At 43.5% G+C, this 72,089-nt stretch overlaps 1 long non-coding RNA gene across 1 annotated transcript; it reads right to left on the bottom strand.

The window, feature by feature from the left end:
- Positions 1 to 20,228: 20,228 nt before the first annotated feature.
- LOC130310913 (uncharacterized) lies at positions 20,229 to 60,489 on the bottom strand. Its single transcript, XR_008859381.1, has 3 exons — positions 60,418 to 60,489; positions 56,859 to 56,965; positions 20,229 to 20,423 (listed from the first exon to the last, which is right to left on the bottom strand). It is a non-coding gene; the product is annotated as an uncharacterized LOC130310913 (long non-coding RNA).
- Positions 60,490 to 72,089: the final 11,600 nt, after the last annotated feature.

Here is a 72,089-nt window from a genome sequence, read left to right as displayed (position 1 = left end):
AAACATTAATAACTCTGGGATGCTTTTAGTTTTCATTCTGATTCCGAGATTTTTTTTTCGTGACATATTCTACTTTAACATAGTGGTAAAATTTTGTGGTAACTTGCATCCTTTCTTGGTAAAAAAAATCCCCAAATTTGATGAAAAATGTGAACATTTTGCATTTTTCCTAACTTTGAAGCTCTCTGCATGTAAGGAAAATGGATATTCCCCCCAAAAAATGTATTCACATTTCCAATATGTCTACTTTATGTTTGAATCATGAAATTTACATGTTTTTACTTTTGGAAGACACCAGAGGGCTTCAAAGTTCAGCAGCAATTTTCCAATTTTTCACAAAATTTTCAAACTCACTATTTTTCAGGGACCAGTTCAGGTTTGAAGTGGATTTGAAGGGTCTTCTTATTAGAAATACTCCAAAAATGACCCCATTATAAAAACTGCACCCCCCAAAGTATTCAAAATGACATTCAGTCAGCATTTTCATCCTTTAGGTGTTTCACAGGAATAGCAGCAAAGTGAAGGAGAAAATTCACAATCTTAATTTTTTACACTCGCATGTTCTTGTAAACCCAATTTTTGAATTTTTACAAGGAGTAAAAGGAGAAAATGTATACTGATATTTGTAGCCCAATTTCTCTCGAGTAAGGACATACCTCATATGTCTATGTAAATTGTTCGACGGGCGCAGTAGAGGGCTCAGAAGCGAAGGAGCGATAAGGGGATTTTGGAGAGTACGTTTTTCTGAAATGGTTTTTAGGGGGCATGTTGCATTTAGGAAGCCCCTATGGTGCCAGAACAGCAAAAAAAAACAAAAAACACATGGCATACCATTTTGGAAACTAGACCCCTTGAGGAACGTAACAAGGAATTAAGTGAGCCTTAATACCCCACAGGGGTTTCACGACTTTTGCATTTGTAAAAAAAAAATGTTTCACTAAAATGTGTTTCCCCCAAACTTCCCATTTTTGCAAGGGTTAATAGCAGAAAATACCCCCCAAAATTTGTAACCCCATCTCTTCGGAGTATGGAGGTACCCCATAAGTTGACCTGAAGTGCACTACGGGTGAACTACAATGCTCAGAAGAGAAGGAGTCATATTTGGCTTTTTGAGAGCAAATTTTGCTCGGGGGGCATTTCGCATTTAGGAAGCCCCTATGGTACCAGGAGCGTAACAAGGAATAAAGTGAGCCTAAATACCCCACAAGGGTTTCACTACTTTTGCATATGTAAAAAAAAAAAAAAAATCACAAAAATGTGGGTTTCCCCCCAAATTTCACATTTTTGCAAGGGTTAATAGCAGAAAAGACCCCCCAAAATTTGTAACCCCATCTCTTCTGAGTATGGAAGTACCCCATAAGTGGATTTGAAGTGTACTGCAGGGGTGCTACAATGCTCTGAAGAGAAGGAGTCACATTTGCAAACTTTGCTGAAATGGGGGGGACATGTCGCATTTAGGAAGCCCCTATGGTGCCAGGACAGCAAAAAAAAAAAAAAACATTTTGGAAACTAGATCCCTTGAAGAATGTAACAAGGGGTAAAGTAAGCCTTAATACCCCACAGGGGTTTCACGACTTTTGCATATGTAAAAAAAAAATGTTTTTTTTTTCACTAAAATGTGAGTTTTCCCCAAAATTTTACATTTTTACAAGGGTTAATAGCAGAAAAGACCCCCCACAATTTGTAAATACATTTCTTTGGAGTAAGGACATACTTTATTTTTGAATGATAATGGCTCGGCGGTTGCACAGCAGGTCTTGCTGGAGTGGGAGGGCAGTCAGGGGCCTTGAGCTTCATATGGAGCCAGGATGTGGGACCCCCCCCTCAAGGAGCATTAATGGGGGAAGCACTGAGCCCTAAAATAGGGGACACTATGGGGGACAATAGGCCGTAACTGGGGTATGCAGGTGGGGTACAGAGGCCAGTAATATGGGGTACAGTGGGCCAGAAAATTATAATAAAAAAGGATATATTCCAAGAATGATGACCCAGAGCATAGCCAAAACTAAAAAAGAATATGCCCGCCCCAAACCCTATGCTCTGAGTCATCATTCTGGGAATGTGATGTGTGTGGCCATCCCTAACCTGTTGCCTCAAATGCGCATTTGAGACAACATAAAAAAGTCCCCGGACTTCCGGTTCCGGCGCGGCCAATGTGAGATGCCGTGTAGGAGAGTTCCCGCACCCCCCCCACCCAGTAACAGCCCGTACCTGCCGCCCTAGCGAAGAAAACCGCTTGCACGGGTGAGCGCTTACCGCGTAACATCCACGGGACCTCCGCAATGGATAAATTTGTGCAGCGGAGCGGACAGCAGCTGCCCGTGATCTCCGCTCCTCAGTCGGTGCTCCCAGGCAGTGAAACAAAGATGGCCGCGGGTGCCGCCACTGGCACTATCATTTACGCTCACACTGCCACCGATGAATCAGCGCGCCCCACACTGCAAGCAAGGGAGCAGCCACTGACACCAATAATGTCACAGTCCCTGTTACAGGGAAAGGAGGCTGTGATAGCTATGGACACCAGCAGCCCGACTCCTCCGGCTCCGGGACAGTCATACAGGTCGCTGGATCATAAGGGCAACCATAAGCCCGCGCGTCCTGATACTCCGGCGGCATTAGCCCACTGCCCTCGCCAGGTGATCTTAAAGTTTTTAGACTTTAATGATAAAGTTGAAATCCTGCAGGCATACCGGCGATTGTCACACCCGCTAACTGTCCAAGGCATGCACCTATTAATATTTGAGGATTTCTCCATATGTACCTCACTTTTTAAAGCTCACTACCGTTTCCAGTTGCAATATCCAGCTAATTTGCGAGTATTCCATGCAGATGGGACGATTTCTGTTTACAAAACACCGGGAGCTGCATCAGCCGCCTTGGAGCAGATGCTATCCTCTGTCGAACAGCGTTCCTCCAGAGAGAGATCCCAAAGCAAAGACGATCCCGCTCACCTAGAGGGAACCAGCGTTCCAGATCGGCGACGAGAGATGACAATGGATCCCCAGAGCCTAGAGAACAACGACAGAGGCACCGCTCCCCTAGACGCCGTCATGATGGTAACAGACAGTCTTCTCCAGATTGATGGATCTCCTGTTCTACCGTTGGACTCTTCAGGACGTGATCGGGCCTGGAGGCCACTCTCAGGTTTACACGTTTAAACTTTTTGCTTCAGTATGTTATGCTTCTGTGGGGTTTGTAGGGCAGCAATGCCTGGAGGAATCAGTTGGAGGGAGGGAGTTGAAGGGGGGGGGGGGTGAAGCTCCTCATGATTCACTTACTTGCCATCGTGATATTTGACTCCATGTCATCCGAAATAAGGAAGTCCCTTAACCTGTTAAGGGGAGACGGGACTGATAGGTCTCCCTATAGGTACTGTTTCTATAGTTTTATATTATATGATTTTCTGATGTTGTTTTACTGTTTTAATAAGCCGCAATTATTCTGTGTATCTTATGATGTGACGCTGACTGTTCCTACCTCAATAATTGTGACAGATGGGTGGCACACTGTGTCCTGCCTCTTGCTGATGCATCCTCTTTCCGCACCAATATTGACTGCTGAACCATTTTTCCCGGTCAGGGAAGGTATCCCACTGACAACCGAAACATGATGAATATAATTACCTGGAATGTTAAAGGTTTGAGATCCCCACACAAGCGGAGACTATTTTTGCGTTCTCTCAAACGTTTACATCCAGACATAGTTCTACTCCAAAAAAAACACTTAACTGAGGAGGATTTCTTTAGAATACATCAGCAATAGGTGGGACATGTCTATGGTTCGCCTGCTAGAGAGGGGAAGGCGGGGGTCCTGACATTGATACACAAGTCGTTTGCATCTAATTTCAAATCTCACACGTTTGACAAGGAAGGTAGAATTTCACAGTTGCAAATAGAACATAATGGGGTTCTGATGAGTATATATAACATTTACGCACCTACTGGCGAAAATAGACTATTCTTTGATAACCTTAGATTACAGAGCGATGATACTAGTGGGGAAATTCTGGGGGGAGACCTGAATACTGTGCTAGATCCAATGACTGACAGGAAACATTCTTCCCCCCGGACTCCAGTGGTTAGGACACATGACTGCATTGTCCCCTCACTCTTAGAACAGACAGGCCTAACAGATGTATGGAGGGACACACACCCCGATTCTAGAGAATACACTCACTTTTCCAATGCACACGGCTCTTGGTCCCGTCTGGATTATTTCTTACTGAGCCCGTTGCTTGGACAGCGGGTGAGAGCCGTGGACATCGGAGACCTAGCACTATCTGACCACTCACCATTGTCCCTGCAACTGCATCCCACATGTCCTCGAGGATCGGATATACTATGGCGCTTTCCTTTATTGTTGTTAAGGGATGACTAATTTTTTGAACAATTAAGGGCATGGTGGTTAGAGTTTAAGGTGACAAACGCTGAGCACAGGAATACGGAAATGCAAAATAATGGATAGAGCCTGCAAGGGGCTCATTCCTCCCAGCAATTTCAATATCAACAAGAATATCCTTCTAGTGGACAGATGTTCCAGCTTAAGAAAATAATATGGAGGTGCTTTAAAACGTAACTTTTAATCCGTTTATCTAAAATAACACCTCAAATTTTAGTGCAAAAAATCCACCGACACCAAAAATAAAGAGAACTATTGTCAAGACTCATACCACTAGTAAGTGGAAAATGCAGACCACACCAATTATTGTCATAACCCACGCGTTTCTGCTCCTATATGGAGGGTCCTCAGGGGTTTAATACAACTTATGCATGTGGGGAAATATTATGGTATCAAACAACCTGTAGTGGCACCCAATACTCAGTGCTCACTACTAGTGTACAATAGAGGCAACCATTCTCAGTTGCTCACTATAAAAGGTGTGCTCAAAACAGTGGCGTGTATAACACTTGATGATGGTAATCCGGACCTGTAAGAGAGAAACACAAAGGACCTTATAGCAATGGATCTTTCCTAGTAACTGATGACTTCAGTCCTTATAATGCTGGGTACTGTACTTATAGTCAGATTATTGTGTCTGTCACCTAGGGAGAGAAACACACATACAGGCCTATTACTATCACAGGTCCGGTTCCTGCAAAAGAATCTAGCTATCTCGCCGCTAGAGGCTACTCACTGTTATTCGCCGCATTGCCGGTATGGAGTCCAGGATGGCGCACTAACCCGCAATGGCGGGGAGCCGTACTGATAATGACGGCTGCTCAGGGCTCACCATGCAGGGCTCCCAGCGTCTGGCGTCATATCCTGTCGCCCCGGCACTCAAGCGACGCCCTCCTCTGACGCGTACAGGGGGCGGGGCTTAGTCCCGAATGCTATGCCTAATAGAGGACCGGAAGATTGCGAAAAGTGATTGCGACTAGCTGGTATATAAAACTAATTACAGGTATCAAAACTAAATCAAACCCTTAGTAAAATGCCCGAAATTGCTGAAAAACACCAAAAGGATTAAAAAAATGCCAAACTGAAAAACGCCAAGTGAATCTGGCATTTTGCAGTTTACTATTGACTTGCAGCTAACATCTGGACGCGGCGTTTTTTCACTGAAAAAAAACCTCAGTGGAGTTCCAGCCTAATCGTGGTGGCAGGCACTGGTCACTGTCCAGGCCCACTTTAAAATAAATGATAGGCTGATGTCACTGCAGCAAAAAAAGTGGATTAGGAGGACAACAGAGAAGAAGCGTGGGCACCGGGCAGTAACTACCATCTGCTTGGGTGCTCCACTGCTCCTGTGGACCGGAGACTTACTGCTATATATAGATCCCCAGACTAGAGGAGCAGTGAAGGACCGAAGCGGGGCAGTATGGGGGCCTACAACTATACATGGGGGTATTGAGCCATAGCAATGGGTCCCCATACCAGAGAAGCAGTGGAGCACCGAAGCGGTGCAGTATGGGGACTACAACTATATTTGGAGGCACTGAGGGGGCCTAACTAATATATGGGGACACAAAGCGGGTACTATTACTTACTGTGTGGGGAAATACACATGGGGAGTTTGTAAAGAGGTGGGTATTGTACTGGAGAAAGGAGCCTAAAATGTTTGCTAGCCTGGTTCTGTGGAATCTTAATGGCCATATAGTGAAGAAAATGAAAAGTAAACAATTTAGAGAAGACATCACCTGTGAATCAGGGGAGTAGGGAGATTGGGAGAGGAGCAGGGGGCCTGGGGAGAGGATATGGAGTAAAGAAAAATATATGAATTATACTGTATCCATTGCAAAAATGTCTCTTATATGAGGATACAGTTTTTAGGAATGGGCTGTCAAGGGGTTCTCTAGAGGGTGAAAGTAGGTCAGCTCAGGAAAGTTAGTGGTTGAATGAGGATGTTAGATAAGTGCCTAGTCTCCTTGACTTTCATAACTATCGCTTGGAGTATTACTGCACATCCTGGATCACACCAAGTTCTATCTGAGGAAATACAGGAGTTTTGGAGTATGGTACTAAGCCGGAGTACTGGACATCCATGCAAACATGGGGAAAACATGCAGATGTTTACTTTGATTTGAAGTGGTTTTTTTTGTTGTTGCTTTTTTAGCAGTGGCAACTTGATGCAACTGTATAGGCCTGTTTCTTTTTTTTTTTTTCTCAGTAAAAGACATATGCCTGGCAATCTGAGCCTTTTCTTATCCCAGGAGATGATGCAGAGCGCCAGCTGCCAATTACAGCAATCCCTGCATGTTCACAACGCTAGAAGTCTATGGTGTTGGTGGACAGGAAGGAGTTAAATGCACTAATCCTTTTTATTTAAGAGATAACAATAATTATTAATGATTATTTACCATAAATCCGGTCCTATCTCTATTCTGCATCTTCTGGTTAAATATAAGGCACAGTTGCTACAGACATCTAGACTCAATTAAAAAGAAGATTATTTTAAAATGAAATTTGATTTGATTTTTGTAGGTTAAATGTCAATGACTGATGCTTTCTGAGCAGATGTTGGACAAGATAAGCGTGCAATAATGATGTTTTCTCTTCTATAAATCAGATAAACTATCTTGTTTGCTGTACACTAATGACATTAATGCTGATGTCTGATGCAGATCAAATTATCCTGCCTCTAAGAAATGATGCTGAATATATTTATTACCGATCTTCACTGTACAGCAGAACAATTACCCGCACAATAAATGATCTTGTTTACAACATTGAGGGATAATTTGGCTTTATACATGTTATTAGCTACCAGCAGAGTTGTCACAGGGCACAAAAAGAAGTAAAGCCTACTGAGGTGGAACTATTTATAGTACTGCAATTTGGTTTTCCTTGAAGGGGTACCTGCTGCTCAGCGTTTGGAACAAACTGTTCTAAAAGCTGGAGCAGGTGTCGGGAGCTTGTGACGTCATAGCCCCACCCCTCAATGCAAGTCTATGGGAGGGGGTGTTTGTTGCAAATGCTGAGCAGCAGAGTGCCCCTTTAATATTGTGGTGGTTTGGCAGTTCTATTGGGATACAGCAGAGCAGTAACTAATCTTTCCTGCACCTGGGGCAAAGGCTCTGTTGATGTCCCTAACCCAATATATAGATACCCTGGCCAAGGCACAGTGACTTGATAGCACAAATATATACGCCCCCCCCCCCCCCAACACCCGGGGAATATGCCCCTGGAACCCAAAGAGGATTCGTAACTCCAGCTTAGCTACATTGTTTAATGGTTGTCTAAGGTAGTCAGAAATTACTCATCGGTCTCATTAGAAACGCATACTGCTGCTTTGTTTTTCCTGTATGTTCTTTGCGTCAGCTCTGTAGCATGTGAGCACTCACATATACATCGCTCACACATATACATAGCCCAGACACAACTTTCACCCAAATTAGTAGTTTTAATATTTACAAGGGTCACAAGCTTAGCAGTTTTCAAGATGAGACACACTTCTTACATAACAATTAATACAGGTTGGCGGGCATAGCGGTGGCTTTGAAGGGGTACTCCACCCCTAGACATCTTATCCCCTATCCAAAGTATAGGGGATAAGATGTCTGATCACAGGGTCCTGCCCCATCAATGCTAGTCTATGGGAGGGGGTGTGACGTACGTCATGCCCCCTCCTATAAACTTGCATTCAGTGGGTGTGACCGTGGCATCACGAGTGGGGCGTGGCCATCACGAGACTCTGCCCCACATCGCCAGTCATCTGGCATGGAGCGAAAGTTCGATGTGTGCACCGGATAATAAAGCGGCAGGACCCCCACAATCAGCCATTTTATCCCTTATCCTTTGGATAGGGGATAAGATGTCTAGGGGCAGAGTACCTCTTTAAGACTATCTTTAAGACAATTCCTGATCCTGCAGTCCCAAGGGGAGGTTCTCCTCAGTCCACTCCAGTTACTGTTTATCTTCCCCCTTCTTGATGTGGCTCTATGGAAGTCTCAGTCCTTATCAGGCTGCACTGCTGTTTCTAAAATGGCAGTCCTCAACAGGACATGACTTCTGTTTCTGGGTCATATGGTTTCCTTTTTATGCCCATGGCCCAGCGGGGATCACTTCTTTGATCAGTCACTGTCTGTCAACATTTCAGCAGCACAACAGTAACAACTATAGAAACCCTGATAAGACTTGCAGCTAAAGACTCCCTTATGGTGGTTTAAATGGAGTGCCTCCCAACTACACTGCCTCCTACAACCCAAAAAGTGCAAACATTGTGTTTAGGGATGAAACTACCCTGCCACCATTTTGCACTGTATAAATGTCTAAGCTTATAAGCAACAGACATGAACACGGTGAATATATATATATATATACATATATATATATATATATAGATCAAAACAAGATAAACATGAACTTATGTGCACCAGTGAGCTCATTTACAACTCATTTACGTGGGTGAATTTTACATATACACCCACATAAAGATAAATTCATATACTATGAATCTTGTCACATGTGAACTCAGCTTAATGCCCCTAAGTTCTTGTTGTAGGCCCAGGCCTCACGGAGGTGAGTCAATTAATCAAATGCTTACTAAGACGGTGACATATAAAGTATAGTAAATAGAGCAATACTACAGTTTAAAATAATGCAGGAATTCCATGGCCCAGTGCCCCCAGTATTGTTGCTGGCAGCAGCATTGCCCACAATAACCTGCAGGGGATGTTGATCAAAATGGTGGTTACTTTGTCTTCCTAAGGTGACTCTGTTCCCAAAATATTTATAAAAATTCAAATATTTAAATAAGGCTTAGTTGACTCATGGCATTCTCTAGCCCGTGGTGCATTGGTTTTTCTTCCTGGCTGGTCCCTGATTCAACCCCCTGATGAATTTTAATATGTTCCCTCTTCTGCACGTAGATGCCATGTGCTGAGAACCTACTCGTTCTGAGATCTCCAGCCCTGACTAGATCAGCCAACATTACTAGAGAATGCCCAGAGTGCACCAAAAGCCTGATTTACATATTTGGATTTTAAACAATCTCATAGAAACGGCGATACCTAGGAAGATAAGGTATTCACCATTTTAACCAGCGTCACCTGCACTGATAGACTATGCCAACAGGTAAGTGACAGATTCCTATTATGGGTACTTAGAATAGCAAGGCAAAGTGCCCACTGTGCAGTTCTCATGACATTTCCACTTCAAAGTGCATCGGTCACCTGGTTCAAGCATGGCAAAAGGATCACATTTTTAGAAAGCATGTATGGCACTAATTAACCTGCCATCTATATTTTGCCTGGCCAAGAGTGACAATCAGGACTGGAAATCTGAAGGGGTGGGGGTGGAGGTGGTGGTGGAAAGAAAAGGTATGTCTATGTAGTAAAAATCCTAAAAATGAAGTATATTCAGTTCAGCTTAGTAGTCAGAGAGGCAGAGCCAAGTCCTGAAAATCCACGGGCTGGCACATCTCTCCTTTCCACCACTCCACGTGAGATTTCAAGTCTTGACTGTCACTTATGGATGATTGAATTACAGAGAGCAGGTTTATTAGTGCCATAAATGCTTTCTAGTAATATGATTCATTTACCATGCTTGAGCCAGGTGACAGATGTACATTGTGTTTCATTTTGTGTTTTTAGGTTGCATCTGTGGAAAGCTGAGAAGAAGCTATCATGGGTGTGGATATATATTTTTTTATACCTTTTTGGTCCTAGGAACATCTTTCAAGTTAGTATCTGTTTGATAGGAGTGTGATTTATAGCATGGGTACTCTGAATTGAATATTTCTGGTATGAAAGGTGTGGCATTGAGGCAGGTTTGAGCAATGGAAGGTTGTTTTTCCAAGACCTTTATCCTAGGTGAGCTAGCAGAGACTCTCAATAGATGTCTAATTAATTAGGACAGCAGAAGTGTGGGAAGTCTGCATATAAGGAAAGGAAACAGAATGGTCCGGGCTCTTCCCGGAAGACAGCAAGGTGGCTGTAAAGCGGAAAGGGAAGGGGTCCTTGTGAGGATTACACAGCCTGGTGCTGTGAGTGACCTACACCAGTGAAGTGAACAGACAAGGGGTCTTAGTGCACACAGCCAGAGGCTTCCAATGCTATTAGTGAACAGTGAGTAAAGGTTGCAGGAAACTTGTGTTTTAAGCTGGTGGAGACTAGCTTACCAGTGGATAGAGAGGGAAGTGACTAATGTGTAGTTAGTTAGTGGCTGGATGACCTAGGATTTTGTTTGTTCCTGTGTTATGTTTTTGTTTATGCGGCAAGCTATCTAATAAAGCTGGCGAGGAGCATTAAGAACTGTTGTTTGCCTGCTGAATTAAGTAAAAACATGTCCTGTGGCTGAAGGACAATTCCAGAGGTAACCCCAGAGTGAAATCCCTACAATTGGTTGAGAAAGCGGGCAGCACATTGCTAGGAGCAACTGTCGAGTTGCAGTGAAGTTGTTGCCGGGAGTGCCCAACTATGCATGTTGCAAATGGGACAAGCCCAGCTGTGGAGTACAAAAGCAGGACTGAGTCTGGGGTGAAAGCGTTGCTAGGGGCAACAGATTGCATCAATCGAGTGAGTGCTCTCACAGGTGAGGAGACAGGTGGATGGGTCACCTGCGCAGCGCAACAGCAGTAAGCCGTGTGGGAATATTTTTTGCAAAGATTGGTCGAAATGCCGTTTCTTGGAGCAAATGACGTGGACAGCAACCACTTGTCGCCAAGATAGATGCTATGGTGTGCACCTTGATGAAATTGGCTACAGCTCAGCAAGAGGACACTTTCACACCTGATTACCCTCTGGTCAGGTGGCTAGAAGAGATGGACGCGAAGAGCCGTTAGTTGATGGTGGGTGGTATCCTGCTGTTCATGGAACTGAACTGTCACCAGGCTGTATCCAGAGTCATGCCGGATATAATACCTTTTGTGAAGATTTGACCAGAGCCTGGTAAGACCGTTCTGATTGACTTTGAAACATGTTATGGGACAGTAAGCCATGTGATGGAGGTGTGTGCAGAGCTTAATGTGGAGTTTACACTAGGCAGAGACTTTATTTTTGGCAGCTGTGGGAGGGGGAGAGTGTGCCAGAGAAGTCACACACAAATGTCCCTGAGGTAAAGGTGGGCAATGTATCGCTAGTTGACTGTGTGAACTCTTTCCAAGGTGGCTCCAACCTATGTCCAAATGTGAATTCATGTGAGGGTGAGGGACCCCTCATGAAGACTGATGAGACTGTTCACACTCTGTAGGTTGGACTAAAAATTTCTGGTGAACAGAAGATGTTGCATGCAGGACTGGGAGAGAAGTTTACAAAACACACTTTGCATGAGTTAGGTCATAATGCTAACAACTGTCCTGTAAATTTTGAACCTGTACCATGTGTGTTACGCCGAGCGCTCTGGATCCCTGCTCCTCCCCGGAGCGCTCACGGCGTCTCTCTCCCTGCAGCGCCCTGGTCAGACCCGCTGACCGGGAGCGCTGCACTGACATTGCCGGCGGGGATGCAATTCGCATAGCGGGACGCGCCCGCTCGCGAATCGCATCCCAAGTCACTTACCCGTCCCGGTCCCCGGCTGTCATGTGCTGGCGCGCGCGGCTCCACTCTCTAGGGCGCGCACGCCAGCTCTCTGAGACTTAAAGGGCCAGTGCACCAATGATTGGTGCCTGGCCCAATTAGCCTAATTAGCTTCCACCTGCTCCCTGGCTATATCACCTCACTTCCCCTGCACTTCCTTGCCGGATCTTGTTGCCTTGTGCCAGTGAAAGCGTTTAGTGTTGTCCAAAGCCTGTGTTCCAGATCTCCTGCTTTCCATATTGACTACGAACCTTGCCGCCTGCCCCGACCTTCTGCTACGTCTGACCTTGTCTCTGCCTAGTCCTTCTGTCCCACGCCTTCTCAGCAGTCAGCGAGGTTGAGCCGTTGCTAGTTGATACGACCTGGTTGCTACCGCCGCAGTAAGACCATCCCGCTTTGCGGCGGGCTCTGGTGAACACCAGTAGCCTCTTAGAACCGGTCCACCGGCACGGTCCACGCCAATCCCTCGCTGACACAGAGGATCCACATCCAGCTAGCCGAATCGTGACAATGTGACAAAGTTTTTTGTGAAAAACCCATGCCTATGTTTTCTGAAGTAATGTGTACTGCTGACAACTTGTACAGGACAAAATAAAACTTGTGTGAGCTGACAGCAGAGGCTTAAAATGTGGTTTCTTTGGTAGAGTTCAGGGTCCCACAGCAGAGTATGCATAGTGTGCCTAGTGGCGTAAGAAAGTAATGTGAACGGGAAGACTGTTGGGTGACTAGAGCAGGTACACATGATAGGTCCACAACACCTGACTTTCCCCACAAACTAGTTGAGAGTTACTCAGCATAGGCTGAGGACAGGGAGTTTCAGCAGTCACTAGATATATGTCAGATAGGGATCTGTCAGACTGCTGGGGGAACAGAAGAACAGACTACGAGTCAAGTCCAAGAGGATCCAGAGACTCCGCTGACTGAAACAGAGTCTTCAGTAAAACCAGAAACAGAGCAGGTGCCGGAACATGGGTTCCATTTGCCAGTTAAAGATGTGCCCAAGGGGGGCTGAAATTGCCCGGTCATCTGGAAGAGGTGATGTGATGGCTATGGATAATGCAGAAGTACTGAAGAGAGTACATCTGGGGGTGGGTGTTGCGCTTACTGTCACAGGCAAAGTCCTGAGTGAAGAAGATGTGACGTCTGGACCAGAGATGGATCATGACCAGGAAGGTCAAACCACTGAACCAGATGTTGTTGCAGACCCTGGAGCGCTAGACATCTCTGCCTGGCAGCAGAGAGAAAGTGGTGAAGTGAAAGAGAAGTCTGCAAGTGAGCAGAGAGACCATGAGAAACTGTCCAGGAACTACCCTTAGGCCCAAGGGGCCAAGATCCTTGAAGGACGACAACTCCTAATGGAGGAGAAGAGTCGGAACAAGTCGGCTTGAAGGAAGAGACAGGCCAAGGGCAGGTGACTGCCAGATGACAAGAGAATGTCTTAAGGTCCAGCAGCGAGAGTGAGGAGACTGCTGTAAGTAAGAGATCTCGGAAAAAAATGAGCAGGTCTTGGTAAGAAAAGGGGGCAGATTCAGAACCTTGAAGAAATCTTACAGATGGTTTCTGCTAAATTGGCACAAAAGGAAGAAGAGGTTCATCACCTGACAGTTGGTGTCCCTAAAGAAAAGGCTAATGAGAAAGCAGAGTCCTTAAAAAGAGGTCACTGTGATAGAAGACCGGGTTGTGGTAGAAACCCTGAGAGGTGCTGGATTATTTCCAGAAAACACTGAAAGAAAGTCTGCAGAAGTATAATTTGGAGAAGAGTCCATCTCAAGAAGAAGATGGACCGGTGCATTAAAGGGAAGCCTCCTGAAATTGTGGAGAATGTCTTAGAATTCTTGCAAATAGGTGATACAAGCTTGGTTGGCCACCAGCAAAGTTCGGGCTTTGGTCATACCCTTGACAGAAGAAGACAAAGGCCTGGAGAATCTGCCCTGTTTGCTCCTAGTGTCCAGAGCACTGCGAAGACAAGGTGAAGAACCTGGCATTGGATAGGCATGACATGGATGGAGCCTTCTACAGGGGATTTGTCAAAGGTGACCAAAGTCTTGTGCTCGGTGGCTGGTGAAAGTGCGAATGAAAGAAGGGTGCGCCATTGAAGTGGTGCATATAGAATCTGTTGAAGAAGTGAGCCAAGTGCCTCAAAACCTGTTTGACGACGTTGGTCAAGTAAAAGGAAAGGCATTTGTACACTTTCTCTTGAAGTCAAGTGCTCCTTCCTGGTGGTCTGAGCAGAGGGGCGGAGGGGGGGATGTGTGGCATTGAGGCAGGTTTTAGGGCACTGAAAGGGTGTTTTCCAAGACCTTTATCCTAGGTGAGCTAGCAGAGATTCTCATCAGATGTCTAATTAATTAGGACAGCAGAAGTGTGGGAAGTCTGCATATAAGGAAAGGAAACAGAATGGTCTGGGCTCTCCCCAGAAGACAGCAAGGTGGCTGTAAAGGGGGAGGCAGGAGTCCTTGAGAGGAGCACACAGCCAGGCGCTGTGAGTGATCCACACCAGTGAAGTGGACAGACAAGGGGTCTTAGTACACACAGCAAAAGGTTGCCAATGCTATGTGTGAACAGTGAGTAAAGGTTGCAGGAAACTTGTGTTTTGAGTTGGTAGAAGCTAGCTTTCCAGTGGATAGAGAGGAAAGTGTCTAATGTGTAGTTAGTGACTGGACAGCCTAGGATTTTGTTTGTTCCTGTGTTATGTTTTTGTTTACCATGCAATTTATCTAATAAAGCTGGCAAGGAGCCAGACTTGCATAATGAACTGATGTTTGCCTGCTGAATAAAGTAGAAACGTGTCCTGTGGCTGTGTCAAGGACAATCTCAGAGCTAACCCCAGAGCGAAATTCCTACAATGGGTATACTTTTGGAAAAGCCTGTGTTGTCTTCTATGAAAGCTTTGTGCAGAGATCTTCCATGTGATGACTGGTTCAGACCGGTTAGGTATGATCCTCCTATTCGTATATACTGTGCATGCTATTGCTGTTAGTTATTGTTGATATCACTCTGAAAGCTTTCTTTTCTTCAGCTGTTTACTTTCTCGTCCACAAATAATATCTTAAATGTATTTCTGCCAAAACAAACAGCAACCAGTGCATTACGCCATATTTATTTAATTGAACCAAATCAATGAAACATGACGCCACATATTTATGTAATTTAACCAGAAAATTGCTGCAAGCTACAGAATCCTCAAAAACGTTTTCTAAAGACAACTGCACACCAACTCCTATTTATCTAATTCAGCTTATTTTTTGTACATTCATTTTTAAAAATGGACATATCTTACATCTGAATCTGATAACAAGAAACACAAAGCTCTCAGAAACATAATGGAAAAACACATGTATACATGAAATTAAGGCTATGATCAGGGGCGGTACACGAACATACAGGAGAAGGCCTTCTTGTCTGCGCCTACAGAGGAGACGTGACTTTTGCCCCCACGCAGGGCAGTCGGCACCTGCACTGTGGAGGAAGAAAGACATGGGCTCCTGCTGCGGAAGAGAAGATTGCTGCGTGGCTGAGGAGAGGGGAGGGACTCTAGCTCTGCTGTCTGCACCTACTGGGTGGGGGGAGGGACTCTAACTCTGCTATCTGTACCTACTGGGGGGAGGGACTCTAACTCTGCTATCTGCACGTACTGGGTGGGGGGAGGGACTCTAACTCTGCTGTCTGCACATACGTGGGGAGGGACTCTAACTCTGCTGTCTGCACCTACTGGGGGGGGAGATTCTAACTCTGCTGTCTGCACCTACTGGGGGGAGGGACTCTAACTCCGCTGTCTGCACCTACTGGGGGGGGGAGGGACTCTAACTCTGCTGTCTGCACCTACTGGGGGGAGGGACTCTAACTCCGCTGTCTGCACCTACTGGGGGGGATGGACTCTAACTCTGCTGTCTGCACTTACTTTGTGGGGGGGACTCTAACTCTGCTGTCTGCACCTACTGGGGGGGAGGGACTCTAACTCTGCTGTCTGCACCTACTGGGGAGGGGAGGGACTCTAACTCTGCTGTCTGCATCTACTGGGAGGGAGGGACTCTAACTCTGCTGTCAGCACCTACTGGGGGGAGGGACTCTAACTTTGCAGTCTGCACCTACTGGGGAGAGGGACTCTAACTCTGCTGTCATTCCCTACTGGGGGGAGTGACTCTAACTTTGCTGTCTGCACCTACTGTGGGGAGGGACTCTAACTCTGCTATCTAGACCTACTGGGGGGAGGGACTCTAACTCTGCTGTCTGCACCTACTGGGGGGGAGGGGACTCTAACTCTCCTGCCTGCACCTACTGTGGTGGAACCCTGCTGCCTACACCCACTATGGGGGAACTCTTCTGCCTACACCTAATGTGAGGGACTATCTACTATGTTCCTGTTTAACTATGGGGACAAACTACTAAACAAATAGGAGGGCTACCTACTAACTACATGGGGATTTTCATAATGCCCCTCCCGAGACTAGACTCTGGATCTGACACTGGGTGTGGGGGGGTGCAGGCTACCCACTTGACTAACTCTCTGGCTACCTAACTTTGTACTTGGATGCCTAACTACTTATCTACATACCTGGCTAGCTAACTACTTACATACCTGGCTCCCTAACTACCTACTTACATATCTTGCTACCTACATACCTGGCTACCTAACTATGTACATACCTGGCCTTCATACATAGCTGCCTAACTACCTAGCTAGCAACCTACCTACATATCTGGCTTCCTGATCTACTTACCTAGTTAACTATTTACCTGGATACCTACCTGTCCTTTTACTGTGCAGGACACAAAGGAGGGCTTTATAACAGTTTGGGGGACTATAGATGGAAAGATTATGTAGAGGAGGGGACGGCACTGGAAACATATCTAACATGTTTGTCCTGCAGATGAGATCAACATGGTGGTCTGATCCGGACGGAGAAGAAAAGGAAAGAGGACGCAGCTGATCAGAAAAGACGTAATTGCGAGTCCCAAAATGTAACTGTAATCACTTATATGGTATACACATCCGGTGTACAGGTGATATCTACTGCCTTATGGTACTGTAAATAATCACTTATATTCTATAAAGATCCTGTATAGTATATTGGTCTGGGTATAGTGGTTTTATTCAGTAAAGTTTGGCGGTATTATCCAGTTATTGGGTGGTGGTATATATATATATATATATATATATATATATATATATATATATATACTCATTGTGTACTGGTATTATTGGTCATGAAAAATTATTTTACCTACCTTAAAGTGTTTCTTATAAATAAAATGTAGTTTATTTTGTGGTTAGGGCTGGTGGAGGGATTTGAGTAGAATAGGGGCAGAATTGTGACCAGCGGCAGAGCATCACAGGGGGCCCTTCCTTTTTTTGGTCCGGAGGCCCTGAGTGTCAGTCTGCCCCTGGCTATGATGTTTTTCATGATGTCCTCTTCGCCCTAAGTTTTTTTTTTTGCCCAGCATGAATAAGACATAATTTGAACATTTCATATAGAAAATGGCTCCTGAAAATCCCACCACTAGGGGTCCCCTATACCTACTGGGACACTAACCAGTCCTGCAGCAGCATCAGGCTTGTCCATGAGTTATGGACAAGAGATAGACAGGGCTGCATGAACAGATGGACCGACAACCTGCCACCACCACAAGGATTTCAGGGCAGATTGCATTGGCTTCAATGGTCCACACGATCCTACTGCCAAGCGATTTCAGAGGCGGCAACTCAAATGGAATCTCCAGCCCAAAACATATGCGGAAGGAGATTCCATAGTGTAAACATACGCTTTAGGGGCAATCTTATTACAATGTACAAATACATGACTGGACAGTAAGGAGATCTTTCTAGTGATCATTCAATACCTAGGCCCCCAACAATGACAAGGTGGTATTCTCTTGGGGAGATTTATCAAAACTTGTCCAGAGGAAAAGTTGCTGAGTTGCCCATAGCAACAAATCAGATCACTACTTTCATTTTTAACAAGGCCTCTGCAAAATGAAAGAAGCAATCTGATTGGTTGCTGCGGGCAACTAGGCAAATTTTCCTCTGCACATGTTTTGATAAATCTCTATGTTTAAGCAAAAAAGAGTTTCACTCATACTCCGGACAACTTACGCTGTTCTAGCTCCTGCAAAGAGCCTTAACCTTATGATCTTATACTAGTCTCTCCTGGGAGGGAATGAGAGAGAGAAAGAAAGATATTGAAGAAAAGAGGGCGTACGTTGTACAATGGGTGGGGAGAAGGTGTACAAGAGCCCCATAGCTTTACTCCAGTACTTTATTGGGCTTCAGTCCTGATCCAGGATCAATCAAATCAAATATAAAAAGGCTAGAAACCACTTGACCCCCACTTTGACCAGTCAACAGCGAAGAAATGCAGCACAGTAGTTGATCCCAGTGTGGATGCTAGCAAGAAAATTTGCAAACATTTAATTAGCTTTATTTTGTAATTGTTTAAATTATATGTATATTTTTCTGTAAAAAAATTTAAGATGTCTGATCCAGTCACAAAATAGGAAACTGATAGATAGATAGATAGATAGATAGATAGCAGGTGGAGCAGCACTCAAAGATAAGTAAGTGGGAGCAAGCTGTGATTGGACCCTGGTCCTAGGCCCCAAGCATGAAGGCTACGTGAGGTGCCCAAAATGTCGCTGTACAATTTTTGGTCATAATAAAGCCACCATTCAGCAATACTTGTGGAGTGCTGCCGTAGATAGATAGATTATATTACATAGACATGAAAAAAAAAAAAAGATCATAATAATGTCAACTTGCCACCAGCAATGCACATCATCTATAGATTGGATAAGTGAAAAGTGTTGTGAACCATATTGATCACGAGAATGGAGCTTCTGTGTTCCCCATTTCAATGATGTAGAGGTCACACAATCATGCTGTAGGAAAACCCATATAGGACAACCCCTGTCAATATGCCCCATTAGGCTTTAAAAAACTACTAGAAGGGGGCCCTTACCTGTACGCCCTAAGCCCGGTCCCGGTGTGAAAAACGGGGTCACGCCGTGTCCCCGCATCACACTGTGTTGGTCCCGGCTGCTAACGATAGCTGGGACCCTGGGCTAACAGTGCGCGGCATCGATCGTTGTGCCGCGAGCTGTTAACCCTTCAGACGCGGCGATCAAAGTTGATCGCGGCATCTGAAAACGAAAGTAAACGGTTCCCGGCAGCCCGAAATTGCGATGTTCCGATCAGCTGGGACGCAGGCAGAGGTCTCCTTACCTCTCTCCGCGGCGTCTGATCGTCGATTGATTGCTCCAAGCCTGAGCTACAGGCTTGAGCAATCGAGCCCCTATCTGACTGATCCCTGCAAAGCTATGGCTTTGCAGGGATCAGCATAGGAGATCAGTGTGTGCAGTGCTATAGGTCCCTATGGGAGCTATAACACTGCAAAAAAAAAGTTTTAAAAAAAAACTTAACAAAGGTCATTTCACCCCCTTCCCTATTAAAAGTTTGAATCACCCCCCTTTTCCCATAAAAAAAACTGTGTAAATAAAAATAAAAATAAACATATGTGGTATCGCCGCATGCTAAAATGTCCGAAATATAAAAATATATCATTAATTAAATTGCACGGTCAATGGCGTACGCGCAAAAAAAATCCCAAAGTCCAAAATAGTGTATTTTTTGTCACTTTTTATATAATGAAAAAAATTATAAAAAGCGATCAAAAATCCGATCAATGCAAAAATGGTAGCGATAAAAACTTCAGAACATGGTGCAAAAAATGAGCCCTCATACCGGCCCGTACGCGGAAAAATAAAAAAGTTATAGGGGTCAGAAGATGACAATTTTAAACGTATACATTTTCCTGCATGTAGTTATGATTTTTTTTCCGAAGTACGACAATATCCAACCTATATAAGTAGGGTATCATTTTAACCATATGGACTTACAGAATAAAGATAAGGTGTTATTTTTACCAAAAAATGCACTGCGTAGAAACGGAAGCCCCCAAAAATTTACAAAATGAAATTTTTTCTTCAGTTTTGTCGCACAATGATTTTTTTTTTTTTTGTTTCGCCGTGGATTTTTGGGTAAAATGACTAATGTCACTGCAAAGTAGAATTGGGGTTTCAAAAAATAAGCCATCATATGGATTTTTAGGTGCAAAATTGAAAGCGCTATGATTTTTAGAAGGTGATGAGGAAAAAATGAAAATGGAAAAACGCTGAGTCCTTAAGGGGTTAAAGGGATTGTCTGGTAAAAATGTTTTATTTCACTATTGCGCCCAGGCTGCCCAATGAAACAATAGAAGCTTTAACTCACTTTATACACTTCCTCGTAGCTTCCATTATCAGGACGGTCCCTCTATGACTAGGTCTCTGACAGTCTCCACTGATCTTCGGATTCTAGGGGCTGTAGATGGGACATCACAGTGCTGCTCAGCCAATCACTGATCGTAGCGACACTATCTGTTAATTTAGTTGTAGACACTACACTCTGTAGACAGGGCAGTCTGACACCAAAGGCTACAAGGGAACGAGAAAGGTCAGTTAAAGCTTTAATGTTTTATTGGTAGCCTGGGCACAATAGTGGAATTAAAATTTTAAACAGACAACCCCTTTTAACGTAGGGCCTCCAACCATTAGCTAAAATTAATCTTCTAAGAAGGGACATTTCCCAGCCCAGCCATATACTGTATTCAATACATTTTACTTGGGCAGAAGATGTGGCTGCAGAAGATCACCTGGATATTCAGAAGCCATTTCTCAAAAAGGGATTCTAGCATGGAGACAACCCCGTTGTGATATTTAATTTATGAAATAATATCCACTATGCAATGTTCAGGTTTAGAACTTTGGTGTTTAATTGTTTTTCCATAATTCTTAACTTTTAAACTTGTTATAAATCATCTACATTACAGCTTCAAGTCTGAAGTTTTTATTTTCCTTGTGCAGTTTTGGGACCAAATTAAAATGCAATGTTCTAAATTTAAAAGCCAAAATCATTAAATAAAACTAATAAAAATGTTGATGTAACAAGTAATAATTCTACTTTTAAAGCTAAGAAAATGTAGCAGAGCTAGATGTGTCAGGTATAGGAATATATATATATATTGCTTGGTCATAACAGATTATTAAGAAGTCATATGGAAAACCACTAATAACATTTTATGATATCATGTCATATGATGTAGAACACATACTACTTTGTAATATCTATATGTATATGTATATATATATATATATATATATATATATATATATATATATATATATATATGTATATATATATATATATATATATATATATATATATTTAAAACTCAATGGGGGGCATGTATCAAAGATTTTACCCCTGTTTGTGTTTAAAGTTTTGCACAAAATTTTGTGCAAGCAGTTTTTTTGCGTCTTTTTTTGCGCACATTCTGGTGGAGCAATTCCTCAAGAAGTGTATGTTTTGGTGTACCTTGAAGTGACATATTTAGTACGCAAAAATTTCTTAACTGCGTAGATTTCATTTACCCGCAGAAATCTTACGCAATGACCATATTTTTTACACAAATATAAGCCATCTTGGACTGCACATAGCAAGATGCTCTAAATCATCAATTTCATTTTTCAAAGAGTTTGCCCGCAATTATGAAACTCATTGCGTTTGATTGATAGATTTAGCGCATCTGGGCATAATTTAGAATTCGGCAAAAGGGCTAAACTGCTTCTACCATACACCAATAATGATACATGTCCCCTAATGTGTGTATGTATGTGTGTATGTGTGTATGTGTGTATGTGTGTATGTTCCAGCATCACGTCCAAACGGCTAAAGATATTAACATGAAACTTTGAACACATGTTACTAATATGTCAACGACAAACATAGGATAGGTAATTTAACCCTTACTCACCTCCACTTACCAGGGTCAGAGTTTTTGTTTAAAGTCCCATGTCACAAGTCTATGGGAAATATATTACTGCATAATTTCCAAATGGCTGGAGATATTTCAATAATACTTGGTCACATGTTACTTATATGTCCACTTAAAATATAGGATAGTTAATTTAACCCCTAACTACCCCCATTTGTGAGGGTCGGGGTTTTTGTTTAAAGTCCCATGCAAATCTATGGGAAATGTATGTTCCCACATAACTTCCGTACGGCTGGAGATATTTCAATGATACCTGGTACACATATTACTTATGCCAAATAAAAATATATGATAGTTAAATTAACCCTTACCTACACACTTATATAAAAGATGGGTTTTTATTTAAAGTCCCATGCAAGTATATAGGACTTCCAGTACCTTACTCCACTAGCTCCGCTCTGCATCTCCTGGTGAATGTGTCAGTCCGGCTTGCAAGCCACACCCCATCTCACAAAGACACGCCCATCTCACAAAGACACGCCAAAAAGAGGGGGAGACCTAAGGGGGGGGGTGTACTGTAATGCCGAGCGCTCCGGGTCCCGTTCCTCCCCCGGAGCGCTCGAAGCGTTCTGTTCATGCTTGCAGCGCCCCGGTCAGACTCGCTGACCGGGAGCGCTGCTCTGTGTCCCCCGGCGGGGATGCGATCCGCGCGGTGGGATGTGCCTGCCCGTGGGTCGCATCCCGATCATCTCACCTGCCCCATCCTCCTGCTCAGTCCCGGCATGCGTGGCCCCGCTCTCTAGGGCGTGCGCGCCGGGTCTCTCAGATTTAAAGGGCCAGTGCACCATTAATTGGTGCCTGGTCCAATCAGTCCCTAATCACTCCCTACACATAAAAACCCACTTCCCCTTCCTGTCCTTGCCAGATCTTGTTGCCTTGTGCCCTGAGAAAATGTTTAGTGTGTTCCCTTGCCCATGTATCCAGATCTTCTGCTGCCTTGACCTTCTGCTACGTCTGACCTCGCCTCTGTCTAGTCCTTGTGTACCGCGCCAGTCTCAGCTGCCAGAGAGGTCGAGTCGCTACTGAGGGACACAACCTGGCAGTTACCGCCGCAGCAAGTCCATCCCGCTTTGCGGTGGGCTCTGGTGAACACCAGTAACTACTTAGAACCGATCCTCCATTACGACCCGCGCCATCGCCTCTCTGGCACAGAGGATCCACCCCCTGTGTCCTCACCAGCTGCCAGTCCGGACCCTGACAAATATCTTCATCACAAATCTGTCCCACCTGAGGACAGGATATGAGGATGGGACTTGAGGACAGGATATGAGGATGGGACTTAAGGACGGGATATGAGCACAGCATATGAGGACGGGATATGGGGTTTGGATATGAGGTCAGTATATGAGGACGGGATATGAGGTAAGGATATGAGGACAGCATATGAAGACGGGATATGAGGTCAGGATATGAGGGCGGGATATGAGGTCCAGATATGAGGATGGGATAGGAGGACGGGATATGAGGTTGGGATACGAGGACGGGATATGAGGACGGGATATTAGGTCGGGATATGAGGATGGGATATGAGGACAGGATATGAGGTCGAGATAGGAGGATGGGATAGGAGGACGGGATATGTGGTTGGGATATGGGGACGGGATATGAGGTTGAGATATGAGGACAGGATATGAGGTCGGATATGAGGAAGGGGTATGAGAACGGGATATGAGGTCGAGATAGGAGGATGGGATAGGAGGTTGGGATATGAGGATGGGATATGAGGTCGAGATAGGAGGTCGGAATAGGAGGATGGGATATGAGGACGGGATATGAGGTCAAGATATGAGGTCGGGATATGAAGTCTGGATAGGAGGTCGGGATATGAGGTTGAGATATGAGGAGAGGATATAACAACGGGATATGAGGACAGGATATGAGGTTGAGATATAAGGACGGGATATGGGGATGGGATATGGGGTTGGGATATGGCAACAATATATGAGGATGGGATATGAAGTCAAAAGCTTCCTCCTTTGTTGATTTTCCTCCCCAACAAGGATTAGGAAGAAGAAGCCGGGTAACATCAGGCACTCAGCTAATAAACTACTAAAATCATTGGTGACATTTGTCAACTGGACCCCTGGGGGCATTACTGTATCTGTAGCATTAGTAGTGATCGGATATTCAACATGGACATTGCATACCATGCCCATGGCCAGCTTTACCCTGGTAAGCCTGTGGTCCAAATGCTAGATCCTCCTGCACAGCCAGAGTTGCTGTATATATCAATTATGTTAGCCGTAACTCAACGGGTTTTGACAAAAGGTTAAATAGGATAAACAGATTTGTTTGAAGTTCAGCTTTTATGGTTACGGTCCTTTCCCAGTAAGTTTTATCCTGCACTCCTTGTACTAGTTGAGTAGCTCTTCTCTGAACTCCCTCCAAAATATCTATATCCTTCTGGAGATACGGCCTCCAGTACTGCACACAATACTCGTAGTGAGGTCTCACCAGTGCCCTGTACAGTGGCCTGAGCACTTCCCTCTCTACTGCTAACAACTCTCCGTATAAACCCATGAGCACCTCCCTCTCTACTGCCAATACCTCTCCCCATACACCGATAAGCACTTCCCTCTTTCTACTACTAATACTTCTCCCTATACACCCAAGCATTCTGCTAGCATTCCCTGCTACACTATGACATCGTCTGTCAACCTTTAAGTCTTCTGAAATAATGATCCCTTTCCTAAGATACTGAGGTTAAGACTATATCACATATTCTATATTCTGTCCTTGGTTTTAATGCTCCAGGTGCATTATCTTGCATTTATCCACATCAAATTTTAGTTGCTAGAGTACTTACTATTTTTCCAGTTTACCTTATCTTTGGTGTATCCCTCTAAGAACATCAATCCTGTTACAAATATTTTGGTCATCAGCAAAAAGATACACCTTACCATAGAGACTTTCTTCAATATCACTAATAGTAGATAATACCATTATATGTTTACTTGTAATATACTTTGGTTAAAAAAAATGGTATATTTTTTGGTGAAAAAATGCTATCCCTGCAGCTATTGCCTGTGTGTCTCTGTGAGGAGACCAAATACAGGTCATTGTCCTCAGTGTACAGAGCCCTGCTTGTCCTCAGTGTACAGAGCCCTGCTTGTCCTCAGTGTACAGAGCCCTGCTTGTCCTCAGTGTACAGAGCCCTGCTTGTCCTCAGTGTACAGAGCCCTGCTTGTCCTCAGTGTACAGAGCCCTGCTTGTCCTCAGTGTACAGAGCCTTGCTTGTCCACACTGTATAGAACCCTGCTTGTCCTCAGTGTACAGAGCTCTGCTTGTCCTCAGTGCACAGAGCCCTGCTTGTCCTCAGTGCACAGAACCCTGCTTGTCCTCAGTGTACAGAGCCCTGCTTGTCCTCAGTGCACAGAACCCTGCTTGTCCTCAGTGTACAGAACCCTGCTTTTCCTCAGTGCACAGAGCCCTGCTTGTCCTCAGAATTTACAGCCCTGCTTGTCCTCAGTATACAGATCCCTGCTTGTCCTCAGTGTATACAGCCCTGCTTGTCCTCAGTGTACAGAGCCTTACTTGTCCTCAGTGTACAGAGCCCTGCTTGTCCTCAGTGTACAGAGCCCTGCTTGTCCTCAGTGCACAGAGCCCTGCTTGTCCTCAGTATATACAGCCCTGCTTGTCCTCAGTATACAGAGCCCTGTTTGTCCTCAGTGTATACAGCCCTGCTTGTCCTCAGCGTACAGAGCCTTACTTGTCCTCAGTGTACAGAGCCCTGCTTGTCCTCAGTGTACAGAGCCCTGCTTGTCCTCACTGCACAGAGCCCTGCTTGTCCTCAGTTCTCAGAGCCCTGCTTGTCCTCAGTTCTCAGAGCCCTGCTTGTCCTCAGTGTACAGAGCCCTGCTTGTCCTCAGTGTACAGAGCCCTGCTTGTCTTCAGTGTACAGAGCCCTGCTTGTTCTCAGTGCACAGAGCCCTGCTTCTCCTCAGTGTACAGAGCCCTGCTTGTCCTCAGTGCGCAGTGCCCTGCTTGTCCTCACTGCACAGAGCCCTGCTTGTCCTCACTGCACATTGCCCTGCTTGGTATTTGAAATCCTCACATAGACACATAGGTAATGGCTGCAGGGACAAAACAAACAGCTGCAGAAAATGCAGGGGACTGTGCTTCCTTAAAATTCTGCAGTGTGAACAATGCCTTATCCTCAAGATACAGCAGGACTCATAGCCCAGATTTATCAATCTAATTGATGTAAAAATGTTTCTGATTTGCCTGTAGCAACCAATCACAGCTCACCTTTCATTTTATCAGATTAATCAGAAACATGAAAGCTGAGCTGTGATTGGTTGCTATACGCAACAAAGACACGTTTTTCTTTTAGGGGATGTTGACATGATTTAAAACCACAGGGGGTATATTTTCATTCATGTATGCTGTGCATGTTGCTTTAGATTGTTGCAAACAATTCAGCCAACTGCACAACAATTTGCAGCTTTGAGAGATGTATATGGCTCACACTGACTTTCAGTTTTTGACAGGGTCTATATTATAAACCAATAGTAGGGCCAATATAGTTGCCAATAAGCAACGGGTGTTCAGTGCACAAAGCATAAATAATAGCCTATCACAAAAGCACCAAACTCATGAAATAATGAAAAATAGAACATCTTTATTCAGGACACATAAATATAAAACATAATTAAAAAGATCAGCAGCAGTCAGAAAAAAGTGCAGAGACCAGATGCATGTTTTTCTCCATACAGTCACAACAATCTGTGGCTACATAGTAATACCGTATATACTCGAGTATAAGCCGAGTTTTTCAGCACGATTTTTCGTGCTGAAAACACCCCCCTCGGCTTATACTCGAGTGAACTCTCCACCCGCAGTGGTCTTCAACCTGCGGACCTCCAGAGGTTTCAAAACTACAACTCCCAGCAAGCCCGGGCAGCCATCGGCTGTCCGGGCTTGCTGGGAGTTGTAGTTTTGAAACCTCCGGAGGTCCGCAGGTTGAAGACCACTGCGGCCTTCGACATCATCCAGCCCCTCTCACCCCCTTTAGTTCTGTACAGTACTTACCTCCGCTCGGCGCTGGTCCGGTGCCGCAGGACTGTCCGGTGAGGAGGTGGTCCGGTGGGATAGTGGTTCCGGGCTGCTATCTTCACCGGGGATGCCTCTTCTAAGCGCTTCGGGCCCGGCCCCAGAATAGTCACGTTGCCTTGACAACGACGCAGAGGTACGTTCATTGCCAACGTACTTCTGCGTCATCGTCCAGGCAACGCCTCTATTCTGGGCCCGAAGCGCGGAGAAGAGGCGCCCCCAGTGAAGATAGCAGCCCGGAACCACTATCCCACCGGACGACAGTCCTGCAGTACCGGACAGTCCTGCAGGACCGGACCAGCGCCGAGCGGAGGTGAGTACTGTACAGAACTAAAGGGGGGCGAGAGGGGGCTGGATGATGTCGAAGGCCGCAGTGGTCTTCAACCTGCGGACCTCCGGAGGTTTCAAAACTACAACTCCCAGCAAGCCCGGACAGCCGATGGCTGCCCGGGCTTGCTGGGAGTTGTAGTTTTGAAACCTCTGGAGGTCCGCAGGTTGAAGACCACTGCGGGCGGATGATGACAAGAGGATGATGAAGGGGGGGGGGGTTGTGGGTTGATGAAGGGGGTGTGTGGGATGATGAAGGGGGGGTGTGGGATGATGAAGGGGGGGGTGTGGGATGATGAAGGGGGGTGTGTGGGATGATGACAAGGGGATGATGAAGGGGGGGGTGTGGGATGATTACAAGGGGATGATGAAGGGGGTGGGGATGATGACAAGGGGATGATGAAGGGGGGTGGGGATGATGAAGGGGGGTGTGTGGGATGATGATGAAGGGGGGTGGGGATGATGAATAGGGGATGATGAAGGGGGGGTGTGGGATGATGACAAGGGGATAATGACAGGTGATGATGATGAGGGTCTGGATGATGACAGGCGGTGATGATGATGAGGATGTTAATGACGGGGGTCTGGATGATGACAGGGGGGGATGATGTATTTCCCACCCTAGGCTTATACTCGAGTCAATAACTTTTTTTTCCTGGGATTTTGGGTTGAAATTAGGGGTCTCGGCTTATACTCGGGTTGGCTTATACTCGAGTATATACGGTACATTTCTGGTGACAATTATGGACATTTATCAACGGGTTTAGTCAGGTTTTCTTTACTATAATTGTCACAAAATTGTCGCAACTGCGACTACGCGATTTTTCGTGCAACATTTTGACAGGAAAGCGAGAAAAGCAAGTTTTCCAAAAATTAACTACGTAGTAATAATTTTAAGATGGACTACGGGTAGTCAGGTATTTATTAACTGCGACAGTCGCAACTGCGCAAAAAGACAGGGTTAAAAAAACAGGGTTAAAAATTTACTAAATTTACTCAAACATGGAGCAGAAAAAGCTACTACCAAAGTAAAAAAAGAAAAAATTGCTTACGTGAAAGAAAATTATCAACAGGCTGAAAGCAGTTGATAAATAAGTCACACATAAGCAAAAAAAAAGTAAAGAAAAAATTACTAAAAAAAAAGAATACATAAGCAAACATTGATAAATGTCCCTCAATATGCTTGCAAATATATATGTATAAATCCCACAAAAAACTGCACAGAAACAATGTGAAAGCAACAGGAGATATAAAATGTGATACAGCAACTATCAATGGTTGGTATGGAGAGCTAGAAAACAAGGGCAACAGGTATTAGGGAGAAAATAGCAGAAAACAACTACCATCCCCATCCCATCAAGCTATCCCCTATGGTAAAGGACAAATAAAGGCTGCCACACCAATAACATAGACCTGCTGTTATACTCACATGAGTCTGGTCACACACTACCCCTATGGTGTTTCGCTACTCGCTTCATCAGGGAGTGTCTTCAGATGAGTTTAGACATGATATATAAATATATATGAAAGCCGAACCAATCAGAACAACAACAACAACATAGGGGGAGATTTATCAAAATCTGTGCAGAGGAAGAGTGGTGCAGTTGCCCATGGCAACCAATCAGCTCACTGCTTTCATTTTTAAAGAGGCCTGTGAAAAATGAAAAAAGTGATCTGATTGGTTGCTATGGGCAACTGCATGACTTTTCCTCTACACAGGTTTTGATAAATCTCCCCCATAATCCCCGGGATCTCTTCTGCATCACCCCCATTTCTCAGCTGCACAGAATGAGGATTGCTCAGTGGCTGATGACGGGCGATGCAGGGGGATGGAAAATGTCACGGCTCCGCCCCCTTATGACGCGGGACCCCCGCGATCAGCCATCTTGTCCCCTATCCTTTGGATAGGGGATAAGATGTCTAGGGGTGGAGTACCCCTTTAAACTATATGGTTTATGTACTATGAGTGTACAGGCCATGAAATAGATGTAAATTCAACTCTGGGAAAGCCAGCCAATTGCTTTATTAACATACATGTAGCACAAAAAACTGAGCAAAGGAAAACAGTCTACAGTATTTAAAATCTTGCTAAAAAAAACTGCTCCAAAAACACAATATTTTTGTTCCTCTTGTCACTTGTATAATAGAACCCACACATAAATTTATGGATGGATTCTAGATAGTCATTAGGTTCTAGATAATCATTACATTCTAGTCATTGGGAACACATCATGATATCTGGTGTTCGTTTTGCCCATGTTTTGGTGATCTAATATCTCCTGTATAACAGCAGCAGTGGCGCAGCGACCAGGGTGCGGGCCGCACCGGGTGACATTAGCCTGATGGGGTGACACCACGAAGCTCCACGCCCCTCCCCCCCTGTCCCCAGCTGCCTGGCATTACCAGGGGGGCAGTAGCACCCCCATCATCCAGGAGGATGATGCTACCGATGGATGATGGGGTGCTACTGCCAGCGGGGTAGTATTGGGTTATATTATCATCATTGGGTTATATTAATTATTGCTTTCATATAGAGGCTCATAATCCGCTGACACATTGAGGAGCCATCTGGGTTCTACTCAAGTTCTACAGAGGGAAAATTTTGCTGAAACAAGTCCCGGGGGTATGTACCAATTGAATTAGATAAGGAAAGACTATAGAGAAGACATCATCTGTAGTCACTGATATCATTGTGTATTGTCCTCACTATAGAGAAGATGTCACCTGTAATCCCTGATATCATTGTGTATTCTCCTCACTATAGAGAAGACGTCACCTGTAGTCACTGATATTATTGTGTATTCTCCTCACTATAGAGAAGACGTCCCCCGTAGTCACGGATATCATTGTGTATTCTCCTCACTATAGAGAAGACGTCACCTGTAATCACTGATATCATTCCAGGAGAAAACATCACCTGTAGTCACTGATATCATTCTGTATTCTCCTCACTATAGCAAAATTGTAAATACTTATTTAGCACTTCCCCCTTACTTGCCAATTGTGTGTATGTAATATGTAGATCACACAGAGAACCCAATTATTAAAAATCAATATAAATAGCTCTGTGAAGTGAAAAATCTATTGTACTGCGCACAATACTCCAAGTGAGGTCTCACCAGTACTCTGTACAGCATGAGCACTTCCCTCTCTACTGCTAATACCTCTCCCTACACACGCATATATATGGCTAAAAAGATGGCTAAATAAATTATTGCTTCTGGCGGGGGGGGGGGGGGGGGGGGGGGGTTGGTATCGGGCAGGGGTGACTCAATTTTATACCGTACCAGGTGACACCAGCCCTAGCAATGCTACTGAATAGCAGAGGAGATTTGGCCAATCAGTCATTTTGAGACAATTTCCAGCCCAGGCTTTGAGGTGTCATGTCTTCTGCAAAATAAGAGTCCTTAAGTAAACACGGGTCTCAGTCCTGCTTACAGACAGATCTGGTAATTGTAGACATGTTAACATCTCCAGGCTCTAGTGCCCTCATTCCAGGAAGCATCTGGAGGAAGCAGTCGCTCTCCATGCTCATTAATTTTGTCATGCAAGGCTTCAAACTTTATCACCATCTTATAAAGCTCGCTGAGCAAGAAACAGCAGAGCATGTGCTCCCATCTTGTGCCTTCCTTCTTATTTTCTTCCCTTCGTTCCTTTATTCCTTTGTTCCTTTATTATAGTAACCATTAACAAAGAATAAAAGGATGAAACAGAACCTTGATTTACAGGCCTCATTAGAGGCAGAAGTACAAGTCTTATTTATATCTGTCCTAAGTGTCTGCAAATACTTTATCACAAAAATCTGGCAAACACAAGAGTCGCTTAATAATAAGAAAGGAAAAACCTTTCCCACACACATAATGCTTAGATTCATCCAAGTTGGAGAGTCCATGACATCATGGCAGTCACATGACCATGTCAGGCCGTGGTGCAGGCCCTTCTGTGAGGAGATGCAGCAGACTGTCCACCATGGGGATAGTGGATAACTGAGTACTGCACTTTAACATCCTATTAAACAGGAAATCATATGTTCTGCAGGTCTACATGACAACTGTAATAACTCTCCTGTATAATACACGAAGCAGCTGACCGGAACATTCCATTACTTACTTTAATGCACAAAAGCTAAATAAATGTGTGCTATATATTAAGCTGGTAATGTAATTTGTCTGTGTTAGGCTACCTACAGGCATTATTTTTTGTAGCCATTTTTTTGGGCTTAGAAAAAAGTCCAAAAGCAACTTTAATATGTAATATGCATTTTTTATTTTTTTATTTATTTACTCATGTATTTATTTATTTTTGTATTTTTTTTTTAATGTAATATGTTTAATGTGTTTTTTCTAGATTTTTTTTCTGGTGCTTTTTGTTGTGTCGTTTTAAAATTATTGTTGTCAAAGACAGGAGTCCCTGTTACTGTAGTAAAGTACAGAGTGCAAGCTGGCCATGCATATAGCATTACCACTGTGGCCGCACAGCACCAAGTATCTGGCTCAGCGAGTCTACAGACATTGGGGAAAATTGACTAAAATAGTTTAAAGGGGTACTCCCGTGGAAAACTTTTTCTTTTAATCAACTGATGCCAGAAAGTTAAGCAGATTTGTAAATCACTTCTATTAAAAATCTTAATCCTTCCAGTACTTTTTAGGGGCTGTATACTAAAGAGAAATCCAAAAAAGAAATCCATTTCCTCTGATGTCATGACCACAGTGTTCTCTTCTGACCTCTGCTGTTCATTTTAGGAACTGTCCAGAGCAGGAGCAAATCACCATAGCAAACATATGCTGCTCTGGACAGTTCCTAAAATGGACAGCAGAGGTCAGAAGAGATAACTGTGGTCATGACATCAGAGGAAATGCATTTCTTTTTTGGATTTCTCTTTAGTATACAGCCCCTAAAAAGTACAGGAAGGATTAAGATTTTTTAATAGAAGTGATTTACAAATCTAAGAGTTATATATTTAATACTAGCACTGGAATGGATCCTCTTAAAGGCTGCCCTGATACACAGGAGTGGATTCTGACTGGTATCCACTAGAAATTACAAGCTAGCATACAGGAAAGGGTGTGTGTATCGGCGCACAAAAAAGAGGAGTGATGGTAAGTGGGTTAATGTACTTACTGTAGTCAACACTATACTGGGTAGAAGGGTATCGTGGATTTATTCAGGTGTGGTAGGAATTCTGAATGAGTAGAAGGCTCCCTTAGGGAGAAAAAGGTTTATAGTGAGGATATTCAGAAAAATAAAAAGTATAGTGATGATGATGATATTACAATGGTCAAATTTACAAATTTTCAGATATTTGTTAATAATAAGTACACAGGACGCAACAGAAGAACTCATATTAAGAACATCCTGTGTGAGTTGTAATTCTTCTTAGTTGCTGTAGTAGCGATCAGTGTAGCTTCTTGCAACAATGTCAGTGGTTTATATAGATACACAGTGACAGGCACGCAATACTTGATCTTAGTGTATACTCTGCTGATACGTAATACTTCTAGGAATCACGTAGGTTAGTTAATACAATAATCGCGTCTACTTGCACTGCAGGGTACCTGGTTCCTTTGGTTTCTATTGATGATCTTGAAGATATAGAGTCCTTAAAGATAGCAGGAGATGTCCTGGTGGTCGAGTCCTATGGTATAATGGGGAGTGTCCTTGGGGGTTTGTAGTGGGTATAGACACCGGGAGAACTGCTCCGGCCGGAAGCGTCTCACCGGTGTTGCCGCGCTGCAGGTTGGTCAAAAATTCACCGTGGTCCATATACTGCTATGTGACATCACAGTTACAGCAGGGCGCAATGGCCAAAAAACTATCTGACACGTTTCAGTTGGGACGCCGAACTTCATCAGAGATTGATCTCTGATTAAGGTCGGCGTCCCGACTGAAACGCGTCAGATTGTTTTTTGGCCATTGCGCCCTGCTGTAACTGTGACGTCACATAGCAGTATATGGACCACGGTGAATTTTTGACCAACCTGCAGCGCGGCAACACCGGTGAGACGCTTCCGGCAGGAGCAGTTCTCCCGGTGTCTATACCCGCTACAAACCCCCGGGACACTCCCCATTATACCATAGGACTCGACCACCAGGACATCTCCTGCTATCTTTAAGGACTCTATATCTTCAAGATCATCAATAGAAACCAAAGGAACCAGGTACCCTGCAGTGCAAGTAGACGCAATTATTGTATTAACTAACCTACGTGATATTTGTTATTGAAAGTACTGCACATACTTGATAACGGGAGCGTGAATTCTCCTGGTTGTCTTCATGCCCGCGGACCAAGCTGAGTCCAGTCTGTGTCCGCTTACTTGTTTTGGGCAATGCCCTAAAGCCATATATGCCCAATAGTGCGGTGGCTTTGCAAAATTGTCTGCAAAACTACTTGTGCACTTGCTGTTTTATTATCTGTCCATATACCAACTTTAAACACCGATCTTGTATTGCAGTATATATTGGGCGTTTCCTAGAAGTATTACGTACCAGCAGAGTATACACTAAGATCAAGTATTGCGTGCCTGTCACTGTGTATCTATATAAACCACTGACATTGTTGCAAGAAGCTACACTGATCGCTACTAAGGCAACTAAGAATTACAACTCACACAGGATGTTCTTAATGTGAGTTCTTATGTTGCGATCTATGTACTTATTATTAACAAAAATCTGAAAATTTGACCATTGTATTATCATCATCATCACTATACTTTTTATTTTTCTGAATATCCTCACTTTAAACCTTTTTCTCCTTAAGGGAGCCTTCTACTCGTTCAGAATTTCTACCACACCTGAATAAATCCACGACACCATTCTACCTAGTATAGTGTTGACTACAGTAAGTACATTAACCCACTTACCATCACTCCTCTTTTTTGTGTGACGATACACACACCCTTTCCTGTATTCTGATTTACAAATCTGTTTAACTTTCTGGCACCAGTTGATTTAAAACAAAAGTTTTCCACAGGAGTACCCCTTTAAGTATGGTAGAATTATTTGGGCTCAACCCTGTCTGATACAATCATCGATCAAGTGGATCAGCACTTGTTTAACCCCGTAAGGACCAGGCCCATTTTGGCCTTAAGGACCAGACCAATTTTGTTTTTGCATTTTCATTTTTTCCTCGTCCTAAAATCATAAGTCTTTTATATTTCCATCCACAGACCCATATGAGGGCTTGTTTTTTGCATCACCAATTGTACTTTGTAATTACATCACTTATTTTACCATAAAATGTACGGCGCAACCCAACAAATTATTTATGTGGGAAATTGAAAAGAAAACTGCAATTTAGCAAATTTTGGAAGGTTTTGTTTTCACGCTGTACACTTTACGGTAAAAATGACATGTTTTCTTTATTATGTGGGTCAATATGATTAAAATTATACCCATGATATATGCTTTTCTAAAATTGTACCGCTTAAAAAAAATTATTTTAAATTGCCCTATTTTGACCACCTATAACACTCATTTTTCTGTATATGGGGCGGTATGAGGGCTCATTTTTTGCAACATGATCTGTAGTTTTTATCGGTACCACTTTTGCTTAGGTTTTACTTTTAATAAATAAAATAAAAATTTTAATAAAATGTGACAAAAAAAAGCAGCAATTTTGGACTTTAAATTATTTTTTTACATTTACACCGTTTACCGTATGGGATAATTAACAATATATTTTAATAGTTCAGACTTTTACGCATGCAGCGATACCAAATATGTGTATTAATTATTTTTTAATGCTTTTTTTGGGGGGGGGGGGGTAAAATGGGAGAAACTGACGTTTTACCTTTTTATTGGGGGAGGGCATTTTTAAACTTTTTTTTTACACTTTAATAATCCCCATAGGGGACTATTTACAGCAATCATTTGATTACCAGTACTGTTCAGTGCTATGCATATGACATAGCACTGACCAGTGTTATCGGTGATCTTTTGCTCTCCTCTGCTCGATCTCAGACCAGAGCAGAAGACCCCGGGAGACAGCCGAAGCCAGGTGAGGGGACCTCCGGCTGCCATGTTGGATGATCGGATCACCACAGCAGCGCTGCGGGCGATCCGATCATCCATTTAAAGTACCGTACTGATGCAGATGACGTGATATGTATTGATCTCGGCATCTGAGGGGTTAATGGCGGACATCCGCGCGATCGCGGATGTCCGCCATTACCGGCGGGTCCCTGGCTGCTGATAGCAGCCGGGACCTGCCGCGCATGACGCGAGCATCGGTCCGGTGAACGCGGTCATGGCGGAGCGTAAATGTACGTCATGGTGCGTTAAGTACCACGGCACCATGACATACATTTACGTCCATTGTCGTGAAGGGGTTAAGAAGCCTATTAAATCGTTTAACTACCGGGCCGCACAAGAGGAGTAGTGAATTATTAGCGCATTGTCCCACGCACATCCCCTATTACACAGGACCAACCCTCACCGATCAGTTATTTGCAGTGAGCACTACCACATATGTGGGAGCAATACCACATATGTGGGGGTGGGGGGCAACTCAAACTTTTTATGGGGGTGAGGATTTATTATCATTTATTACTTTTATTTTATTTTTTTTGTCCCAAAGCAGGCTGGAGACACAGAGGGGAGTTTAGACTGCACAGAGGCAGGATAATTGGGACCCTGCAATTACCCCTTGGTGGTCCAGATCAGCCTTAGCAAACAACCACCCATGCTGTCTATTCCAGCCAGGGACCAGTGATACAGAGTACGTGATACATAAATTGCAGACTGATATAGAGAAAGAGAGGGCACTGCTCATAAGGGCTTACAATCTAAAAGTAGACGGAAAGCAGTAGATGAGGGGGCAGCGAATTGTCTATGAGAAGTTAGGGAAGTAGGCATTTCCAGTGCGGTGGCAGCAGCTTGTAGGCTTTCTTGAAGTGATGGATCTTCATGTTGCTTTTGTAGCACGGGAGAAATCTTGGCGGTTGTGTGAATGCCGGACAAGGTTTGAGCATAGGAGGAGGTCTTGAGAGGATTGCAGATTATATGAGGGACAGTATAGGGGTATCATGTCAGAGATGTATAGAGGGGACAGGTTGTGGATGGCCTCGTATGTCATGTTGAACATGAACTGAATTATTTGGGCAATAGGTAGCCAATGAAGGCATTGGCACAGGGGAAAGGCAGAGGAGAATCAAGGAGACAGGTGGATTAGTTGGGCAGCAGAGTTAAAGATGGATTAGAGAGTAGCAATAGTATCTGATGGAAGGCCACAGAGGAGGTTGTTTCAGTTAAAGCAGGAGATGATGAGGGCATGATGAGTATTTAAGGTAAAGGCAGCAGAAAGTGATTGTCACGATGCCGGCTGGCAGGTAGTGGATCCTCTGTGCCAGAGAGGGATTGGCGTGGACCGTGCTAGTGGACCGGTTCTAAGCCACTACTGGTTTTCACCAGAGCCCGCCGCAAAGCGGGATGGTCTTGCTGCGGCGGTAGTGACCAGGTCGTATCCACTAGCAACGGCTCACCTCTCTGGCTGCTGAAGATAGGCGCGGTACAAGGGAGTAGGCAAAAGCAAGGTCGGACGTAGCAGAAGGTCGGGGCAGGCAGCAAGGATCGTAGTCAGGGGCAACGGCAGAAGGTCTGGAAACACAGGCAAGGAACACACAAGGAACGCTTTCACTGGCACTAAGGCAACAAGATCCGGCAAGGGAGTGCAGGGGAAGTGAGGTGATATAGGGAAGTGCACAGGTGAACACACTAATTGGAACCACTGCGCCAATCAGCGGCGCAGTGGCCCTTTAAATCGCAGAGACCCGGCGCGCGCGCGCCCTAGGGAGCGGGGCCGCGCGCGCCGGGACAGAACAGACGGAGAGCGAGTCAGGTAGGGGAGCCGGGGTGCGCATCGCGAGCGGGCGCTACCCGCATCGTGAATCGCATCCCGGCTGGCAGCGGAATCGCAGCGCCCCGGGTCAGAGGACGTGACCGGAGCGCTGCCGCGGGGAGAGTGAAGCGAGCGCTCCGGGGAGGAGCGGGGACCCGGAGCGCTCGGCGTAACAGTACCCCCCCCCTTGGGTCTCCCCCTCTTCTTAGAGCCTGAGAACCTGAGGAGCAGACTTTTGTCTAGGATGTTGTCCTCAGGTTCCCAGGATCTCTCTTCAGGACCACAACCCTCCCAGTCCACTAAAAAAAAATTTTTCCCTCTGACCTTTTTGGCAGCTAAAATTTCTTTGACCGAGAAGATGTCCGAGGAGCCGGAAACAGGAGTGGGAGGAACAGATTTGGGAGAAAAACGGTTGAGGATGAGTGGTTTGAGAAGAGAGACGTGAAAGGCATTAGGGATACGAAGAGAGGGAGGAAGAAGAAGTTTATAAGAGACAGGATTAATTTGACACAAAATTTTGAAAGGACCAAGATAGCGTGGTCCCAACTTGTAGCTAGGGACACGGAAGCGGACATATTTAGCGGAGAGCCATACCTTGTCTCCAGGGGAAAAAACGGGGGGAGCTCTTCTTTTCTTATCCGCGAACTTCTTCATGCGAGATGAAGCCTGTAAGAGAGAATTTTGGGTCTCTCTCCATATGATGGAAAGGTCACGAGAAATTTCATCCACAGCGGGCAGACCAGAGGGCAAGGGAGTAGGGAGGGGGGGAAGAGGGTGACGGCCGTACACCACGAAAAATGGGGATTTGGAGGAAGACTCAGAGACCCTGAAGTTATACGAGAATTCGGCCCATGGGAGGAGATCTGCCCAGTCATCCTGGCGGGAGGAAACAAAATGTCGCAAATAATCACCCAAGATCTGGTTAATCCTTTCTACTTGTCCATTGGACTGGGGATGATATGCAGAAGAAAAATTCAATTTAATCTTGAGTTGTTTACAGAGAGCCCTCCAGAATTTAGACACGAATTGGACGCCTCTATCCGAGACAATCTGCGTAGGCAACCCGTGAAGACGAAAAATGTGTACAAAAAATTGTTTAGCCAACTGAGGCGCAGAAGGAAGACCAGGAAGAGGGATGAAATGTGCCATTTTGGAGAATCGATCAACGACCACCCAAATAACAGTGTTGCCACGGGAAGGGGGTAAATCAGTAATAAAATCCATACCAATCAGAGACCAAGGCTGTTCGGGGACAGGCAGAGGATGAAGAAAACCAGCGGGCTTCTGGCGAGGAGTCTTATCCCGGGCACAGATAGTACAGGCTCGCACAAAGTCCACAACATCCGTCTCCAGAGTCGGCCACCAATAGAAGCGGGAGATGAGTTGCACAGATTTCTTGATACCCGCATGACCTGCGAGATGGGAGGAGTGACCCCATTTGAGGATTCCGAGGCGTTGGCGAGGAGAAACAAAGGTCTTTCCTGGAGGAGTCTGCCTGATGGAGGCAGGAGAAGTGGAGATCAGGCAGTCAGGTGGAATGATGTGTTGCGGAGAGAGTTCAACTTCTGAGGCATCCGAGGAACGAGAGAGAGCATCGGCCCTAATGTTCTTATCGGCAGGACGAAAGTGAATCTCAAAATTAAATCGGGCAAAGAACAGAGACCACCGGGCCTGGCGAGGATTCAGCCGTTGGGCAGACTGGAGGTAGGAGAGGTTCTTGTGGTCGGTGTAGATAATAACAGGAGAACTTGATCCCTCCAGCAGATGCCTCCATTCCTCAAGTGCTAATTTAATGGCTAGAAGCTCTCGATCCCCGATGGAGTAGTTCCTCTCCGCTGGAGAGAAGGTCCTAGAGAAAAAACCACAAGTGACAGCATGCCCGGAAGAATTTTTTTGTAGAAGAACAGCTCCAGCTCCCACTGAGGAGGCATCAACCTCCAATAGGAAGGGTTTGGAAGGGTCAGGTCTGGAGAGGACGGGAGCCGAAGAAAAGGCAGACTTGAGTCGTTTAAAGGCGTCTTCTGCTTGAGGAGGCCAGGACTTGGGATCAGCATTTTTTTTGGTTAAAGCCACGATAGGAGCCACAATGGTAGAAAAATGTGGAATAAATTGCCTGTAATAATTGGCGAACCCCAAAAAGCGTTGGATAGCACGGAGTCCGGAGGGGCGTGGCCAATCTAAGACGGCAGAGAGTTTGTCTGGATCCATCTGTAGTCCCTGGCCAGAGACCAAATATCCTAGAAAAGGAAGAGATTGGCATTCAAACAGACATTTCTCAATTTTGGCATAGAGTTGGTTGTCACGAAGTCTCTGAAGAACCATACGGACATGCTGGCGGTGTTCTTCTAGATTGGCAGAAAAAATTAGGATATCGTCCAGATATACAACAACACAGGAGTATAACAGATCACGAAAAATTTCATTGACAAAGTCTTGGAAGACGGCAGGGGCGTTGCACAGTCCAAAGGGCATGACCAGATACTCAAAGTGTCCATCTCTGGTGTTAAATGCCGTTTTCCACTCGTCCCCCTCTCTGATGCGGATGAGGTTATAGGCGCCTCTTAAGTCCAATTTAGTGAAGATGTGGGCACCTTGGAGGCGATCAAAGAGTTCAGAGATGAGGGGTAAGGGGTAGCGGTTCTTAACCGTGATTTTATTAAGACCGCGGTAGTCAATGCAAGGACGTAGGGAGCCATCTTTTTTGGACACAAAGAAAAATCCGGCTCCGGCAGGAGAGGAGGATTTACGGATAAAGCCCTTTTTTAGATTCTCCTGGACGTATTCGGACATGGCAAGAGTCTCTGGGGCAGAGAGAGGATAAATTCTGCCCCGGGGTGGAGTAGTGCCCGGGAGGAGGTCGATAGGGCAATCATAAGGCCTGTGAGGAGGTAGAGTCTCAGCTTGTTTTTTGCAGAAAACATCCGCGAAGTCCATATAGGCCTTAGGGAGACCGGTTACTGGAGGAACCACAGAGTTACGGCAAGGGTTACTGGGAACCGGTTTTAGACAGTTCTTGGAACAAGAGGACCCCCAACTCTTGATCTCCCCAGTGGACCAATCCAGGGTAGGGGAATGAAGTTGAAGCCAGGGAAGTCCAAGGAGAATTTCCGAGGTGCAATTGGGGAGGACCAAAAGTTCAATCCTCTCATGATGAGATCCGATGCTCATAAGAAGGGGCTCCGTGCGGAAACGTATGGTACAGTCCAATCTTTCATTATTTACACAATTGATGTAGAGGGGTCTGGCGAGACTGGTCACCGGGATGTTGAACTTATTGACGAGAGAGGCCAAAATAAAATTTCCTGCAGATCCAGAGTCCAAGAAGGCCACTGTAGAGAAGGAGAAGGCAGAGGCAGACATCCGCACAGGCACAGTAAGACGTGGAGAAGCAGAGTAGACATCAAGGACTGTCTCACCTTTGTGCGGAGTCAGCGTACGTCTTTCCAGGCGGGGAGGACGGATAGGACAATCTCTCAGGAAGTGTTCGGTACTAGCACAGTACAGGCAGAGGTTCTCCATACGGCGTCGTGTCCTCTCTTGAGGTGTCAGGCGAGACCGGTCGACCTGCATAGCCTCCACGGCGGGAGGCACAGGAACAGATTGCAGGGGACCAGAGGAGAGAGGAGCCGAGGAGAAGAAACGCCTCGTGCGAACAGAGTCCATATCTTGGCGGAGTTCCTGACGCCTTTCGGAAAAACGCATGTCAATGCGAGTGGCTAGGTGAATAAGTTCATGTAGATTAGCAGGAATTTCTCGTGCGGCCAGAACATCTTTAATGTTGCTGGATAGGCCTTTTTTGAAGGTCGCGCAGAGGGCCTCATTATTCCAGGACAATTCTGAAGCAAGAGTACGGAATTGTACGGCATACTCGCCAACGGAAGAATTACCCTGGACCAGGTTCAACAGGGCAGTCTCAGCAGAAGAGGCTCGGGCAGGTTCCTCAAAGACACTTCGGATTTCCGAGAAGAAGGAGTGTACAGAGGCAGTGACGGGGTCATTGCGGTCCCAGAGTGGTGTGGCCCATGACAGGGCTTTTCCGGACAGAAGGCTGACTACGAAAGCCACCTTAGACCTTTCAGTGGGAAACAGGTCCGACATCATCTCCAGATGCAGGGAACATTGGGAAAGAAAGCCACGGCAAAACTTAGAGTCCCCATCAAATTTATCCGGCAAGGATAAGCGTATCCCAGGAGCGGCCACTCGCTGCGGAGGAGGTGCAGGAGCTGGCGGAGGAGATGACTGCTGAAGCTGTGGTAGTAACTGTTGTAGCATAACGGTCAGTTGAGACAGCTGTTGGCCTTGTTGCGCTATCTGTTGTGACTGCTGGGCGACCACCGTGGTGAGGTCAGCGACAACTGGCAGAGGAACTTCAGCGGGATCCATGGCCGGATCTACTGTCACGATGCCGGCTGGCAGGTAGTGGATCCTCTGTGCCAGAGAGGGATTGGCGTGGACCGTGCTAGTGGACCGGTTCTAAGCCACTACTGGTTTTCACCAGAGCCCGCCGCAAAGCGGGATGGTCTTGCTGCGGCGGTAGTGACCAGGTCGTATCCACTAGCAACGGCTCACCTCTCTGGCTGCTGAAGATAGGCGCGGTACAAGGGAGTAGGCAAAAGCAAGGTCGGACGTAGCAGAAGGTCGGGGCAGGCAGCAAGGATCGTAGTCAGGGGCAACGGCAGAAGGTCTGGAAACACAGGCAAGGAACACACAAGGAACGCTTTCACTGGCACTAAGGCAACAAGATCCGGCAAGGGAGTGCAGGGGAAGTGAGGTGATATAGGGAAGTGCACAGGTGAACACACTAATTGGAACCACTGCGCCAATCAGCGGCGCAGTGGCCCTTTAAATCGCAGAGACCCGGCGCGCGCGCGCCCTAGGGAGCGGGGCCGCGCGCGCCGGGACAGAACAGACGGAGAGCGAGTCAGGTAGGGGAGCCGGGGTGCGCATCGCGAGCGGGCGCTACCCGCATCGCGAATCGCATCCCGGCTGGCAGCGGAATCGCAGCGCCCCGGGTCAGAGGACGTGACCGGAGCGCTGCCGCGGGGAGAGTGAAGCGAGCGCTCCGGGGAGGAGCGGGGACCCGGAGCGCTCGGCGTAACAGTGATAAGGGTCTGGATGTATGGTACAATATTAGTTGTAAAAATGAAGATGCCACATTTCGTTGAATATCTCATGCTGTAAGGTGCCATGCAAAAGTCATCATATGGCACCACTCAAAGTTCCTACTGTGCAGTAGATTTTTTTTTTATCAATTTATAAAGACAAGAAACAAGAACAGTTTTCATTTACATTACCTGTATGGACATTTGTACATCCTAACATCACTACAAGTCAACATTGTTTTACTAAACAAACAATCTTGCATAAGAGGAAGGAGAATTGCTCAATAAAGTCCTATCATGTTTATCTAACAAGCCATTAGTACAATGGCCCTTTAAGAAGTGCAATATTATCCAGTATATTAAAGAATAATCTGGACTTACATTTCAAAGAGCGCGCGATTCTGTATGAAGATCATTGTTGATTTGTAATCTAACACTAAGAACATTAAAGTATTCTCACAATGCCGCTGGATGTTACCAGGAAATACATAAAGAAATGGACCATGCAAAAAATACTGGATCATTTCATGGTAACCTGAAACAGGGGACTTTCTGTACAGACAAAATATATAAGCAAGACACAGTCATGTTTCTTTCAAGAACAGTGGAATTAGAATAGAGCATCCGCTTTTCAGTCTCTGGATGAAGTCTCACAGCTGTTGGACTATAGATGGGCCTATTTGCTGTTCATTTTCTCGCTTTATGGCGAGTTTCAGTTTAAGTAATTGTAATGGTGCGACACAAGCCCATGCCTCTTCTACTCCACACATACTGCTGCAAATGCTGCTCATTCATATGTGTACTATCACACAGTTTCCACTATTGGTGGCCCTATTTTTTTACATGTGGTTTTCTATTTAACAGCGGTTTTCCAAACATTGCTGCAAAAACTACAACTTGGGAATAAGATCTAAGCTTTGGGCAGAGATAAAATAATGTGGAGCCAACTTTCAATGGTCAGAGGAGCAGCATGCTTCTGTGAAACTGTGCATAAGTGGGCTGGCCGAGTACGGGAGGTGTTACCCCTTACCCTTGCTGCCCTGTCAGGAAGCCTCCCTTCAGTGTCCCCTGGGCCCCCTTGCATCTGTCCCCCCATGTAAATGTTTCTAACGTATTATACCATGTAATGTGTTCAGAAAGCGTTCTCACTTTAAGACTGTTTACTATGTGACTTATCATGTGATTGTTACCTAGGAGGTACCAGTGACCAGTTGATCCCAGGGGTGACTTATGGGCTCCCTGCTAGTCTCCCCCATATAAGCTCTGGGTGGAGCTAGCTCTCTCTCTCTTTCCTTACAAGTCTTTGCTGAGGTCAAGTCGAGTCCTAGAAAGTGTCCAGAGTCTTGGGAGGCCTCAAGTCCAGTCTGCAGCCACAAGCAGCTACAAGTAAGCCACAGCCTCAGTATTGTCAGTCATCATTCAAGTCAAGTCAGTCACAGTCACCATTTGTCAAGTCAACGTGGCCTGCATTACATTTACCCCATCTACTACAAGTCCCAGCAAGCCCTTAAGGTCTGTGAGTCACTGGTCACCTCCGTGGGTCCTGGCTGAACTGTATAGACTTTTCCATCTGTCTACCCTCAGTAAAGCTACCGTTATCCGTAACTTAGCCTCGGAGTCATTATTGCCCCCGTGCCTAGCCCAGGATCTAGCAGCATACCTTCGGGTGGTATGTAGGATAAACCACGTCCTGGCGTCACGAATACAAGGGGTTAATGCCATCTGCCCTAGGGTAATTCCATCTGCCCTTTGCATCACACCCTCTACCACATAAGCATGGAAACTCTGCACAGTGTACCTGTATATTGAGACTATTCACAGCATGTACCAGCCCCAGTTTTAGTATTGTAAACCAGATCTGCTTTTGTCAAATTGTGGCGGAGTCTGCCAGACTAAATACATGGCTTGAAATTCCTAAGAAAAAGCTAGTCTGAACTTTTCCGACCTAGTATCCCCATAGTAAATAGAGAGGAATAATGCAAGTCCGAAACAACATTCCACACTAATAAAGAAAGAACAGCACTCCTAGTAAAACAGGGTCAATGTCAATAAGTCTATATACTTATCTATTTTACATATAAAATTAAGTATTGTATGATTGTTCTATTATTTTGCACATGTAGAATTATATATGATAAGCATACTGGACTCCACTTGCCACAATAGGCTCAACAATCCCCTGTAGGTACTACGCTCTGAGCACAACAGTGTGAGTGTCCTGGATCAAGGACACTTGTGCCGCTGCACTCAGCACGATGTAACAGTGCCCACAGAGGATCACCATCACTCACATTTGTAGGCCACAAGCTGCTTTATGCTTGCAGCCTACCAGCATGAAAGCTGGAACTGGCACCAGGATGCAGTGCTGTGCTTTTAGAAATGGGATCCAGAACCTGTCTCCATAGCAGAGGATTATTATTATTTTATTTTATTTTTTTGTTATGGCAAAGGGAGCTATGTACTGTGTGGGAGTAAAAAAAACGGACCATCTACTGTGCGTGGGGAGCCACAAAGGGAGTTATCTATTCTGTGTGGTGATATCTACTGTACAGAGGCACAGAAAGGGCTATCTAGAGAGGGAGCTAACTACTGTGTGGGGCACAAGGGAGGCCTAATCTACTGACTGGGGGGCACCATGTGGAAACGCAGCCCTAGGGTCTTGTGCCAAGGAGGGCCATGCACACAGATACTTACAGTCAAGTCCATAAAACTGCAGTATAATCCCCTGCATCAATGCACAGTGACACAACTGTGCCCAGTTCTTTGCACAAAAATGTTGCACAAACTCCCAATATCTGCAAAAACAAAGATTGCATCACAATTTAACAATTTTTTTCCACTTTGTGTTGCCACAGAGAATAAAAAATTCCCCCCATAATCTTTTTTTTTTCTTTTTTTTAATGGTGTGGCTTATGTGCACACAGGTTTTAAATGTATTCCCGCTCTTATCCAGGCCAGAGTTCCTGGAGATTAGATGTAATAATGCCTCCTTTCTCAATAATATGCTAATAGACCCTTTGCTTTAATAGTCTATGGTGCATTTAAATACAGCTGGGTTCCTGTTTGTAAAATAGAAACACAAGTGATCTGTTGTCTTCTCTATCCAAAATGGCATCTAAAGCAAGACAGCTGCAGATGCTTTTTCCACTTTATAAAAACCAGACTCCCCAAAACCGGGAATTTCTTGGTATCGCAATACAAATAAAATATACTTTGTAGTGTCGGTTCTCAAAAGTTAACAAAGTTGTTGCAATCTCTGTGATTTGATGTTCTTCTTTGATGGTAGAAGAAGGTTCCAGGCTGTGCTACAGTGCTCAGGAAGTCTTGAAGGTAATTCTCTTAATAGGATTTGATTACAAATGACTTTATCTTGCTGGACAGGTTTCCTTCCTTTGCCACCACGGCTCCTAGATTGGTGACTCACGTTTCCCACTTCCCTACTTAAAAGCATGTTCTGGACATGGTAGATTTGTAATAGCTTTTCAATTGAAATAATTAAGAAAGGTTTTTCTTTAGATCTATTGTTTTTACAAAGATGCTAACTTTAGCTTACAGTGCTACATACCTAAACTAGTATGGGAAACTATGAATAAAATACCTTGTGTTGTTGTTTTTGTGGAATACAATTATATTATCTAGGCACATCTATTTACCAGTGACATGCACATTGACAACACAATTGTGCCATATTTTATTTCCTGTTGTATATATCGAACCAACATATACGTATAATAGCCAAAATATAGTCTACACTCTATTGACTAGGAGCAGACACAAGGTTTACATGGCAGATCCCTGACAAGCCAATAGGAAAAGCTCAAACTAGAAATACACAGTCAGGTGGTCTAAGGATATGTTCATACTACGGAATTTCAGTGTGTGGAATTTCTCTCCGGAAGTTCTGCTGTATGAATTTTAATATTGTTGTGAGTGGGCCTTCTGCGGACCCATTCACAATGCAGAATTTCAGCAGCAAACAATTCCACCGATAAAATTGTCCAGCCGAAAGAATGAACATTTTCATTCTTTCAGCAGAATTAAGTACGGACTGCATTGCCGTCAATGGTGATGGTGCAAATCTGCATGGTCCTACCACCAATGGATTTCAGTGATCGGAATTCCATATGTGTAGATTCCAAAGTGTGAACATATTGCAAAGGGAATATGTTACCTAGATATTTTATTTTTTTTTTTTTTTACTGATCAGAGGCAGTTACTAAAACATGTTTCTTTTTCTCTAATCTGTTTTTATTTTCTGCTTTAAATTTGAGCCTTGCGGTGGGTTAGCAAACAAATGTTGGTCAGCAAAATCAATGCATGTTTGCTATATCCTTTTGACCTGTCTTAAAGGGCCCTAAATTTTCTTGGTTTTATTGACATCTCCAAATGCACTGGTTACCTTCAGTGGGTGAACATTTTATGCACCCACCTCTGGGAGACTCTTATTAACCCCTTCTCGCTCCAGGATGTATGCATACATCCTGTACGGGCTCCTGCGATATAACGCGGGGTCACGCACTGACCCCGCGTCATATCGTGTCGGTCCTGGCGGCTATCAATGCCCGGGACCCGCGGCTAATACCGGACATCACCGATCGCGGTGATGCTTGGTATTCACCCTTCAGACGCAATGATCAAAGTTGTTCGCCGCGTCTAAAGTGAAAGTAAACAATGCTGGTTAGCTCAGTGGTGCTGTTTGTGACCGCCACGGTGAAATCACGGCGTCCCAAGCAGCTCCCCAATAAACGGCGTCCCCAATAAAAGTCAGAATCACCCCCCTTTTCCCATAAAATAAATAAAAAAAATATGTAAACAGAAATAAATATAAACATATGTGGTATCACCGCGTGCATAAATGTCTGAACTCTAAAAATAAATAATTAATTAAACTGCACGGTCAATGGCGTACACGTAAAAAATTATTCCAAATTCCCAAAAAACGTCTTTCTGGTCACTTTTTGTACCATAAAAAAATGAATAAAAAAATGATCAAAAAGTCTAATCAAAACAAAAATGGTACCAATAGAAACTTCAGATCATGGCGCAAAAAATTAGCCCTCATACATCCCCATATGCGTAAAAAATAAAAAAATTATAGGGGCCAGAAGGGGACATTTTTAAACGTATACATTTTCCTGCATGTAGTTATGATTTTTTCCAGAAGTACAACAAAATCAAACCTATATAAGTAGGGCATCATTGTAGCTGTATGGACCTACAGAATAAAGATAAGGTGTCATTTTTACCGAAAAATGCACTGCGTAGAAACAGAAGCCCCCAAAATTTACAAAATGGCATGTTTTCTTCAATTTTATCACACAATGATTTTCTTTTTTGTTTCGTTGTGGATTTTTGGATAAAATTACTAATGTCACTGCAAAGTAAAATTTGTGGCGCAAATAATAAGCCATAATATGGATTTTTAGGTGGAAAATTGAAAGGGTTATGATTTTTAAAAGGTAAGGAGGAAAAAAACTAAAGTGCAAAAATTGAAAAACGCTATGTCCTTAAGGGGTTAAAGACTGATTTACTAAAAATGAATCATAAAAAAAACAGACAAATTCCATTGGATAACTTAACAAGTTAAAGAAATGTCATATCCATTTACTGAACTAGGTTTATGTCAAGAGTATTATTCATATTAAGAAAACAATAGTGATTAAGAGAAGACATGATAAATTACAGACAGTCAAAGTCAGTGGTAAGAAACTGACAAAATCAAAGTTTTGCTGTAACCTCTGAAAATTCGCATTTAATTAGTAATCTGTATTTCTCAGAACAGTATGGTGGTCATGGGTGTGGAAATGACTCACCAGCAATAGAGTAGACATATTGGAGAAAGATCAGAAATTCTGTGGTTACCTTTCCTGGTAGGATTGGGATGAGTGAAAGGCAGAGTAAATCGGGCAATATAAAAAAACAAAACAAAACAATGATCTGCCTTTAAATTGATGGGGTACAATAAGAATCATAAATAAAGTTTATCTATCTATCTATATATATATATATATATATATATATATATTAAATTTGAGTAGCCGTATTAGTCCAGTGATGCAGATGCATCACTGGACTAATACGACTACTCAAACTTACTACATTATGGAAGATACCACATATAGTCGCCTAACAAAGAAAATCTTGATCACAAGAAACACAGCTTCTCAGTGACATATACTTCTTGTCTTGCTGCAAAAGAAGACGACTCATCCCTAAAGGACTAATGATCAAAAATCCAGTGGCAACAATGCATAACTCACAATATGCCCAAGACCTCTGCAAACGCACCAGCGAAAAACTGAGCAATCATCTAATCCACCAACTGTTCAAGAAAAGAGAAGACATCAAACATTTAAAACAATCCCTACTTCAGGACACCACGGACTTTCTTAACAAACTCAATCAGATTACAAGCTTGCCTGCCAACTCTATTTTAGTAACTATGGATGTAGAATCCCTGTACAGCAACATCCCACACAGGGATGGAATTGATACCTGCTCCCTGTTCCTCTTATCCCAAACCCACAACCAGAAATACAGCCCTTGAGTCATCACTAAACTCATAGAATTCATCCTAACACACAACTACTTTAGCTTGATGGGCACTGCAATGGGGACCAGGATGACACCACAATATGCCAAACTATTTATGGCTGACCTTGAACATCGATTTCTAGACACACAACTTCACAAACCCTACAGATACTACCATTACATCAATGATCTTTTCATCATTTGGACAGAAGTAAAATGAAAAACACTGAAAGTTTCACATTCAATCTATCAATCAAACTCAAAATGGACTTCTCTACAGAAACTGTGAACTTCCTGGACACTACTGTCATAATAAACTGGAACACACAACAAACCTCTGTGTACAGAAAACCCACAGACCGATGCATCTATCTACATAAATCCAGTTTCCATCCTTCACACACAAAGAAAGGCATCACATACAGCCAAGCTACCAGGTACCATCGCATCTGCTCCAACCCTGATGACAGAGACCTGCACCTACAAACACTGTCTGAGAAATTCAAACAAAAAGGATACAAACCTAGGACAATCAATAGGAAAATACACTCCGCCCTTCAAACACCATGGGAACACCTGCTACAATACAGAGAGATACAACCATCCCCACGCGTACCACTGGTAGCCACATACAATCCGGCCCTTGAAGAAATACGCAAAATTATCAAGGACTTGCAGCCAATATTGGCAGAAGATGAGATGCTAAAAGAAATCTTCCTTGAACCTCCCATCTTGGCCTTCAGACAACCACACAATTTAAAACAAAAGCTGGTCAGCAGAAAATTACCGTTTTTATCGGCGTATAACACACACTTTTTAGGCTAAAATTTTTAGCCTAAAGTCTATGTGCGTGTTATACGCCGATACACCCCCAGGAAAGGCAGGGGGAGAGAGGCCGTCGCTGCCCGCTTCTCTCCCCCTGCCTTTCCTGGGGTCTAGAGCCCTGCTGCCGGCCCTTCTCTCCCCCTGGTTATCGGCGCCGCTGCCCGTTCTGTCCCCCTGACTATCGGTGCCGGCGCCCCATTGCCGGCGCCGATAGCCAGGGGGAGAGAAGCGGCGCCGACAGCCAGGGGGAGAGAAGGGGCAGCGGCACCCATTGCCGGCGCCGCTGCCCCGTTGCCTCCCCTCATCCCCGGTGGCATAATTACCTGATGCCGGGGTCGGGTCCACGCTGCTGCAGGCCTCCAGCGTGCGTCCCCTGCGTCGTTGTTATGCACTGCACGGCGCGGCGCATGACGTCATGCACGCGCCGTGCATAGCAACGACGAAGGCGACGCACGCCGGAGGCCTGCAGCAGCGCGGACCCGACCCCGGCATCAGGTAATTATGCCACCGGGGATGGGGGGAGGCAACGGGGCAGCGGCGCCGGCAATGGGTGCCGCTGCCCCTTCTCTCCCCCTGGCTGTTGGCGCCGCTTCTCTCCCCCTGGCTATCGGCGCCGGCAATGGGGCGCCGGCACCGATAGTCAGGGGGACAGAACGGGCAGCGGCGCCGATAACCAGGGGGAGAGAAGGGCCGGCAGCAGGGCTCTAGACCCCAGGAAAGGCAGGGGGAGAGAAGCGGGCAGCGACGGCCTCTCTCCCCCTGCCTTTCCTGGGGGTGTATCGGGGTATACACGCGCACACAGGCACCCTCATTTTACCATGGATATTTGGGTAAAAAACTTTTTTTACCCAAATATCCTTGGTAAAATGAGGGTGCGTGTTATAGGCCGGTGCGTGGTATACCCCGATAAATACGGTACCTACAGAAAGAACAGACAGCTTGTCTCTACAATATTGTTAGTCCAATAAAAAGGTATATATATATATATATATATATATATATATATGTATATATATATATATATATATATATATATATATATATATATATATATATATATAAATTGTAGTTGTGTGCTAATTTATAGAATACCAAGCTGTTTTCAGGATAAGCTATGTGTACATGATTGGTAGCACTACATAACTTGTATATAGTATATGCAGGCTCCATCACTCTTTTTTTAGTTGTCCATGGGTTAGTGGGTGAAGAAGAGCTACTATGTCTTCCGTACACTGCACACACAGAAAAGAAGATCCTGTTCCCCTGACTATCTATATCACATCTTTAGACCATTACATAGGCTTTTATATCTGGATGGCTATTGTGCTGAGTTATTGGTTATATGTATCTTGCCAATTTTTTCATGCCTAGAACTATTTTGCAATATACTACAGTTTCAGTCTCTATTGATACTTCTTTTTATGGTGTATAATTTCCTCCTTTTAATAATTTTTTTATGCATTGAATTGTCTGTATTGCCTGTATATTAGCCTGTATATACAGTACATGATTATCCTGCATATTTGCCTATGTTGTTGGTTACACCTTCAGAGGCAGTTGCAGTATGGAGGACATTGTAGAGCAGTACTAAACAGTATAAGCTGTAGATTCAGCACTAGGGTGACAGGTAATACAGTAAACTCCTATAGTCTGTAAGAGCAGGGTCTCTTTAAATCTTCTGTTTGTTTTCTTTGTTAGGTTGCTGTGGTTACACCCTGGCATATCATGGTTCTGTTTCACCCACTATTAGATACCTGGTGTTACCATACCTGCTTAGCTGACTATTTAACCCCTTAAGGACTCAGCCCATTTTGGCCTTAAGGACTCAGACAATTTAATTTTTACATTTTAATTTTTTCCTCCTCGCCTTCTAAAAATCATAACTCTTTTATATTTTCATCCACAGACTAGTATGAGGGCTTGTTTTTTGCGCGACCAGTTGTCCTTTGTAATGACATCACTCATTATATCATAAAATGTATGGCGCAACCAAAAAACACTATTTTTGTGGGGAAATTAAAAAGAAAAACACAATTTTGCTAATTTTGGAAGGTTTCGTTTTCACGCCGTACAATTTATGGTAAAAATGACGTGTGTTCTTTATTCTGAGGGTCGATACGATTAAAATGATACCCATTATTATACACTTTTATATTATTGTTGTGCTTTAAAAAAATCACAAACTATTTAACCAAATTAGTAAGTTTATAATCCCTTTATTTTGATGACCTATAACTTTTTAATTTTTCCGTATAAGCGGCGGTATGAGGGCTAATTTTTTGCGCCATGATCTGTACTTTTTTTATATACCACATTTGCATATAAAAAACTTTTAAGACATTTTTTATAATTTGTTTTTAAATAAAATGTATTAAAAAAGTAGCAATTTTGGACTTTTTTTTTTTTTTTTTACGTTCACGCCGTTCACCGTACGGGATCATTAACATTTTATTTTAATATTTTATTTTAATATTTCGGACATTTACGCACGCGGCAATGCCAAATATGTCTATAAAATATATTTTTTACGCTTTTTGGGGGTAAAATAGGAAAAAACTGACGTTTTACTTTTTTATTAGGGGAGGGGATTTTCACTTTTTTTTTACTTTTACTTTTACATTTTTTTACATTTTTTTTTACACTTGAATAGTCCCCATAGAGGACTATTCATAGCAATACCATGATTGCTAATACTGATCTGTTTTATGAATAGGACATAGAACAGATCAGTGTTATCGGCTATCTTCTGTTCTGGTCTGCTCGATCTCAGACCAGAGCAGAAGACGCCGGGAGCCGGAAGCAGGAAGGTGAGGGGACCTCCGTGCGGCGTTCTGAATGATCGGATCCCCGCAGCAGCACTGCGGGCGATCCGATTGTTCATTTAAATCGCGCACTGCCGCAGATGCCGGGATCTGTATTGATCCCGGCACCTGAGGGGTTAATGGCAGACGTCCGCGAGATTGCGGGCGTCGGCCATTGCCGGCGGGTCCCTGGCTGCGATCAGCAGCCGGGATCAGCCGCGCATGACACGGGCATCGCTCCGATGCCCGCGGTTATGCACAGGACGTAAATGTACGTCCTGGTGCGTTAAGTACCACCGCACCAGGACGTACATTTATGTCCTGCGTCCTTAAGGGGTTAAGCCTTCATTGGCTAAGGCACCTTGCTAGTCAAAGTAGATATTTTCTGTAGCTAGTATTCTATATTGAATTCTGCTATCTAGTATTTGACTTAGTTTTTCTGGATTAACCCCTTGCTTTGTGATTCGGCATCTCTCCTGTTCTCTCGGTTCTGATTTCGGCTTGTTGACTCTGATTTATCTGTTGGTTTGTTTGTCTCCCTCTGTATTGTTAAGTGTGCATTTTCCTTTTGTATTCCTGACAATCCCCTGACCTGCTACTGAGTATTTTTGTAGTTTGTTATTTTGACTCTGAAGGCCCAGCATGTAGATAGGCAGGGACTGTCTTCGTGCTTGTGGATCTGTCATTTAGGGTGTATACGCAATAGGAACGGAAAGAGGTTGTGGGTGAGTGCAGGGCTTCACCTTTTCTTTGCCCATATGTGACAGTCTTTTAGCATTCTCTCTAGTTCTGGAACTCTCCAGCCACTGTCTCCTCCTCACCTCCCTTTCCTAAACTTATATGGAAAGCATTTATTCTAATCCCTTAGTGGGTTGGTGAAGGCGTTGCATGAAAGCAGCCACATAATTGGAGAAAGAGGCATTTTTCTCTGTTAATAAGTATGACAAATTTTCCTACATCCACTTGTACTATTCATTCATACTCTAAAGTGTTTACAATACAGGGTGCTTTATTAATACTTAGTATACAAAAAAAAATGGAGCTGCAACCAATCAGTTTACAAAACTCATTTTTTAGAAGCCCATTGGTGAATTAATGCATTAGTCTTCTCGGTTGTTATGATCAACTGACCTATTATTTCCATAACCCAAGCTTTGTTAGCTTTCCTTCACTGTGTGTAGACAAATTAGTAAGTGGCAATCAATCTGTGTAACAATGCAATGTAGTGCAGGTATTACTGAGGACTACGCAGACGATGTACTTACAGTTATTCATTTCTGACCTTTATACAGACTTCATTTCCAGCCCCGCTTTACTCATTATAGACTGACCTTGTGGTTCCTATTGTTACATCACCTAATACTGAACACAATTATTTTCCCTACAAATGGCAAATGGTATAGTGTATTGTAGCACTGAGAGAATAAATTCTCCTCATTTATAAATGATGGAATAGATTTTAGTTAAATACATTTTCCAAGATTACAACTTATCATCACTTACAGGATAAGGGAAAATTATCTGATTGGTGGGGGTTTGACCACTGGGACTGCTACTGATAAAAAGAGAAGTCACTCTATTCACTCACTATGGGACTGCCAAAGTTGGTCATGTACCACTGTTCCATTCACATCAGCGAACAAGAGACCTCTGTTCTTGTGATCGCCTTTTACAAAGTAATAAAGCCCCCTAGAGGGTGCTCAATATTATGGACTTGTAGGCAATTTGTGTATCACCATATGGTACCGCCATGAGAATATCTTTAAAATATGGATAGAATATGCCACAGTAGCCATAGACTGGATAAGGGTTGATCAAAAACAGAGGTAGGCAGACAGGTCAGGCACTCGGTTACTGCCCAAGGGCCCAGGCAAGAGATGGGGCCTGCTGCTGCCTCTTGAGCATCTTTGCAGTGCACATGTAAAAATGTATGCTTTTATGAAGACATATGTTCTGGAACAATGCTAATCATTATCATTTATCAAAAACACAACACAGATATGCCTTCTCTAGGCAAACAAATTTTTAAATGCAATTTTGTAAACGTGTTTTATTAGGTTTAAAACACACAGCAAAACACACTGTAATAGTGTACTACTAATCAAATTGTATGTGGAAAGGGCATCTATGTAGGTGTGGTTTACATCTGAGTAGTGCACAGGGGCCCTTGATCATCTATTATAGGAATATTGTAAGGAGCTGGGTACCGACTGCCCCAAGTGATGGTCAGGCCTGGGGTGGCAGCAGGCTGGTATTGTTATGCTAGGCCAAAATAAATGGCCCTTAACACCCTGGAAGTGCCAGGCTGCTGCTGCTTGGTTCTCTATCTGGGTGCTTATGAAAAATAGGGGGATGCCATGCATTTTTTTTCAATTATTAATTTACTTATGAAAAAAATGTGTAAGGTCCACCTAATTTTAGAACAAGCAGAAAAGGTGCGTGTTTATGTGCTTCACTTGTTGTTTTTTTTCCATCTCCCTCCATTTTTACTAGATGGCCTCCATGGCCTCCATATACTTATAATGGAGCCCATGGCATCTGGACGCAGATCCCAGTGAGTCGGGGAGTAAAGTTTATAACTGTGTACTTCTCCTGCTCATTCTAATAATCAGTGAAGGCGTAAGTACTAAGACCCCAACCCATTTTAAAATGTCACTGTGACATGTCATAGTTTATAGATGAGCCAGGATCATCCTAAAGTGGAAAGAAACCAATAGAGACTCCTTGACTTTTCCTTGTCTTTAAACCATGCTTTCTCTGAAATACCACAGAGTTTCAGAGTAACTCACAATTCATTGTAATAAGAGACCTGTCCATGTCTGTGGTTCCTTTTTTAAAACATTTTTATTTTTTCACAAATAACTTTTTAGTTTATGCCAGCCTCTGAAGAGATCACTTTCTAATAGATTGTGTATGACATTGGTATGGTATGCCCAAAGTAATAGGAAATCAAACTTAAAAGGACTAAATAATAGAAATGGAAGCTTCTGATGTGTCATGAAAAAACAGGACGGATGTGGAAAAGCTTTAAACAAAGTGGCTTCATAACCACATTTGAATTTGATAGAACTTCAGTACACCAATGCTTTGCCCTTGGATCTCTTTTCATTGTTTTTGCATAAACTGCTGAATGAATTTGTTTTCCTTAGGGCTCAACCTATGTATTCCAGATGGCAATGTTTCCCTAGCACATATGGTAAGGCAAAGCATGGGCTCATAGAAGCATGATAGTTTTATTGTTGCATGAAACAAATTCTGCGATAGGGTCACTGACACACGTCATCTGAACTGACAGGCAAAATAATGACACTTGGAGCTGTCATTCTTCTACAGCTCGTCCACACTTCAACACAACAACTTGCAAACCCCATAAGTCTATAGTTTAAAGAAACCATCAATCATTTACTCCTCTATGAGCAGCATACTGTGCAAAGAGATTGCTCAGCACAGAGGATGTAGTCTTCCATCATAAGAGCTCATTAACCCAAAGAAATGATTTAGTATCTTATTCTTCAATTCTATTTCCAAAGTAAAAAAAAAAAAAAAAACTATGTAAAAACTCCATACATATAGGCTCTGATTTACTAAGAGTGGAGTGTAGTTTTCTTTGTGGGTTTTAATTCCCTACATTTTTTTGCCCACGGTATTTACTAAGGTTTCCATACATTTTGCTTTTTTTTTTTTACACATGCTCTGATCTGTCGGGTTTTCCTCAGCTCAAATCCATCACATTTCTGTGGAAACCTTAGCAAATATGTAGTTTTTTTGTGTGAAAATGTCGGGGACATGCCCCCTTTTTGGCAGCGACCCCCTTTTTCGGGTTTACTTAGTAAAATGGAGAGTAAGGAACCTTTCACACTGCCGGTATGCCCCGTCAAATATGGCTGTCAAACTCCCTTTTTATTTTTTTGCAGTTACTATAGTAAATCAGGGCCATATTGAATAATCCCTGGGACTGAGTGTTTTCCTACAGTTTTTTATTGAACGCTGCACTTTTTCTCAAATTTCTTTTCTGTATGGTGTTATGGGTGCTGTGGTATCAAATAGGTATAAATAGGTACATGCCACACATGCCACCATGTCTATTTCTTCATATTATGCTGCTGTTTTATTGCCCTATTCATTACCTGCCAATTTAATTTTCACCGTGTATTTCCTTAATAATCTTCTTTCAAATCTTGCTCACTGCCTGTAAGCTTTCTCAGCCAGAAGTGGGCATTACCCTGCAGGCGTGACGTCAGCTGAAGCCTGCCAAGTAGCAAATCCTCCCTTTCGTGTTCTATGCGGTGCTCGGGCTTGGAAGTGCACATAGAACAGGGAACGCTGATGGCCGGGTTACTAGGATTCTTAGGGGGGCGGGAACGAGAGGCAGGGGAGTGGAGGATCACTTGTACACAAAGCCCTGTGTGTGTGACACACAGCGCTCGCTCCCCGCCTGCCTGATTGACATATATATATATATATATATATATATATTTTATAATACATTTTTTGCGGGATCAGATTTTTTTCTTTTAGCAATTTTTTTTTCTTTTACAGGTCTATTATCATAACTGTACCTGTCCTCACTCCCACATCTCGTACACTTCCTGCGGGGCAGTGCCAGGAGTAGAGTTGAGTGAATTTTCTGAAAGTTTGGCTCGCTGGCCTTGCCAAGTTTTTCAACCTGCAGTGAAAGGGTTAAATTGCACTTGTTAACTCTTGTATACATTATACAATAATATAGATGGTCTGAGTTATAAGCTCTGACATTACCAGGTTCATGCAAGCCGAACCTGGCAATGTTCAAAAATTCGGCGACCCGCGAACCTCTCAAAGGTCACTCAACTCTAGCCAGGAGTGTCTCAACGTGTATAATGATCAGCACTGCTCAATGCTGATCTGCAGGTCATAATACTGATAGCCCTGCTGATCTACCAGGAGGTGGAAGGGCCAGGTCAATCCGCTGCAACAGTAGTGCTCACATCACATTTCAAAATGGATCAGATGCTGTTTTTAACATTTTAAAAGTCAATTGTAAATGTAATTAGGAAAAAGGGATGTCAGAAGGGATGTCCTGCCTATCCTGCATCATCTTGTTACCATAGATTGCATTGTACAAAGATGAATCGGTCAGAATATGCCAGTGCTATGACCGTTCAGAAATGTGCTGTCTCATAGACGGCAATGCATTTCAATGTGGACTCCGCAGAAAGAATAGATATGTCTATTCTTTCTACAGACTCTAGAACCAGGATTTCCACAGCAGAAAAATCTGCTGTGGAAATTCTGCAGTGTGAACATAGCCTTAGAGAAGTAAAGGGTTGTTGTACAACATAGATCAGATTGTGGAGAGCATTCTGGTCAGGCAGACATTACATCCAACAAGTATTACTAGGAAGGACACATCCATTTAAGAAATGTCTGAAATTAGGAGTAAGTTGCAGCCTGAGATTTACTGCAACTTTTGAAAACCATTGATATGTGTAAAAATTATTATCCATTTCACAGACGTTTATAGCTTTTCATTTAACTTTTTTTTTACCCACTGAACAAATTGTTTCATTGTTGGTATAATTATTTTGGAAAGCATTTTTGCTTGTCATCATTACATTGACACACATCTATTAGGTCATGTCTCTGGCATGATTCAATAGGCTTTTAGCTATGGCACCTATTACCTAGAAGCTTTTTTTTGTCTTTGGCTGCCAGGATAACCGATTAGTACCATGTTATCATGTCGCTGACAGAGCCTATAGAGGTTATTACAGCTTTTACTTGCTGATGCAACAGGTCTTACACAAAAGGCCAAAATATGCAACTACTTTTATACTTTTGGGCCTATATCTCCGGCCTTCTACATAGTATGACTAGTAGGTACTTGCTTTGTGCACACTTTAGAGTGTTAAAGGAAGAGTTAATTCAGTGTTGTTCTTTATACACATTGCTCAAAAAACATAAAGGGAACACTAAGATAACACATCCCAGATCTGAATGAATGAACTAATGGTATGAAATACTTTTGTCTTTACATGTGTTTTTTGTTGAATGTGCTGACAACAAAATCACACAAAAATTATCAATGGAAATCAAATTTATCAACCCATGGAGGTCTGGATATGGAGTCACACTCAAAATCAAAGGGGAAAACCACACTACAGGCTGATCCAACTTTGATGTAATGTCCTTAAAACATGTCAAAATGAAGCTCAGTAGTGTGTGTGACCTCCACCTGCCTGTATGACCTCCCTACATTGCCTGGGCATGCTCCTGATGAGGTGCCGGACAGTCTGTCGTGCAATGTGGCGTTGGATGGAGCGAGACATGATTTCCCAGATGTGCTCAATCGGATTCAGGTCTGGGGAACCGGCGGGCCAGTCCATAGCATCAATGCCTTCCTCTTGCAGGAACTGCTGACACACTCCAGCCACATGAGGTCTAGCATTGTTTTGCATTAGGAGGAACCCAGGGCAAACCGCACCAGCATATGGTCTCACAAGGAGCACATGGAGGGCTGTGCGGCCCCCCAAAGAAATGCCACCCCACACCATTACTGACCCACTGCCACACTGGTCATGCTGGAGGATGTTGCAGGCAGCAGAACGTTCTCCCTGGCGTCTCCAGACTCTGTCATGTCTGTCACATGTGCTCAGTGTGAACCTGCTTTAATTTGTGAAGAGCACAGGGCGCAAGTGGCAAATTTGTCAATCCTGGTGTTCTCTGGCAAATGCCAAATGTCCTGCATGGTGTTGGACTGTAAGCACAACTCCCACCTGTGGACATCGGGCCCTCATACCACCCTCATGGAGTCTGTTTCTGACCGTCTATGTGGATACATGCACACTTGTGGCTTGCTGGAGGTCATTTTGCTGGGCTCTGGCAATGCTCCTCCTGCTCCTCCTTGCACAAAGGCAGAGGTAGCAATCCTGCTGCTGGGTTGTTGCCCTCCTACGTCCTAGTCCCCGTCTCCTGATGTACTGGCCTGTCTCCTGGTAGCGCCACCATGCTCTGGACACTACACTGACAGACACAACAAACCTTCTTGCCACAACTTGCATTGATGTGCCATACTGGATGAGCTGCACTACCTGAGCCACTTGTGTGGGTTGTAGATCATGCTACCACTAGAGTGAAAGCACCGCCAGGATTCAAGAGTGACCAAAACATCAGCCAGGAAGCATAGGAACTGAGAAGTGGTCTGTGGTCACCACCTGCTAACCCACTCCTTTATTGGGGGTGTCTTGCTAATTGCCTATGATTTCCACCTGTTGTTTGTTCTATTTGCAAAACAGCATGTGAAATTGATTGTCAATCAGGGTTGCTTCCTGAGTGGACAGTGTGATTGCACAGAAATGTAATTGACTTGGAGTTACATTGCATTGTTTAAATGGGCACTCTCATTAAAACAAATGTTTGCTATTGCACTCCTTATGGCACATAAAAAATATTTCTAATATACTTTGTTTTTAAAAAAAAAAGAAGTTTCCTATGTTTTATTTGTGCTTAAAAAAGCTCAAGAGCACATTTTCCCCATCTCATCCATAGACTTTGGACCGAAGCCCAAACACAGGAAGTGCAGCCTGGAGTGCTGAGGGGGGTGTATCCAACCAACAGCATATGGCAGTTAAATGTGAGAGGAGCTATGATTGGATGAGGCTGGACACACCCCCCTCAGCCCTCCAGGCTGCACTTCCTGTGTTTGGGCTTCGGTCCAAAGTCTGTGTATGAGATGGGGGGAATTGTGCTCTTGAACTTTTTTAAGCACAAATAAAACAGAAAAAAAAAATTTTACATTTAAAAAAAAAAGTATATTAGAAATATTTTTTATTTCCCATAAGGAGTGCAATAGCAAACATTATTTTTAATGAGAGTCACCCTTTAAGTGTTCCCTTTATCTTTTTTGAGCAGTGTATTTTCCTGTGAACGACATAAGCGGAAACAACTGTAATATAATCTTTATGTTAATAAATGACCATCATTGTGTGTAGAAGACTTCCCTGGCGCCCAGTACTAAGACTATACCAGTTTGTTTGCACTTCATTTCTTCATATGAACTGAACCACAATAACTGCATTTCTTCACACACAAAACCACAATATGAACATGAAGGGACATTTAGTTGTATTTATTTAAACAAACCTATTATTAGAAACTTGATTCCCGCAACTTCCTTTTTCATTCTATATATTCAGTAGTGAAGACTGAAGAACACTGAGAAACAAGTGTAGATATTATATTATCCGTACCTCACAACATTTGGGGTGTTCATAGGGAAACATTTAAAGGGATTTTTTTTAATTATAAAAACATATTCTTAAAAACTCTGTGTCAATAAAGGAATTTCATCTATTTGTCAGAATGGTGGCTAAAATACATCTGCAGTGTTCGGGTACGTTGCCCTTACGTAAAGCTCTGCCCATTTTTAGTTTTTTGGATTTACTAACGTGCCTCTTAGTAAATCCAGCTACCCTTACATCTATCGCAAAAATATACACCAGCTCATTGCTCATTCTGCAACTTTAGGTGTTACAAATTGGCCCTAAAGTGGCATGTGAAAATGGCGAGCCCCTTGTACACCCCCTCCATGCGAAGCTGGGCCCCCTTCCTGTCTACTTTTCTCCCCGTTGGTGCAAAACGCACAAATCCTAAAAGTCTCAAGATTTTATACAAACATTGCAATTTCTGTGTAAAAATTAGCAACCTATAAGGATTTGCACAACTGGCATGGTTTGATAAATGCCCACCTCCCCAAATGTTTATTCGCCCTGTGGTGGCACTGCAGGGAAAACAAAACACTTGCTGCGGAACACTTGAGTTAAACCACAGATGATGGCTGATCACTAGAGGTCTAAACAGTGGATTGTTCTAAGAATGGCTTAAAGGGGTAATCCGGTGGAAAACATTTGTTTTTTTAAATGTACTGGTGCCAGAAAGTTAAACAGATTTGTAAATTACTTCTATTGAAAAATCTTAATCCTTTCAGTACTTATCAGCTGCTGTATAATACAGAGAAAGTTATTTTCTTCTTGAATTTCTTTTCTGCCTTTCCTCGGTGCTCTCTGCTGACACCTCTGTCCATGTCAGGAACTGTCCAGGGTAGGAACAAATCCTCATAGCAAACCTATCCTGCTCTGCACAGTTCCTGACATGGACAGAGGTATCAGCAGAGAGCACTGTGGACAGACAGAAAGGAAATTCAAAAAGAAAAGATAATTCTCTGTATTATACAGCAGCTGATAACTACTGAAAGGATTAAGATTTTTTAATATTAGTAATTTACAAATCTGTTTAACTTTCTGGCACCAGTTGATTTAAAAAAAATGTTTTCCACCGGAGTACGGACCAGGGGTTTTTCGGTTTTTTTCACTTTCGTTTTTTACTCCTTACCTTTAAAAAATCATAACCCTTTCAATTTTGCAGCTAAAAATCCATATGATAGCTTATTTTTTGCGCCACCAATTCTGCCTTGTTATGACATCAGTCATTTTACCCAAAATCTACGGCGAAACAGAAAAAATAATAATTGTGAGACAAAATTGAAAAACAAAAACGCCATTTTGTAACTTTTTGGGGCTTCCGTTTCTACACAGTACATTTTTTGGTAAAAATGATGAGTCCTCCTTATTCTGTAGGTCCATTCGATTAAAACGATACCCTACTTATATAGGTTTGATTTTGTCGTACTTCTGAAAAATCATAACTACATGCAGGAAAATTGATATCTTTAAAATTGTCATCTTCTGACCCTTATAACTTTTTTATTTTACTGCACACTAAAATGCTGGTGTTACACCAAATTTTTCATTTTTACAAGGGGAAATAGGAAAAAGTCCCCCAAAATGTGTAACCCCATTTCTTCTGAGTATGGAAATACCCCATAGGTGGATGTAAAGTGCTCTGCAGGCACACTACAGGGCTCAGAAGAAAAGCCATTGGGCTTTTGGAGAGAAAATTTGGTTGGAATAAAAGTCAGGAGCCATGTGCATTTACAAAGCCCCCATGGTGCCAGAACAGTGGACCCCCCACATGTGACCCAATTTTGGAAACTATACCCCTCACGGAATGTAATAAGGGGTGCAGTGAGTATTTACACCCCACTGGCATTTGACAGATCTTTGGAACAATGGGCTGTGCAAATGAAAAATTACATTTTTCATTTTCACGGATCACTGTTCAAAAAATCTGTCAGACACCTGTGGGGTGTAAATGCTCAATGCACCCCTTGTTAGATTCCGTGAGGAGTGTAATTTCCAAAGTGGGGTCACATGTGGGGGGTCAACTGTTCTGGCAGCATGGGGGCTTTGTAAATGCGCATTACCTTCAATTTCAGCCAACTTCTCTCTCCTAAAGCCCAAAGGAACCCCTTCTCTTCTGAGCATTGTAGTTCGCCTGTAGAGCACTTTATATCCACATATGGGGTATTTCGACACTCAGAATATATGGGGTTACAAATTTTGGGGGACTTTTTTCCTATTTCCCCTTGTAAAAATGAAAAATTTGGGGTAACACCAGCATTTTAGTGAAAAAAAATCTAATCTTTCATTTTCACATCCAACTTTAACAAATATTTGTCAAACATCTTAGGGGTGTTAAGGCTCACTATACTCCTAGTTACAATCCGTGAAAGGTGTAGTTTCCAAAATGGGGCATTTGGGTGTTTTTTTTTTTTTTTTTTTGCGTTTATGTGAGAACTGCTGTAACTATCAGCCACCCCTGTGCAATTCACCAATTTAGGCCTCAAATGTACATGGTGCGCTCTCACTCCTGAGCCTTGTTGTGCAGAGCACTTTAAGTCTACATATGGGGTATTTCCGTACTCAGGAGAAATTCCTTTACAAATTATTTTCCTTTTACCTCTTGTGAAAATGAAAAGTATAGGGCAACACTAGCAAGTTAGTGTAAAAACTTCTTTTTTTTTTTTTTTTACACTAACATGATGGTGTAGACCCAAACTTTACCTTTTCATAATGGTAAAAGGAGAAAAAGCCCCCCAAAATGTGTAACGCAATTTCTCCTGGCTACGGAAATGCCTCATATGTGGCCCTAAACTGTTGCCTTAAAATACGACAGGGCTCCGGAGTGAGAGAGCATCATGCGCATTTGAGGCCTAAATTAGGCAATACTGTACAGCACTGTTTCCCAAACAGGGTGCCTCCAGCTGTTGCAAAACTCCCAGAATGCCTGGACAGTCAATGGCTGTCCAGCAATACTTGGAGTTGTTGTTTTGCAATAGCTGGAGGCTCTATATTGGAAACAGTGACGTACGAGAAGTTTTTAATTTTTATTGGGGGGGGGGGAACAGTGTAAAGGAACGTGTATATGTAGTGTTTCACTTTTTGTGTTTTTTTTTTGTTAATGTAGTGTGTTTTTAGGGTACAGTCATATGGGCAGGGGTTAACAGCGAGGTTCCCGTTGGGAGTTTGAACTGCAGTGGAAAATTTGCCGCAGCTCAAACTTGAAGCTGGAACTAGCTGGAAAACCCTGCCCGTGGTAATGTACCCCCTGTATATTCACATAGGAGGGGGGGGGGGGGAGGTTGCACAGACCTCCAGCTGTTGCTAAACTAAAACACCCAGCATGCATTGAGAGACCGTAGATGCTGGGAGTTCTAGTTTTGCAACAGCTGAAGGCACATTGGTTGCGAAAAACTGAGTTAAGTAACAAACTCTGTGTTTCAAACCAGTGTGCCTTCAGCTGTTGCAAAACTACAACTCTCAGCATGCTCTGACAGCCAAAGGGCATGCTGATCATTGTAGTTTTGTAACAGCTGGAGGCACACTACTACAACTCCCAGCATGCCCTTTGGCTGTCCATGCATGGTGGGAGTTGTAGTTATGCAACAGCTGGAGGCACACTTTTTCATAGAAAAAGTGTGCCTCCAGCTTTTACATAACTTCAACTCCCAGCATGCCCAGACAGCCAAAGGGCATGCTGGGAGTTGCAGTTGTGCCTCCAGCTGTTGCAAAACTACAACTCCCAGTGGACCCCAGGTGAGCCTCCCCACACCCTCCACCGCTGATCATCCCCTCCCTCCACCGACGATCACCCACTGTTGCCGCCCAGCAGGACAGGTGATAGGTTGGCCGGTCCGGCTGACTTATGACGCCGATTGTGAGGTGACCCCGATGCCACCTCTCTCCTGCTGGGCAAGGGTGATTGGTGCGGTCTCGGACTGAAACAATTACCCTTTTTTTCCGGGTCAATGGTGACCAAATTGACCCGCAATCGCCGCAAATCGCTGGTCTGAATTGCGGGATTTGAACAGGCATCCCGGTCCGGTCCCAGCCCGGCGAGGGGCGGGGACAGGAATTCAAGTCCCAGGATACCAGGGCGTACCTGTACGCCATGTGTCCTAGATGGGTTACAGGAGTACGCCAGCAAAAATTAGCTTATCCCCTATCCACAGGCTGATCACGGGGGGTGAGTGAGAAGTGCGTGTCGTCTACCGGTAGAAAGCACACGCTCCATTCATTTATATGGAAGCGCCAATGATGCCTGAGAGCTGTACTCAGGTCTTTTCGATGCTCCCATAGAAATGAATGGAGCATATGTCGGCTGCAGACTGCGTCGGTTTACGCGGGGTGCCCTAGCAGTCAGACCCCCAGTGATCAGCTACTTTAGTAAATTTCCGCCTAAGATCTCATATAACATCTGGAAACCAATGTTCAAAGGGCAACCCTTTAAAATTTAGCATGCACTCCATTTAGCACTACTCCATTCATTTATATAAGAACGCCAATGATGCCTGAGAGCTGTGCTCAGGTCTTTTTGATGCTCCCATAGAAATGAATGGAGCATGTGTCGGCTGCAGCCCACGTCGGTGATCGTGGGGTGCCCCAGCGGTCGGATCCCCAGTGATCAGCTACTTAGGTTAATTTTCGCCTGAGATCTCCTTTAACATCAGGAGACCAATGTTCAAAGGGTAACCCTTTAAAATGTACTAAAATAATAAAACATTTTAACAGTTCACAAAGTACTAAAAATTTATTGGATATAAATATTTGTAAACACCAATGAATGTTCATACAAAATGTATCACACAATGAAATTGTACATCACAGTTATTTGTATGCATGTTACCAGGTAGAACATATTCCGAGATCTGATTATTATGGTTAATTCATGACTATTTATGCATGATTTACAATTACTTCCCAAGGACTCATCGCCTCAGGGGAGGTACATCTATTACATGTGGTGCTGCTTGAGAAGTCCTTCGCTACACTCTCTTTAAGAACACACTCAACGAAGACTATTACGAATAAAAAAAAAATAGATATTGATATTATGTTTTTTTTCCTACGAAATTGAGATCATGTGTGTGTAAGATTGTGAATCTAGACTTTTAGTACCAGTGGATACAGTGACAGGCAGATATTACAATTTTCTAAATATTTGGAGAATATATTGGTGCCATATTTTTTTTATATTAATCTAAATGTATGAAAATTCTCGTCTGGCAAAGTCTTATCAAAAAGGACCTGGAGTCTCATCAACAGGAGAAGAGTAAGCTTGTGGGATCAGGAGGATCTGTGACCTCTTAAGTGTTGCGCTCCACTAATACTGCTACTGCAATCTAAGGTGGAACAAAACCTGGGCTTGAGAATAGAAATGCAAAAAGGCCAGCTCTGTATGTCTTCTGTCAAAAGTGTTTAGTAGTCTGTACACTGCAGCTTTACTTAAAGGGAAACTGAGAGTTATCATTTGCACTTTTCAGCTCTTCTTGACTAACCCTACTATTATAGCCCTGTCTCTACTCCTAATGCTCCCACCTCACACAACTGTCTGCCCAATCCATTCTGACGAAACTTAGACACCTTGCCTTTAAGACTCTATTTTTTTTCCTGTTTTAATGGGTTTTGCAAAACTTTTACGTAAAGGTAAAAAAGAACAAATGTAAGGCTAGAAGTGGACAAAAGTCTTTCCCCCCCCCAAAAAAAAAATACACCCAAAAAACAAAAACCTCTATACTCACAGTATGTCTTTTTGGAGGCCAAAAACACTGCAACCAGATGTTGGCAAGGGTCAATAGGGAAATATGAAATGCCAAGTCTGCAAAAGGCAGAATCCCAAGAAAAGATGCTCCAGAGTTGTAAATCCATTAAGGATGTACACAATTTTCAGGTTTGTGCTTTCATTTTTTCCTCCTCACTTTCTAAGAGCCATACCTCTTTAATTTTTCCATTGCTAGAATCATGTGGAGGCTTGTTTTTTGTAAGGGAATCACAGAAAAAATATATAGAGTGGCTGCTGGGCAGCTGGAAGTGGCGCAGAGTGCAGGCGTATCACTTTGTGGCTATATATATATATATATATATATATATATATATATATATATAAGGAGTACACCCCTACTTTGCCAAATGTTACAATGAATGGTGTCAGTGTTCGAGATCTAATCACAGTTCACCACAAATTCAAAAAGTACAGTGCCACAACCCTCTCATATACTACGGTTCATTGCTCACATAACACCACAATTAAGTCCATTGCCCACACAGTATTGCTATATGGCATCACACAATACAGCTGCTACATTTTTCCTCATTTACTAATATTACATATTTTGCAATGCTGCAAACACACAAGAAAATACTAAGCAAAAAGCTAAGACAAATGTGAATATATAAATATATTAATTACTTTGTATTGCTTCACTTGCATATTTACTGTATTGACTATACATGTCAAATGAAGGCCCTCATCAGATGGGACCCTAACATTAAACAGAATCACCTCTCTTGGGCCTACAAATTTGGGGATCCAGCTTCATACTGTTTTGTTTAAAAGCAGGACATAAGGTTGGTGTGTATGTTCAAAATGGAGGAGGCAACCCCCCCCCCCTCCCCCATACATACTCTGCAAAAAACAAAAAAATTACACCTCATGGTACAAAAATTATCACTGACATTAGTCCCTGTCCCCATTGGAGTCAGCAATATCAGTTACCTATTTCAGATACACACTAGAGCCAATTAAACAATTAACTTAATTCCCAAATCTTACTAACATATGGTACCCAAATAATACCTGTACACAATAATGGTTTACATAGGCAACATGTGAACGCTGCCTCAAGCGCCTTGTCTTCCTTCAGTGTATCAATTATTGTAAGTGATATTCACTCGATTCTGGAGAAGTATTATTGATCCAATGATTTAGTCCAATTGCCAGATTTGGGAAACATTTCCCAAGTTTCTAGGACATTTTCTTCTGCTTTTTGTTTTGTTTTCCTTCTTCTGGATCAACAGTGCAGGGGTTTACAGGACTGGGTAAACAACCTTACAAAACTACTGTAGAAAACTTTGTTACTATGTATGTTACATGCTCCATGTATTGTTCTCCAAAATGCATATGGGGACAAAAATGTGTACAATAGACAGTTTGTTGCCAAAGTGTAGTCAGTGATTTATAGAAGCTGAGATTTTCCTTGAACCCACTATCCTGTAGCTAGTCCCCTAAATGGGATATATTATCTTCCTTCCCTTGCATTACTGCCTTCCAGATCTTAGTTTGAATAAGTCATCCAAAACCTTGTAAACACCGCGCCCACACACTGATGGAAAGCTATTGTACTGTGTTTCGCTGAGAAGAATAAAAAAGGTTATTGAAATAGATCTACACAATCCCCTATTACAGAAATATTACACAGAATCAGCAAGAACAACTGTCCTGACACCAACTCACTTGTAGAGCTGACAAATTGAATCTTTTTTTCATTAGGCGTTTCTCTTGAATGCATAATAGACAACAGAGTTCAGAATAACTCCGGGCTATGCAATTCTACATATAATATTTATCAGTGTCAGCCAATTTCTCAGTGTTGTGTGCCAAGCCTATAATTGCATGGGAATTGTGTACTGCTTATTATAAATGTGGACTCGCATACAATCAGGTTTTCTTTTATCAAAACAAATGTCAGGAAGTTTTTATAGAAGGCAGCAGTTAAAACAAATGCAAAATGAATAGTGTAAAAATCACACAAGGGAAAGGTAGCATGGATAAAAGGGAACATATGTCAAAAGTGAACATACTAGACATGCTGGAGGGAGTGGTGCTAATCCCTAAAAGTGTTAATTTCCTATAGAAAATGACAACAAATCACAAAGAGGACAAAAGCAAAGACATTTCTTTTGTTTGGCAGTAGTTCAGCAAAATGTTTTTTTTCCCCTTGGCAACAAAACTATCGGGCTTAGAGCTCATGCACTAGGCCCTATAGGACCATTTTATACCTCAGTGTTCAGGGGACTAAAAGGGTTAACCCAACATCAAAGTTATCCCCAACCCACAGGATAGGAGATAACTGGGTAAGCAGTGGGGGCTTCAGCTGATAGGCTCCCCATGAATCCTGAGAACAATGCTCAATTCCTTCTCATGAGCCTTCCAAACATTGCTGAGCATTGAGTATTGCAGGTTGTACTAGATACTCGAGTATAAGCCGACTCAAATATAAGCCGAGGCCCCTAATTTCAACCCAAAAACCTGGGAAAACGTATTGACTCGAGTATAAGCCTAGGGTGGGAAATACATCATCCCCCCGTCATCATCCAGACCCCCCCCCCGTCATCATCACCCCCTGTCCTCATCACCCCCTGTCATCATCACCCCCTGTCAATATCCCCCCAGTCATCATCAATACCTCCCCCTCCGTCATCATACAGGCCCCCCTTGTTGTCTACTCACCTCCCCAGTTCTCTCAGTCCTGTTGTTTAGTAGCTGCAGGGACCATCCGCATTCTGTTGAGGAGGAAGAGCCAGTCCAGGCTGTCCATCTTCACTGGGAAGCCCTCTACTCCATTCCAGGCCAGCCCCAGACTAGTGGAGCTGCATTGATGCTGTACAGGGAGGTCCGTGTGCAACAGATGTTCGTGACATCAGGGGCGTCTCTGCGCATGGATGTCTCTGCGCAGTGTCAATGCAGCTTCACTGGTCCGGGGCCGGCCCGCAATGGAGAAGAGGGCCTCCCAGTGAAGATGGATTGTTAGGCCCGACTCACCCTCCCACCGGAATGCCTGAAACAATGTTTTACATTTTTTTTGTTCACTCGATAAGCTGAGGGGGGCCTATTCAGTACAAAAAATTGTGCTGAAAAACTTATACTTATATACTCGAGTATATAAGGTAAGTGCTCTGATAAAACGGTAATGAAGCCACCTCTACATGGATTTCGGTGCTCTGCCTTCTTCTAGGGGATAACAGACAGAAGCCCACACTCACTGTCTATAGGGGGAATCAGATGCTGAGCTTGGTTCATACTTCCCCACCCAACTAATGTTATACATTTACAGTATATCATATGTTAGGAAAGGTTTCAAATATAAATAATCCTCTCCTTTACAGTGAACCAGGAGATTTTAAACATACATCTTGCACAGTGACATCATTTTATTGTTTAGCTTATTTATTTATATAGCGCCTACAGATTCCGCTTCTGTACATCCCACAATGGACTGGAAACAAAGCCATCAATATATGATTGTGTAGTCTTCATTTCCCCTCTATGTGCCTACACTTCAATCACATATGGATGGCTTTGTTTCATTGTGATGCTGTATGGAGGCGAAATGTTAAAAACTGTGTTCCTGTCCAAACACTCCTGGAGTTCTATCTGGCCAGTTTAAATGTTTTTTTCATGTGGAATCAATTTTTGTCAGTTCTTTTTGTAGTGAGAAAATTCTTAAGTCTCTAATTTATTAAACCTGGTGGAATTGTATAACTAATGAAAACAGAATGTGCCAATTTACTTGCAGTTTTGTGATTTTAAGATTATATAACACATGAAGGTACACCTTTGGGATGGATTCACACATTCACACTGTGTTGAGTTTTTGAGATAAGAAAAAAAAAAACCTTGCCTTTTATCCACTTTGGTTTAAGACAAAATTGCAGTAGTAAGTCCACTAAAAACTCCATGAAAACTAACTGTGTGAATCCAACCTACATAGTTCCCATAAAGGGATCTCTGCCTGTGTTACAAACCTGATACCCACCTTCAGAGGCTGAGAACAGAGATAACTTCCATCCTGGCCATTTAGATGTCAAATAATCAGCAACCATAATGTCTGTCGCCTTCCCTATTTCCTCAATAAGAAAAGCAAAGGCGCTCCATAGTGGAGTATCATTGATACAATGAGGAGCCCAGGGTGGGGGAGGGGTGAGCAGCCGGTTACCGCTACTGGTTGTGTACCTGCATACACAACAATGGATAGCGTGTTGGATTGCACAATGTCCTGTCTGCCACTTTCCTTGTCCATAGAGTCGATCGGAGTAAAGGCTTCAAGGATTCACAGGATTAAATTTGGCACTGACCGGGATAGAAGGAACAGGAGTTGCAGTACTTCAAATGGGTGACCAAGATGCAACACGTTTCACTGCGCATGCGTATGAAGAAGCTGCGCATGCACAGCAAAATGCATTGCATCTTGGTCAGAATAAAGTCACCCATTTTAAGTACTGAGACTCCTGTTCCTTCTATCCCGGTCAGCGCCAAGTTTAATCCTGTGAATCCTTGAAGCCTTTACTCTGATCTATTTCCTCAGTGTGATTGTGGGGTAACAATGGGTTGCTATGGCAGCCAGGAACTTACCCACAATCCCCAGCTCTGCCATCATAGTACACCTAATAAAATAAAAAGCAAAAACACTTTTTTATAAACTATGCCCTACTTAAAGGGGTACTCCGGTGGAAAACTTTTTTTTTTTTTATCAACTGGTGCCAGAAAGTTAAACACATTTGTATATTACTTCTATTAAAAAATCTTAATTCTTCCAGTACTTATTAGCTGCTGAATACTACAGAGGAAATTATTTTCTTTTTGGAACACAGTGCTCTCTGCTGACATCACGAGCACAGTGCTCTCTGCTGACATCTCTAGGAAATGTCCAGAGCAGTATATGTTTGCTATGGAGATTTTCTCCTACTCTGGACAGTTCTTAAAATGGACAGAGATGTCAGCAGAGAGCACTGTGCTCATGATTCAGCAGAGAGCTCTGTGTTCCAAAAAGAAAATAATTTCCTCTATAGTATTCAGCAGCTAATAAGTACTGGAAGGATTGAAATTTTTTAATAGAAGTAATTTACAAATCTGTTTAACTTTCTGGCACCAGTTGATTAAAAAAAAAAAAGTTTTCCTCCAGAGTACCCTTTTAACAGCTAAAGGACCTGAATGTGGTAAAATATGCATCAGTGCATGGGAATAGGGAGCTCGGCCTTTGACAGGAGTCCCTGCTCCTATGCGCTCTTTCCTTTGGTGATAGGGAAGTGTGTCACAGGAAAAGGATATTATAGTATAACAGAACTAAGTAGTGTAAGCTATGAATCCAGCAGGGGGAAGATAGAACCCTTTCTAGAAGCAGCTCTTTCTTCCTTTGCAGATGTTCCTTTTTTCCTTCGTCTCTTCATCTCTCTATAGAGTTCTATGGGCATCAACCTGAATACCAGATCTCTCAGTGATCTGAAAATCCATCTTCATTACTGGCTCACTGTGGGGCCATTGGAAAGTAGAGAAAGAGATATTATTCTTCAATAAGATATATTAAAACGTTTCTTATCACCTCTTATGTTGTCAAGATCACAAGATGGCAGATCTGGTCCTCACCTATAGCAATCATCTTTCCCGGGTCCTAAAAATTAACTTATTAGATGACAGAAAACAAATGATCATAGCACAATTGTATTGTGAAGATGGTAGTTGGGAAATAAAGCAGATAAACAGAAACCAACTACAAAAAATAACACTAGCTTTCCCTGAATCTTCCCTCATCTGACCTAAGTGTCTCCAGACACCTCTGTCTCCCTCACTTCACACCCCTA

Source organism: Hyla sarda, chromosome 1, assembly GCF_029499605.1.
Source record: "Hyla sarda isolate aHylSar1 chromosome 1, aHylSar1.hap1, whole genome shotgun sequence".
Classification (NCBI taxonomy): Eukaryota; Metazoa; Chordata; class Amphibia; order Anura; family Hylidae; genus Hyla; species Hyla sarda.
Note: the sequence above shows the minus strand (reverse complement) of the source record. Positions and strands in the feature narration are given on the sequence as shown.